The sequence below is a fragment of the Mesocricetus auratus genome, unplaced genomic scaffold, assembly GCF_017639785.1.
Source record: "Mesocricetus auratus isolate SY011 unplaced genomic scaffold, BCM_Maur_2.0 Super-Scaffold_100714, whole genome shotgun sequence".
Taxonomy (NCBI): Eukaryota; Metazoa; Chordata; class Mammalia; order Rodentia; family Cricetidae; genus Mesocricetus; species Mesocricetus auratus.
Genome location: NW_024429270.1, coordinates 7,742,565 through 7,814,653, shown reverse-complemented (window position 1 = coordinate 7,814,653; position 72,089 = coordinate 7,742,565).

Below are 72,089 nucleotides of genomic sequence, written 5' to 3'. Positions count from 1 at the left end.
TTAGTGGCATAATAAAAATGGAGAGAGAGAGAGAGAGAGAGAGAGAGAGAGATGAAACACTAGTCATGACCTAAAATGAAAATAATAAAATTTAATTTGAAAAGTTTTGTGTTTGAAAATACTTTTCCTCAAATTCTGGATGTTCCTGTTCATAGGAAGCACCTGGGACTCCTAAGTGAGAGTACTGGCATGCAGCAACCATCTCCTTACATCCCATTTGCTTTCTCTGTTTTTATTACTTTAGTTTGTTAGCAATGCTTAGAATGTAAGTGATACACATTTGGAAATAAGTAATAAAATTAGTATATTGAATAAAACTGTCTAGTTACAAATCATGGCAATGATCTGGACTGTATAGAAAAACAAGAAATATTCTAAGGAGGAACAAGCAGGAGTCAGATAGCTCAAGTATGATAAAGTCACAATAAGAGGAACCATGGATTCTGAGATAGGATTTTATGTGGATGATAAAACCTTGAGGGATTGATGTTTTGATCCTATCATTTCACATTCAAGCCCTTATGAAATTTTAAATAACACATACACACACACAAACACAAATGAACACACACAAAAATCAAGAGATCCCCAATGGAGAAAGTACAGAGAAAACATACATTCTATGTCACTCCATATTTACCAAGAAGAAAATAATCAAAAATAATGTCTTCACCATTTGGAAGATGTTTATACCTAATTAATTCATTAAATGCCTACAATGCAGGGGCTACATATCAAATTTTATTTCTAAATTTGTTTAAGTGCTATAATTATAACGTCAAAGTGCCTTGAAATATTTATGTCCTTCCTGAGTTGTTAACTGTAATTTTAAATTTAGAGTAAAATCACTTGGAGCATTGGAAGTCTTTTCATTGCTGCCATTTTGTGTAAATTATGTAGACTACAAAAATGATGTTCCAACAAAAAATAACCATTATTATTTAATTATAATTTATTTATGGCATTCTTTGACTACTGTCAAATTTAATGTTTCTGGTTTTCATATGGTTGGTAAACTAGTCACATTTATTCATGCATATAATAAGCAAAATTAATATGTTTTAGAAAGTGGACATTAAAAGCTTCAGTTTGAATCTATATGGGGGATGGTGTTTTACTAAGTGCCTCACTTGGACAGCAGTGTCACACTCCTTTATTCTCATCTCTGTGACACAGAAGTAATCAGATCCATGAGTTAAAGGCCAACCTGGTGCAGGACATCCAGAGTTACATAAAGAAACTGTGTTTCTATAATAAATAAATAAATGAATGAATAAATAACTAGACAATTAGTACAAATAGATAGATGATGGACAGACAGACAAATACATAGATAGTTTAACTAAATGCCTACTATTTTTTCTTGTTTACAATTTTCTGGTAAATGAACACTAACTGACCAACAGGTTGATTATGGATAGATGTATTTATGTTGATATTAGTGTTGGTATAAATGGCTACACTCATTTTAATTATAATATCTTCATGAGATATGAGTAACATTACATACAATTCATGCATTCAAAATATGCATTAACCTACTTGATTATTTTCTTGGATATTTAAAAGTTGCTCTTGCATGGCCACAAACAACATAATACTATATATAACTCAAAAGAAATCTTATTCTCATTCCCAATCACTTTTTATTTTTCAGCAACTATCTCAGCCACCTCTTGGAATTTCTTTATCTATACCATTTACAGTCTGTTTACATATTTGTGTAATCTGAATATTAATTAAACTCAATACAACATCTCAATACAACATCTGTGGAGGAAATTTATGTGGGCTCATACTGTATGTGTGTATGTGTATTGTTTCACTTATCACAGTATTGCCAAGGAAAGTCTCAGTATGTTTTTCCCCATTTCAATGTGTATGAATGCTTTGCTCATATATATGTTGTGTGCATTACATGCATGCATAATTCCTTCAGAGTATAGAAACAAATGAAACTAGAATTGCAAAAGTTTGTGAACTGACTTGTTGGTGATAGGAACTGAGCCAAATTCCTGAGACAAAGCAGTAATTCATTATCTGATAAGCCACCTCTCCAATCCTAAATTATTACATTTTTATTCAATAAAACTTTGTCATATGGATGTAACAAATTAAAAAATATTTAGCTCACTATTTTTCAACTGAAGGTCAATTGGTTAGTTTCTATTGTAGGACACTTATGCTGCTCCTATAAATATATATGCAGATGCTTTGTGTAAGCAAATGCTTTCATTTCTATTGTCATATACACATGACAGGAATTAGTTGGGCACATGGAAAATGTGGGCATAAAAATTGAAAATCTTCCAGATTGGTTTCTGACAGTCTATAGAATTTCATATGAACATAGTGTTATTCGAAGATCCCCAATACTCCACATCATTGCCAACAATTACTAGTACTTTTCTTTTTATTGCTGGTCATTTGAACTTGTGTGAAACTGACAGTCATTGTAATGTAGATTTGCATTTTTCTGATGACCAATGCTGTCAGTAAATGGGAATTGCTTTCTTTAGTAAGTTGCATGAATTGGTAGGCATATCTATTTATATATTTTGAGCATTGTTTACCTTTCCTAACAAGATATAAAAGAACTAGTTATAAATTCACATTTGTCACATATAATTTAAAAGGATTTTATACCCTCTGCATTGTCGTTTGTATTCTGGATGGCACCCCTTTAAACAAATTGTTTTAATGGAGTCAATTTATTTGTTTTTTTATTCGATAAAATTATTTAATCCTTATGTGTATGTGCATACTTGCACATGCAAGAGCACACAAGGTAGTCAAAAGTCTAGGGATCAAACTCATGTCAGTTGTATTGGTCATAGGTGCTATCTTTAAATGAGCCATCTTACTAGCCCTCTGATTATCTTTACTTGTCCTTATATTAAAGGTATCATATGAAGGTTTTACTTAACCCAAAGTAAAAATGGTTTACTTCTGTATTTTCTTCTTAGAGAATTCTAGATGTAGGTTTTAAAATGAAAATTTAGTATATTGTGAAAATGTCTAACTATCCTTTGCATGAGACTATCTAATTGATTCATCATTGTTCCCCTATTTTATTAATTTGGTAGCTTTTAAGAAACCAATTCAATGATCTGTGAGAATTCATTTGTATTCTCAATTTCATCGGATTGAAGAGCACACATCTTTGCAATCAGCTCTTAAAGAGTGATTTAGATTATAGGTTTGTAGTAAGTATGGAAATTTGAAAATAGCCAAACATGATTAGCTTGTATACCCTGTATCCTTTAGGTACTCATTTAAAATTATTATCAAATTGTTAACTTCTGCAAAAAAGACAGGTCATGAGTTATAGGGATTTCGCAGATGGGGTACCTTAGCTTTCAAATTTCCATAGAACAGTAATATCAACTAATTCATTCATATGGGATGCCTTCCTATGTACTGAACTATCAGATTCTTTAAATACTCTTGTGGTGATTGTCTAACTCAGGGTTTATATTGCTGTGAAGAGAGACCATGATGATGACAACTTTGAAAAAGGAAAGCATTTAGTTGGATTGGCTTACAATGCAAAGTTTCAATTCATTATCATCACAGTCAGACAGGGTGGCAGTCATCCAGGCCGACATCATGCTGGAGAAGGAGCTGAGAATTCTACATCTTTGATCCATAGGCAACAGTAAGTGAACCAAGATACTGAACACATCTCTTGAATATAGGAGACCTCAAAGCTAGTCCCAACATTGACAAATGTCCTCCAACTAGGCCCAACCTACTCCAACAAGCCACATTTCATAATAGTACCACTCTCAATGACCTTATGGGAGCCAATTACATTGAAACTACCACAGTATCTTATTTAAAAATTTGTCTTTTTTTGGATTTAATTCCTTGTAATGTTTAATGCTATTGCTTAAGAATTCTTCCTTAATATCATTTTGGATTGTTCATTCGTAAAGTGCAGAAGTGTATCAGTTTGAATATGTACCTTGTATTGTAACATTTCATTGAACTTATTTATTACCTCTAGCAGTGTACTACACCACCCTTGTGTGTGTGTGTGTGTGTGTGTGTGTGTGTGTGTGTGTGTGTGTGTATGTAAATTCCTTAGGTAGGCACTTTTTCCTTTATTGTTTGTTAAACATAAGTTTTATTGATTCCTTGGAGATTTGACCTCATACACTCCAATCCCACTCGTTTCACAGACTCACCATATCTCTTCTTTTCCCTTATAGTGCCCACCCAAGGAAACCATAAATAAATATGAAAATAAAAATAGATATGAATTAAAATAAAACATACAAACAGCATATAAACAATGGCAGCAACAAAAACAAAACAAAACAAAAATAACTACTGTGCTGCTTAGTCTTCCCCACCTCTCTATTGCCTCTATTCTTTTTAGTGACATTGGGAGCTACAGTGTATCCAGCAGTATACCCTTTTATTGACACAGCTTTATTTGCAAATGTTCATTGTGTAGCATGTTTTTGGTAAGATTCAAGGCCTCTGGCTTCTGGTGTATCATCATTGCTGGACCCTCTCTGAATCTCCTCTCAGATATCCTGTTGTCATGGAGGTCGTGCAACTAGAGTTCCACATGGCAAGTTCCTCCATGTGTTCTAGCAGGTAAGAGATGAGACAGATGTTGACTAGCTCCAACTGAAAGTCCTGGATGTGTGCCTGGTTGTAGCTGATTGGGAACACCCCTTTCAGGTGAGGAGTAGAGATAGCTCTCCAATGCCTCTGATAATAGGTGGGGCCATCTCTCCCAAGTGCTGAGGTCCAGCTCTCCTATGAGAGGCTGGCACAGTGAGGGGCAGGCACAGTGAGGCCATCATAACATGGCCCTCTACTTCAGCTTATGGTTCTACACATCATTTAATAGGTACCTGTGGAACGGGCAAAGGACATTAACACAGACCCCAGCTGCATCAAGGACACAGACCCAGACAGCAGCTGCTTGGACTTAGTTGCACAGTGGGTCTGTGTGGCAGCACTAGGCTCACAAATTGGAATAAGCCAATCAATACTGTGGTCCGAGGAACTCAAAGATGGCACCTGATGGTGGCCCAAACCCTGAGCAGTCTCTCAGCTTTCCCTAGTAACAGGAGTCATGGACATCAGCACAGCCCCTGGCTGCATGTTTCTAGAACTTTGACATTGTCACAGCTGGTATCTAAGAATCCAGGCATCCAGTGGCCTTTGGTGGCACCAAGGGCAATGCACATCAACACACCCTGGCTGTGTAGAGACTTTGGACCCAGATATGGCCTTTTGGCAGTATGTCACCACAGCCCTAAGTAATAGCAGAGGCCCCTCAGACAAGCATCATCCGGCCTTCAAAGGTGTCCTTGGATATCAACATGGCCCTACACAGTCCTTGATGGCAACAGATTTCATGGATATCAACATCCATCCTGGATGTGGTAAAATCACAAACAAATAATGGCCCTTGGCTGCAGCTGGGCCCAGGTCCATGGTCTATGCAGGTCAATCAGATCAGTGTGAGTCCGACGGTGGCATGGCCCACAGGAACCACCATGGTACATGTGGCAACCCAGACCACAGCATCCTTATGGACTTCAGTGATAGCAAGGGCCACAGACATCAACACAGACCATGGCTACTGCAGGGTTACATGTGGCCCTTGATAGCAACCGAGGCCCAGAAGTCAACATGGCCCTAGGTAGCATATAAACCTCCCATATCAGCCAGCTCCTCACTGCCTTTGCCTCTTCAGATTTGCTTCTCTCCACAGGGTATGATCCATTTTGCCTCTCTCATACTCTACTAATCAAAATGGCACCTTCTGCCTGGTTCCATGATGGGCTGTGTTTTTACCTCCCTGGCAAGGGCAAGCACCCTTGTAGGTGTGTAAGTGTCCTTCATCTGCTGGGTCCTAATGTCCTCATTTTTTGTTGTTGTTTTTGTTTGTTTGTTTTTGTTTTGTTTTGTTTTGTTTTTTGTGTGTGCCTAAACATGTCATATACAAATAGCATTAGTTTAACCACTTCCTTTCAAGTCTGGACATGCTTCATATTTTCATGTCTACTTCTTGACTAGACTGTTTAGTACCTTAAAAAGAAAGGTAATGAGGGCATAAACTGCTGTGGTCTCTTTGTTTTGCTTGTTCCTTGTTCAATCAATTTCAACGTACTCTTGAAATCTTAGAGTGCATTACTCATTTTCGTTTATTCATATTATCTTAAGCTTCAATTTCAGAATTTCCATTGGTTCTATTTTTTATAATTTCAATTTACTTCTGATTGCTCAATTAGTATGCTTCATTGTGTCTTCCTTCACTTTTGTATCAATTCTTTCTGTTTTTGAAAATATTTGGATTGACATCTTTGCCATTCTTGGAGAACTCCAATACCTATTGAACACTTACACATGAAATTTATATAATTTTATCATTCATGGTGTGTTGGAGTTATTTCTGTGACTCTTTCAACATGAAATAATTTTGCATTGAAAGATGAACATATTAGAAATTTATAGCTCCCTTAGCAGAAGATATTTCTGAACCTATTCTCTGAGGTCCATTTGTACCCCATGTAGGATCTGTCTTTGCTTGCACAATGGAAAATATTTGGATATGGTTCACCCTACTTTTCTCATGGATCATCAAATCTCCTTTCAGTTATTTTTTTTACAAAAGAAACCATTCACTGTCGATTCCTTTATGTTTGAAATTTTCCTCAACCTGTTCTAACTAAATTCAATCTTTTCATGACAGTCTCAGAGCTCTCTGATTTGATTCATTACCTTTCAACCTAGAGAAAAAATAGCATAGAAAATGTTTTCCAGTTGTAGTAGGAATAATGAACCATGTTTATGGAACATGCTATCTTTGATATTATATTATAGGAATGAAGCCTGTGGATATTGTAGTTTGACATTCCCATTTCAGAGCCTTCAAACTTCATGGCTAGCTAACAAAGATCAATTTGGATGGGGGGTTGGAGCAACTGCAAGATACAGAGGGTTGAGTTTGTTGTGAGATTGTGACTCCTATTAACATCAGAAGATATATTCTTAAAGGCTCTACAAAAATGGTCTAAGGTGTGATGAAACCAATGAAAATTATAAGGAGGGAAGATAAAACTAATAAGCCTTTAGTCCTACACAATAGGTTAGACAAATGGGGATAGATAAAATAGGAGAAAAGAGAAGGTCTTCTCCAAGGGACAGTTCCATCAATTGATTTTGCAGTGTCAAATGGTCAGCTCTGAAAACATACATAAAAATGACATTATTTTAATTGAGAAGGTTATATGTAGAAATATATATGTATATGTATATATGTGTGTGTGTGCATGTGTGTGTACGTGTGTGTGCATATGTATATATGCATACAATAACAGTGAAAAAATAAGCCATCAATTTGAAGGAGAGTCTGAGGGATTGTTCATGGAAGAGCTTGGAGGAAGGAAATTGAAAGGGAAACATATCAATTATTTTATTAACTCTTAATCCCTTTCCAGAATTTCATTCTTGGAATCTTATTAAATTTTTTTATTTTGATAGTAACACTGTATAAATCAGTCTGTTGCCCCAGATCCTGACCTTTGTTTTATATTATGAATTTTGTCCTATGTTTCTAGGCAATATATATATATGTGTGTGTGTGTGTGTGTGTGTGTGTGTGTGTGTGCATTTTTATTTTCTGATGCAAAATTATGGAAACTTCCTTTGAACCTGATGGTGGTTGCACACACCTTTAACCCCAGCATTTGGAAGGCAGAGGCAGACAGATGTACTTGAGTTTAAGACCAGCCTATTCTGCATAGTGTGTGTCACAAAAGGCTCTAAAGCCTCCCAGAGAAATCCTTTCTCAGAAAAACTAAACAAAACAAATAAAGGCACTTCCCTTGAAAATCATATCTTACATGCTTTTATATAATTACAGAAATTCTAGTTATACTATTAATTCAAGACACCTTGAGCAAATTAAAATTATCTAATGTTACCTATGACTACTATTTTAGTACACTACACAGAGGAAATAGGCTAGAAAATTGTTATTATTCATACTACATTACATGTCTTGTCTTGGATTTTTCCATTTCGTCTTACCTGTCAATAGAGATATAAATAAAAGAAGGAACATTGCTGAAACATTATCGTTTCTATCTGAAATGTATGTACCCTCTTTTTGTTACTAATGCTTCAAGAACATGTCCTTTAAAACATGCATTCCAGGACTAAGGAGATGGCTTAATTGGTAGAGGGCTTTACATATATGCAAACCCATTTAAAAAGCTGGGTGTGAAAGCAGACAATTATTGCTTCAGCTTTTTTGAGGCAGAGAGAGTAGGTACTCACTAGCCATGACATCTACCGATTTGGTTTATTCTCATGACAGAACCTGTCTCAGAAATTAAAGTGAAAATTGACTGAAGAAGATATTCAATGTTGACATCAAGACTCCACACACATAAACATCCAAATACATGTTCGCAAATATTTACTCACATATACATAATACAAAAATTAACATGTTAAATTACTAATATATTAATTTAGAAAAATAGTCTAAATTTTATATAATATTTTTTATTTAATATGTTTGCATGTTACTCTCAGTTTCCTCTCCCTTCCCTCCTTCTCCAGACCCCATCCCTCCCAAACTCTCATCCTATTCCATCTTCCCTCTCTTCCTCAGGGAGAGTAAGGCCTTCCATGAAGGATTTTCAGAGTCTGTCATATAATCCCGGGAATGGCCTAGGTTTTCTCCCATGTGTACAGGCTGAGAGAGCATCCTTCCTTGTGGAATGGGCTCCCAGAGTCCATTTGTATGCCAGGAATAAATACTGATCTATACTCTCCAAGGTCCCATAAATTGCCAAGGCCTGTTCTCTGACACCCAGGTTGGGGGAGTTGTCTGGATCAGTTCCATGCTGATCTCTCAGTCATCAGTCTGGGGTTCCTGTGTTCCCTCTTATTTAGGTCAGCTGCCTCTGTGGGTTTCACCAGCCGGGTTTTGATTCCTTTCGTCATCACTCCTCTTTGCAAACTGGATTCCAGGAGTTCAGTTCCATTTTTAGCTGTGGGTGTTTGCCTCTGCTTCCGTTAGACACTGGATGAGGGTTCTAAGATGGCATATAAAGTAGTCATCAAACTCATTATCAGAGGATGGCATTTAAGGTAGCCTTAATTCCAGTTGGCTTCATTTTTGTAGATCTGTGAAGATCTCACTAGTGCCAGATCTCTCCTCCAACTTATAATGGCTCCCTTTATTATGGTATCTTTCATCTTTCTCTCCTCTATTCTTGCCCTAGCTCCAAATTTTTAATAAACATCTATCATTTATCTAAGTATTATCTATAGTTTTGTGATTCCTTTACCAAAATCAGAAATATTGTTCCAGAGTTTCCAACTCTGAATTATTGACATAAGTGTTTTTATTTTAATTATATCCAGAAATAAATTTTTGAGAGATAAAAGTATTATTTGTCTTTTTAAATTATTTTTTATCATTTGAAATTTTTCATTTATTGTGCATTATGAGCACAGTTTTCCACTTCCTCTTCTTCTGCTCCCCTACCCCCCAGGTTTCCTCTAATTCTTTTCAGAAAGGGACAGGCCTCCTATAGGTGTCAACAAAGCATGGCATATCACTTTCAGTTAGGACTAATCTCTTCCTTTGGTATTAAGGCTGGGCAAGGCAACCCAGTGTGCAGAACAATTTACCGAAGCCAGTTTAAGTATTAGGTATATGTCCTAATCCCATTGCTAGAAGCCCCACAAACAGACCAAGCTATATAACTATCACTCAGGCCAAGGTCAGTCCCAGGATGGCTCCCTTGCTGGTCCCAAGTACCAGTCTGATCATAGGAGATGGCCAGTTGACTCTTGATTGTTGCTAAGAGTCTTAGCTGGGGACATCCTAAGGATTCATGGGAATTTCCCTGGGACTAGGTGCCTCCCAATCCCTAAAATTTCACCGCTATCAAGAAATCTCTTTCATTCTTCTCCCCCCTCCATCCTGACCCCAACCCTCCCAACCCAACCCCTCATGTTTCCATCTCTCCCTACCATGTTCCCAGTTTACCTAGTAGATCTATTCATTTTTCCTTTCCCAGGGAAATCCATGAATTTCTCTTTTGTCCCTCCTGTTACCATGCTCTCTGGGGTTGTGAGTTTTCAGAATGGTTATCCTTTACTTGAGCTGATTTCCATTTAGGAGTGAGTGCATACCATGTTGGGCTTTTTTTTTTCTGGGTCTGAATTACTGCACTCAGAATGATTTTTTCTAATTGCATCCATTTTCATACAAATTCATGATGTCATTGTTTTTGTACAGATGATTTAATACTCCATTTTTGAAATGTCCATTTTCTTCATTTGTCTATTAAAGGGCATATAGGTTGTTCACAGGTTCTGTCATTTAATAATAATGCTGTTATGAAAACAGTTGAACAAGTGTAAGGCATGAATGAGAATTTGTTGGCGATATGACCAGGAATGGTATAGCTGTGTCTTCATGTTGATTGATTCCTAATTTTCTGAGAAGGTGCCATGAAGGTTTACAAAATGTCTCTACAAGTTTTTACTCTAACCAGCCTTGGAGAAGTGTTTTCCTTACTCCAATTCTCTTCAACATAAACTGCCTTTGGTGGTTTTGATCATAGCCATTCTGAGAGAAGTTAGATAGATTTTCATTGACATTTTGATTTACATTCCTCAGATGTTGAACAATTCTTGAAGTGTACTTGGCCATTAGAGAGTCTTCTGCTGAGGCTTTTTTCTTTAGAGCAGTATACCATTTTTACTTGGATTGTTTGGTGTTTTGTTATATATCTTCTTTATGTCTTTTTTTGATTTTGGAGATCAAAATACTGTCTGTCAGATGTACAGTTGGCGAAGATCCTTTCCCATTATTTGTGCTGCTTTTTTGTTACTATTGACAGTGCTATTACCTTGCAGAAGCTTTTCAGTTTCGTTAAGTCCCATTTATTAATTGCTGATCTCAGTATCTGTGCTAATTTTTTCATTTTTAAATTTCTTGCTTTCTTACCAAGTATTTGTAAGTACGTGGGTTTATGTTTGAGTATTTGATTCAGTTCCATTGATCAATGTATCTGTTTTTATATCAGTACCATGTAATGTTTATTACTACAGCTGTGTAGTACAGCTTACAATCAGGGATGGTGATACAGCCAAACAGTTTTATATTTTGTGTGATTGTTGCACCTATCATAGTGTTTTTGCATATGAAGTTGAATATGGTTCTTTGAATGTCTGCAGTATTGCATATGGTTTGTCTATCATATTGATTTTATCAAAGAATCAACTCTTTGCTTTATGGATTCTTTCCATTGGTCACATTGTTTCTATTTCATTGATTTCAGACCTCAGTTTGATTATTTCTTGCCAGCTATCTCTCTTGGGTATGTTTGCTTCTTTTGTCCTAGAGACTAGCAACTGTAAAGCTGGTAGTATTAGATCTCTGTAAATGATTTTTTAAGACACTTAGTGCTATTAACTTCCTCTTAGCTGTGCTTTCATTGGATCACACGAGTTTTGGTATATTGTACATTCAGTTTCATTGATTTTTAGGTAGTCTTTAGTTTCTTTTTAAAAATTTGTTCTTGACCCAGTAATTATCTAGTAGAGAGTTATCCAGTTTGCATGAGTTTGTAGCTTTCCTGTTGTTTATATTGTTCTTAATATCCAGCTTTCATCTTTCGTGGTTTGATAGGATATGGGGGATTATTTCTATCTGTATCTGTTGAGGCTTGATTTGTGACCAAGTATGTGGCCATTTTTAGAGAAGGTCGCATGAGGTGCTGAGAAGAAGTTATATTGTTTTTTGTTTGGTTGAAATGTTCTGGTAGTATCTTTTGGGTCCCATTTGAGTCATAATGCCTCTTAGCTTCATTATTTCTCTGGTTAGTTTCTTACGGAATGAACTAATCATTAATGATGATTGGGTGTTAAAGTCTCCCACCAATAATGTTTGTTTTAAAAATGTGGTTGACATTGCCTTTGAGGCACAGGTGTTTAATATTGAAACATCATCTTGGTGAAATTTTTTATCAACTTTGATTTGAAGTGTATTTTGTTAAATTTTAGGTTAGCTACATCAGGTGATTTCCAGGGACCACTTTGTTGTAAAAACTTTTTGCAACAGTTTTCTTGGAGATAAAGTCTGTCTTTGATGTTAAGGTCTGTTTCGTGTATGCAGCAAAAGGATCAATTCTGTTTTTATATCCATTCTCTTAGCAGGTGTTTCATTGTTAAGGAATTGAATCCATTGATATTGAGAGATATTAATAAACAATGGTAATTAATTCCTGCTACTTTGTTGCTGATGAAGGTGGTGGTAGTGTATTGTGAGGGTGTGTGTGCTTCCTCACCTAGGGTGTTTCTGGTGTGGTATTGTGTATTGTCTTTGTTTTCATGGGTAAAGTTAACTTCCCTGTGTTGGAGTGTTTCGTCCTATATCTTTTATTAGGCTGGATTTGTTGTTTGATATTGTTTAAAGTTGACTGTATCATGAAATATATTGTTTTCTCCATCTATGGTAATGGAACTTTTGCTGAGGATAGTAATCTGGACTGGTTTCCATGGTCTCTTTGAGTCTACAAGACATCTGCCCTGTGCTTTCTAGCTTTTAGCATCATTTCCTCGTTCTTCAGCTGTCATGGAGTATTCAGTTCATGCTGCCATCGGATAGATGAGTTCTGGTGGTGCCACATTGCTCTGACTGTTGTGGATTGTATTCTTTCACTGGCATTTAGGCTTCTAGGCTTCTGATAATTAGAGGTCTACATCTCAATTGAAGAGTTTGCATTTGTTTGATGGAATAATCAACTTGTTTTTTTTTTTTTTTTTTGCATTTTTCAAGACAGGGGTTTTTTCTCTGTTGTTTTGGAGCCTGTCCTGGAACACACTCTGAAGAGCAGACTGACCTCAAACTCACAGGGATCTTCTGGCCTCTGCCTCCCAATTGCTGGAATTAATAGGCCTGTGCCACCAACACCCGGTCTCAACTATTCTTATTTACAATTTTGAAATGTAACTCAATCTTACACTTTTGATGCTCAGTAAAATATATACAGTGAATTATACAAGAAAAAACTGATACCTGGCAAAGTCATTCAGTTCATAACAGGAAAATATAATAGAGAAGTAATACAAATCAGATTATAAATTGTATTTCTATTTAATTTTAATGCTGATTTTGAATATTCATGGAACACTGATTTCAGATTTAAAGCTATACTCATTATCTGATAATGGATTATTCATTTTAATGGAATGGATTAGGTATTATCTACCAGAAACAAGCCGAGCCCTGATATGCTTATGAAAGTCTTGATCTAAGTAAGACACCTGTACACAGATTCAACACTGATTTGAAACAGGAAAAGGATCTTAGACATTTAGAAACTAATTTTTATGGTGCTAATGTTTATGAAGCCCATTCATCATGGTATGGGTCATGCAATTCTCAGCTACGACATACTAGAATATACACAACAAATATTATCAGTTGTACTCACTATTGCTGCCACATTTCATGAAGAGTAGCACAACTCTTAACAGAGAGATTTTGAGCTAGAAGACTATAGAGGTTTGGGGCCAGATGATTCTTTTTAAATTTTGCAAGTAGAGTCAGAGTATCACTGTGGGGCATGTAAAAGCATCCATGGCTTCTATTTACTTATGCGAGTTTTAGTACATAAAATGACTTCAACAATAAAATATTCTTAGTTGGAAACCACATGCCTCACACATAATGGTGACTAATAAACACTTACTAAAATAAAAAATAAGTTAGAAATGGACATGCCTTCTAAGCAAATTATCTCATGGTGCTGCTTAGTTTTCTTATTTTATGTTGTAAGGTGGCATGTTCATCATGTTTCAATTGCTTTGATGAGCTGAGATCTAAAAGAATACAACATAGAATACTGTGTGAGCTTTAGAAAGTGTTCCACTTACAGCTGGTGTCCACATGTGTAGATGTGAAATTCTATGTGTATCTGGCTTTTCCATTTTCCACACACATAAAATTCCCTGTCATTTCTTAAAGTTTCATTCAGTCTCGTATCTTTCATGTTTCAAATACTTATTGTCACTTAAGATGCAATAATAAATCACACATGTGATATAGGTTCATACATATGGATCACATTAATTTGTGGTATTTGAAGAAATACGTTTTGCAGCATAATTTCATGGCTTAATCAGGGAATAATACACATTAGTGGAAACACAATATAATTGAAATTCAAATGAACATGAAATAGATTCCTGTTGTTTACAGATCAACCAGAATCTGTGAATGAGTGATGATTCTTTAGTCTAGTAGTCTGACATTTACACCTGTCATTTGGTATCACTTTTTGTTGTTGATTATACCAGAACATGCGCCTTTGCTATATTTTCCTTTGAAAACATTTTCTGAGAAACAGTCTCTTAACTTTTATTATCTACTTCTTTACTTTTGTTCTTTCCTTTTTTCTTATCTTTTCATCCTCCTTCATCTTATTCACTTTTATTTTATCAGTAAATAATATGAAAATCATCATTTTTGAAAGTCACTGTGTGCATCTCAAAATGTACTTAAATATTTTGCAACTAATATACAAGGGCAGATTATGTTTTCTTGAGCAAAATTAGTTAAAAAGACTTGGAAGTACTTGACCCATACAGAATTGACTCCTTGGTATTTGTTTATTGTTGTGGTGTTTGGTGCTGTCATTTTGTTTGAGTATTGGTTTTGGATTTTTATTTTGTAAAAGAACATGAAGTTTTATTTTAGGGATGCAGGGGGATGAGGAAAACCCTAATGAAGGGAAGAGAATTGATCAAAATATATGAAACAAATGAAAATTTTAATAAAATAACTTAGTTATTACATACCTTGCTACAATTCAAAGTTTTGCCATTAGTGTCTATGTTCAAATAATATAAAGGTACTTAGTTAACAATTGTGCATTGAGACAAAATAATTACAATAGTGGGATACTTAATGTATATCCATGTGAAACCTCCTTCAAATATGCGTGTCACTGTTGAAAAGATATATTTTGACAAATACTAAGATATTGTAGTTATTAGGTCCATTTTTAAACATAGAAACTGAGACTCACAAATGGAATATTTAATCTAAAGTTAATTGTTTTCATCCTTTCTGACAGTAAAGTCCATTGTGGTAACCATTTTCTCCTTGGCTCTATGTGCATGTGCCTCTGAATGCTGATCATCTCCTAGTTCCTGAAGATAGTTCATCAGCTTTACCCAGATGTTTCCTTGTCAAAATGAACCCTCCAAACTTCTGTCCTTTGCTCTATCATGAGCACTCTTATTTCCTTCCCCAAGTTACTATCCTAGTATATTCTGAGATAAACATATACTCAATTATCTCATGATATCTGGAAATGCTCCAGACTAAGTGCTTATTAATAGAAGAACAGGTAAAAGAAAGATATTATTATTTTGCATCTAGAAACTGGAATATAGTGTATACAGTATTGTTGGAAAAATTATAAAATAACACTGAAGACATCAATTACATACATTTCATCCTAAGCTCTGCCACCCACTGGCTATGAGAAGATGGCCAAGCCAATTAAATTATTTGAACCTCAGTCTTCTCATTCATCCTAAGAGGCATTGAATAAACACAGTGTGTTTCCTGTCCTCCAAGACAATAACAACAGGATTATTAAAAGCATCACCTTAGATTGTGTGTGGAAGTGGCTCATGAGAACCTAATTGGAGAAGAAGCTTAGCTTTGTACTGTGCCAGAATCAATTGCACCAGAAGGAAGAGGGCATATACACAGGACTGACTATGCTTATTTTCCCAACAAAATATCCCAAAGTGTGAGAAATCAGAGTCCTGAGCTCAGTTGGCAATCAATAAAACATGAATACTTCCTCTGAATTCCTTTCCCTAGCTCCCATCAGGTTCCCTGTAATGAGTAGATAATGAACTATAGATATAGCCAAGGGTGCTGCGGAGTTATTCTAACATCCAGTTTGTTAGAGGAACTTTTTTCAGCTGAAAGGCAAAACATTTCAATGGATATTCTGCCAACTGTGTCGTACCTCAAGCCAAATGCTATAGTATTTTCTTAGGAACGTAGAGTTACCTACAGGGATACCCCAATGGGTATCATTCAGTTATAGACCAAAAAATTACATTCTATTGTTGATTCTTTGGTTATTTTCTTATCAGATTATGAAAAATATTTATTAGCAAATCATAGGTAAAATCACTCATGTCACTATTGTACCCCAAGTAGTTTCCTGACATTATTATTTCTTGCCTCTTTAATGTATTTTGTAATGAATTTTTTTCTACCATTTTCTATCAGCTGCTGTACCCATGCACAATGGGATTGAGGTATGATCACAGTTTCTCATCTATCCTTAAACAAACCTTATATGTGGGTGGCACAACAAGATTTTGTCTCTTCCCAACACTAATGAGCATGGATGACTTGAAAATGTAATCATGAATGGAGGGATAGAACACTGCCTGATCTCAAGAGAGAGTAGTCCTATGTTTGGTTAGTGGTGATTCCAGTGCTTGGGAAGGAAGTACTGTTGAGTTTATTATTTGCTATTGGCACTCATGTAATGAATTTTCCACACAATTGTGAGATGAGATAGTAGTAACTATTCTGGTTATTGATATAATGCATCCAGAGAAGCATCAAAAGATACAGGTATAAATAGTGCTAGAATTGGTTGTAGTGTCCTGAACAAAAAGATGGATCCCTAACTAATATTTAATTAACATGTTAGAGATGACCATCCCTTCCACAGACACATACACAAAATGTAGATTGAGTTTTAGAAAATTTTGTTTTCAAATATGGAGTCAGGAAGATGAAAGGATATGAAAATAAAAGGACTTCTGCTATGTATGTGTAAAAGAAAAGGAAAAGACATGGAAAAAGAAAACCTAATAAGAAGTAAAATGATCAAAGCACACTGCAGACATACTTGTGAATTTAATAATTAAAATCTTTATTTCATACAATTAAAATAAAATTTGAAACTGGGTAATTAAGGTGTGTGTTCGTGGCGGGGAAGGGCAAGGGCTTGCATGGTTTGAATTTCTGGGTGAGCAGGGGTTTACTTATTTGTACTTGGTTGAAGAAAGCAATGGAGGAATCAACTAGATTTACCTATGGCATTCCTATATATAGCCTGAACATGGGAGGAGACAAAGGTAAAACTGTCGGCTCTCACACATCAAATAATAAAACATGACCTGTCAAGAAGAAAAAAAATGCTTGTTGAAGGAATGGAATTGGTTCAGACCTTGCTTAACAACTTAAAAGATAGATTTGAGATCAGACGAGATCGGGCGCGTTCAGGGTGGTATAAGTCATATTCAACAAAATCATAGAAGAAAACTTTCCCAACCTTAAGAAAGACATGCCAATGAAGGTACAAGAAGCCTACAGAACACCAAATAGAGTGGACCACAAAAAATCCCCTCGCCACATAATAATCAAGACCCCAAACATACAGAATAAAGAAAAAATATTAAGAGCAGCTAAGGAAAAACGTCAAGTAACATATAAAGGCAGACCTATCAGAATTACACCTGATTTCTCCATGGAAACTCTGAAAGCCAGAAGGTCCTGGATAGATATTCTACCTACACTAAGAGACCATGGGTGCCAGCCCAGACTACTATACCCGGAAAAGCTCTCAATCACTATAGACGGAGAAAACAAGATATTCCATGACAAAACTAGATTCAAGCAATATGTGTCCACTAACCCAGCCCTACAGAAAATTTTGGAAGGAAAACTCCAACCCAACGAAGCTAACTACAACCAGAAAAACATAAGCATTAGAGAATCCCTCTCTACCAACAGCCAAAAGAACAAAGGGGCGAAATTCCACCCATAATTCCACCACCAACAACCATCGCAAATCAAAGAAGGATGAGCAATCAATGGTCATTAATATCCCTCAATATTAACGGCCTTAACTCACCCATAAAAAGACACAGACTAGCAGAATGGATTCGAAGACAGAACCCTTCCTTCTGCTGCATACAAGAAACACACCTCACCCTCAAAGACAGACATTACCTGAGAGTTAAAGGTTGGGAAAAAAATTTTCAATCAAATGGACCCAAGAAACAAGCAGGGGTAGCAATCCTAATATCTAACAAACTAGACTTTAAAATAAAATCAATCAAAAGAGATAAAGGAGGTCATTACATACTCATCACAGGTGAAACCCACCAAGATAAAGTGTCTATCCTGAACATCTATGCCCCCAATACAAAGGCATCCACATTCGTTAAAGAAACATTATTAGAACTTAAATCTCATCTAAAGCCCCACACAGTTATAGTGGGAGATTTCAACATACCACTCTCACCACTAGACAAGAATACCAGACAGAAACTCAACAAAGAAGCAAAGGGTCTAATAGAAGTAATGACCCAACTGGGATTAACAGATATCTATAGAACATTTCATCCATATAAAAAAGAATATACCTTCTTCTCACCACCACATGGAACCTTCTCAAAAATCGACCACATACTTGGCAACATATCAAACCTCAGCAGCTACAAAAAAAATTGGAATAACTCCATGCATCTTATCAGACCACCATGCCTTAAAATTAGAATACAACAACAACACAAACTGCAGAAAACCTACAAACTCATGGAAATTGAATAATGCTCAACTGCACCATCCCTGGGTCAAAGAGGAAATAAAAAAAGAAATTAAAGACTTCCTGGAATTCAATGAGAATGAAGACACAACATACCCAAACCTATGGGACACTTTGAAAGCAGTGCTACGGGGGAAGTTCATAGCACTAAGTGCTAACATGAAGAAACAGGAAAAGAGTTATACCAGAGAATTAACATCACAGCTAAAAGCTCTAGAACACAAAGAAGCAAACTCCCCCAGGAGGGGTAGACGCCAGGAAATAATCAAATTGAGGGCTGAAATCAACAAAGTAGAAACCAGGAAAACAATACAAAGAATCAATGCAACGAAGAGTTGGTTCTTTGAGAAAATCAACAAGATAGACAAACCTTTGTCCAAACTTACCAAACAGCAGAGAGTGAACATGCAAATTAACAAAATCAGAAATGAAAAGGGGGACATAACAACAGACTCTGAGGAAATCCAGAGAATCATTAGGTCATACTTTGAAAACCTGTACTCCACAAAATTCGAAAATTTAAAGGAAATGGATGACTTCTTGGACAGCTATCATTTGCCAAAACTAAATCAAGAACAGATAAGCAATTTAAATAGACCTATAACCCCTATGGAAATAGAAGCTGTCATCAAAAGTCTCCCAACCAAAAAAAGTCCAGGTCCAGATGGCCTCACTGCAGAATTCTACCAGAAATTCAAAGAACAGCTTATACCAATTCTTCTCAAAGTGTTCCACACAATATAGCAGAAGGGTCTTTGCCAAACTCTTTCTATGAGGCTTCAATAACCTTGATCCCCAAGCCACACAAAGATACAACCAAGAAACAGAACTTCAGACCAATATCCCTCATGAACATTGATGCAAAAATACTCAATAAAATACTGGCAAATCGGATCCAAGAACACATCAAAACAATCATTCACCACGATCAAGTAGGTTTCATCCCAGGGATGCAGGGATGGTTCAACATACGAAAATCCATCAACGTAATCCACCATATAAGCAAGCTGAAAAACAAAAATCACATGATCATCTCACTAGAGGCTGAAAAAGCCTTTGACAACATCCAACACCCCTTCATGATAAAGGTCTTGGAGAGATCTGGGATAACAGGGACATACTTAAACATAATAAAAAGCCATATACAGTAAACCAACAGCCAACATCAAACTAAATGGACAGAAACTCAATGCAATTCCTCTAAAATCAGGAACAAAACAAGGCTGTCCACTCTCTCCATACCTTTTCAACATGGTACTTGAAGTTCTAGCTATTGCCATATGACAACAAAGGGGGATCAAGGGGATACAAATTGGGAAGGAAGAGGTCAAACTTTCACTGTTTGCAGACGATATGATAGTTTACATCAATGACCCAAAGAACTCTACCAGGGAACTCTTACAGCTGATTAACATCTTCAGCAAAGTGGCAGGCTACAAGATCAACTCAAGAAAGTCAGTAGCCCTATTATATACAGATGATAAAAGGGCTGAAAGAGAAATCAGAGAAACATCACCCTTTACAACTGCCACAAACAACATAAAATACCTTGGGGTAATGCTAACCAAACAAGTGAAAGACCTGTATCGTAAGAACTTTGAATCTCTAAAGAAAGAAATTAAAGAAGCCCTCAGAAAATGGAAAGATCTCCCATGATCTTGGATAGGTAGGATCAATGTAGTAAAAATGGCAATTCTGCCAAAAGCAATCTACAGATTCAATGCTATCCCCATTAAAATCCCAGCACAATTCTTCACAGACCTTGAAAGAACAATAATCAATTTTGTATGGAAAAACAAAAGACCCAGGATAGCCAAAACAACCCTGTTCAACAAGGCAACGTCCCGAGGCATCACCATCCCTGACCTCAAGCTCTATTATAGAGCTATAGTCCTGAAAACAGCTTGGTATTGGCACAAAAATAGACAGGTAGACCAATGGAATCGAATTGAAAATCCGGGTATTAACCCACCCACGTACGAACATCTGATCTTTGACAAAGAAGCTAAAAATATACAATGGAATAAAGAAAGCATCTTCAACAAATGGTGCTGGCAAAATTGGAGACTGGCATGTAGAAGAATGCAGATCGATCCATGTCTATCGCCATGCACAAAACTTAAGTCCAAATGGATCAAAGACCTCAACATAACTCCAGCCACACTGAATTTCATAGAAGAGAAAGTGGGTGGTACCCTTGAACGAATTGGTACAGGAGACAGCTTCCTGAACATAACACCAGTAGCACAGACAGTGAGATCAACAATTAATAAATGGGACCTACTGAAACTGAGAAGCTTCTGTAAGGCAAAGGACACAGTCAGCAAGACAAAAAGGCGGCCCACAGAATGGGAAAAAATATTCACTAATCCCACATCTGACAGAGGGTTGATCTCCAAAATTTACAAAGAACTCAAGAAGCAAGTCTCCAAAACAGCAAAGGACCCAATTAAAAAGTGGGCTGCAGAACTAAATAGAGAGTTTTCAATAGAGGAGTCTAAAATGGCTGAGAGGCACTTGAGAAAGTGCTCTACATCCTTAGCCATCCGGGAAATGCAAATCAAAACAACTCTGAGATACCATCTCACTCCTGTCAGAATGGCTAAAATCAAAAACACCAATGACAATTTATGCTGGAGAGGATGTGGTGAAAGGGGGACACTCCTCCATTGCTGGTGGGAGTGCCAACTGGTTCAGCCATTTTGGAAATCAGTATGGAGATTCCTCAGAAAAATGGGAATAAACCTACCACAAGACCCAGCAACTCCACTCTTAGGCATATACCCAAAAGAAGCCCATTCATACAACAAAGATGTCTGTTCCACTATGTTCATACCAGCTTTATTTGTAATAGCCGGCACTTGGAAGCAACCTAGATGTCCCTCACCCGAAGAGTGGATAGAGAAAATGTGGTACATCTACACAATGGAGTACTATTCAGCAGAAAAAAATAATGGAATCATGAGATTCGCAGGCAAATGGATGACACTAGAAGAAACCATCCTGAGTGAGTTAACCCAGTCACAAAAAGAGAAACATGGCATGTACTCTCTCATATATGGATTTTAGACATAGATCTGGGGAGTGCCAGCCTACAATCCTATGGCCAGACAGTCTGGGAAACAGAAACTACATTTAGTGGCTGGTTAAGTACTGAGCTGAACTCAAGAAAGCCAGTATCAGAGAGGGATTACTGATGATCAAAGGGATTAAGACTGGGCTGGTTTAACCCCCAGAAACAGCTGACCAGACAAAGGTTAACTCTTGAATCTCAGGCATCAGCCTGGGAATCCAGCATGGGACTGTTCAAGAACCCCTGAATCTGGGTGTCAGTGAGGAGGCCTAGGTAATCTATTGAGCCTTGGGCAGCAGATCAGTACCCATCCCAAGTATACACACGGACTTTGGACTCCCATAGAACAATGTGAGTTGCACTCTCACCCTGAACTCTTGGGGAAGGGTCTAGGCCCTGCCCTATATGAAATGACAGACTATGGACACCCCCATGGAGGGCCTCACCCTCCCTGGGGGAACGAGGGGATTACGGGGGGGGGGGGATGGGGGGAGGGCACGGGAGGAGGGGAGGAAAAGGGAGAGGTTCCTGGACTGACTTGTGAAGCAACCTTGTTTCTTATCTAAATTTAAAAAAAAAGAATAAAAAAAAAAGATAGATTTGAAGTTGTGTCTCTTTCTCTGTAAAATAGTGCTGATGTTAAAATTTTCCCATTGGACGACTGGTGATCAAGGACATTTGCATATGTACAGAGAACACATATTGGAAAAGGTGAGTGATTGATATCACTAGGGAATTGCACTTCAAAGACCCCAACCACTGGCATGCATTTTTTTCACAGAATGTTCCTCTAATTTCATATGGCTGTTTTTTCATACTTTATGTTTTGTTAAATATCACATAATTGAAAGGGTTATTCCCAGTATTCTATCTTTCCTATTTTTCCTTAGCAGTATATACTAATTCTGCTATTGTTTCAATTGCCTATAATCACTCTTGTTTCAACTGAATGTTTTTCTCCATATAATACATTTCTGAAGCTGCTCTGTTACCCTGTTTTTATCCTTTAACCTACAGTCATGTGTTCTTAAATAGGGATAGATATTCTTATTGCACATGATCTGTATTGATATCAGTACCCTATACTTAAGCAAACCTAGGTTTGTTGGCACTCTTCATTTTATGCCATATTTCATGGTTATTATAGGAGTCTTTTATCTATACTTACCCTTATCCTATTACTAAAGAAAGATCTGATGAGTACACAAATTTAAAAAGACCTTTTAAAGACCACTCTTTAGACAATCATTATATTCAAGTTATATTTCAATTAAACACATGAATGCCATTTTCACAGTGTCAATGACGCTAATGTCTTGATATTTTATCAAAAGGAGAAACTCACTTTCCCAAACTGCAATCCTTCAAGACAGCTTGCATGAAAGTAAGTGACTTTGTATTCCTATTTGCTGTTAGTCTTAACGCTGAATTAACTAAGATCTAGTTAAGATATATTTTATCATTTAACTTCACCCTTGTCATTTTAAATTATAGATAACTGCTTTTCCTTAATTTAAATGAGTGCTCAAAGACAAACTGTGACAATATGTTTAGAATTTGTTTTACCATTTTGGAACATCTAATGTATTTTCTTGGTATCTCTAACAAAATAGAATCCATTCTACAGGTTTCAGTGCCTGGGGATTGCCTGTGGACTGCCAAAGAACTTCCCATCCTTGCGGGAGCAACTCACCCCAGATTCAGGTCTTCTTTTCCATCAATGAGACCAGGGAACTAGCAGGTCCAGGTAAACAAGGCCCTACATCTGAGCCTGTTTTCCAGTGCCTGGGGACTCCCACAGAGCCTCCCATCCCAGCAGGAGCCAAGCACAACAGATCCCAGGTCTTCTCTTCCACCAATGAGACCAGAGAACCAGCAGGTCCAAGGGACCAGTGGGACCAGCAGGTCATGCAGGTCCAGCGGGACCACATAAAACAGTTCCTGCTTCCAGGCATGCATTCCGGTTCCTGGGGATTTACGGGGGCTGCCAGAGAGCTTCCATCCTGGTGGGAACCAGGCATCCCACATCACAGGTCTTCACTTCCACCGAAGAAACCAGGGAACCAGCGGGTCCAGGTAAAAAAAAAAGGCTCCACATTCGGGCCTGCCTTCCAGTTCCTAGGGACTCCCAAAAACCCTCCCATCCTGTCAGGAGCCAAGCACCCCAGATCCCAGGTCTTCTCTTCCACCAATGAGACCCAGGGACCAGCAGGTCCATGGGACCAGCATGACAGGCTGGACCAGCAGGACCAGATAAACCAAGCCCTACATCCGGAGCATTCCTGTGCCTGGGGACTGCAAGTTCCACAGTCCCAAGTTTTCATTCCAACAATGGGACCAGGGGACCAGTGGCATCATTGCCTGGGGACTCTCACAGAGCACCCAATCTCAGCAGGAGCCACGCACTGCAGATCCCAGGTCTTCTCTTCCAAGAAAGGGACCAGGGGACCAGATGGGAGACTACACATATCAGATTCCTGGGCTTCTTCTCCAACTACGGGACTAAGACCAGGAAGATAACAACTACCAGAGTATTGGACTTGCTTGCACCCACTGAAAGGGAACTCTGGTCTGCTAACCACCAGGCAATTAAAGGGCTCTTTCTGCACCCACTAGAAGAAGAGATGGGACAGAGACAAGACAAAAACACACTCAGCAAAAGACAAACAAATGTGACATCACTGGATTCTAGAGACTCCATATCAGCAAGTCTCCAACATTCCAATGAAAATGAAGCAGAAGAGAATGACCTTAAAACCACTTCATGAAAATGATACAGGCCCTAAAACAGGATATGAGAAAATCCCTCAAAGAAATGTAAGAAACAAAAAACAAAAAATGCAAGAAATGGAAGAAAAAACAAACCAAAAATTTCATAAAATGCAATAAATGGACAAAAAGATAAATCAAAAATTGCAAGAAACAATTCAAACAGTCAAGGATTGAAAATTGAAATAGAGATAATAAAAAACACAATCTGAAGGAAGGCTGGAAATAGAAAAGCTGGGGAAAAAGTCAGGTAGTATAGAGGCAAGCATAACCAACAGAATACAAGACATGGAAGAGAGAATCTCAAGTGTTGAAGATACACGAAGAGAAATAGATTCATCAACCAAAGAAAATCTTAAGTCCAACAAATCCCTAACACAAAACATCCAGGAAATATGGGACACCATGGAAAGACCAAACCTAAGAATAATAGGTATAGAAGAAGGTGAAGAAAACCACCTCAAAGGGGCAGAAAACATATTCAACAAAATCATAGAAGAAAAGTGTCCCAACTTAAAGAAAGACATACCATTGAAGCGATAAGAAGCTTACAGAATACCAAATAGAATGGACCACAAAAAAGTCCCCTGACTACATAATAATCAAGACCCCAAATATACAGAATAAAGAAATAATATTAAGAGCAGCTAAGGAAAAAGGCCAAGTAACAAACCTATGAGCATTACACCTGAATTCTCCATGGAAACTCTGAAAGCCAGAAGGTCCTGGATAGATATTCTACCAACACTAAGACACCATGGATGCCAAGCCAGATTACTATAACTGACATAGATCTCAATCACTATAGATGGAGAAAACAAGATATCCCATGACAAAAGTAGATTCAAACAATACATATACACTAACCCAGCCCTACAGACAGTTCTGAAACAAAAACTCCTACACAAGGAAGTTAACTACAACCAGAAAAAAACATTGATAATCCCACTTTACCAACAGCCAAAAGAAAAAAAATATGGAATTCCACACATAATTCCAACAACAACAACCATTCCAAATCAAAGAAGAATGAGCAATCAATAGTCAATAATATCTCTCAATATTAATGGCCTTAACTAACTCATAAAAAGACACAGGCTAACAGAGTGGATTCGAAGACAGAACCCATCCTTCTGCTGTACAAAATAAACACACCTCAGCCTCAAAGACAGACATTACCTCAGAGTTAAAGGTTGGGAAAAGATTTTCCAATCAAATGGACCCAAGAAACAAACGGGGAGGTAGCAATCCTAATATCTACCATATTAGATTTTAAAATAAAATTAATCAAAAGAGATGAAGGAGGTCATTAATACTCATCACAAGAGAAATGCACCAGGATGAAGTTTCAATTCTGAACATCTATTCCCCAAATACAAAGGCATCCACATTTTTAAAAGATACATTATTAAAACTCAAATCACATATATTAGATCCACACACTTATAGTGGGAAAATTCAACACCCCAGTCTCACCACTAGACAGGAAAACCCGTCACAAATTTAACAAAAAGCAAAGGGGCTAATAGAAGTTATGACCGAATTGGGATTAACAGATATCAATAGAACATTCCATTCACAAAAATAGAATACACCTTCTTCTCACCTTCACATAGAACCTTCTCAAAAATCGAGCACATACATGGCAACATATCAAACCTCAGCAGCTACAAAAAATTGGAAAAACTCCATGAATCTTATCAGACAACCATGCGTTAAAATTAGAATTCAACAAAAGCATAAATTGCAGAAACCCTACAAAATCATGGAAGTTGAATAATGCACAACTGTACCATTCCTTGGTCAAAGAAGAAATAAAAAAAAGAAATTAAAGGCTACCTAGAATACAATGAGAATGAAGACACAACATACAGAAAACTATGGGACACTTTGAAAGCAGTGCTATGGGGGAAGTTCATAGCACTAAGTGCCCACATGAAGAAACTGGAGAATTAACAGAACTGCTGCAAGCTCTAGAATAGAAAGAAGCATACTCCTCCAGGAGGAGTAGATGCTAGGAAATAATCAAACTGATGGCTGAAATCAATAAAGTAGAAACTGGGAAAACAATACAAAGAATCAATGCAATGAAGAGTTGGTTCTTTGAGAAAAATCAACAAGATAGACAAAACTTTGTCCAAAATTACCAAATAGCAGAGTGTGAACATGCATAAACAAAATGAGAAATGAAAACGGGGACATAACAACAGACTCAGGAAAATCACAGGATCATCAGGTCAGTCTTTGAAAACCTGTACTCCATAAAATTCAAAATTCAAAGGAAATGGGTAATTTTCTGGATAGCTATCACTTTCCAAAATTAAATAAAGATCAGGTAAGTAATTTAAATAGATCTATAACCCCTGTGGAAATAGAATCAATCACCAAAAGTATCCCAACCAAAAAAAAAGCCCAGGTCCAGATGGCCTCAGTGCAGAATTCTACCAGAAATTCAAAGAATAGATTACACCAATATTTCTCAAAGTATTCCATGCAATAGAAGCAATAGGGTCTTTGCCAAACTCTTTCTATGAGGCTTCAATAACCTTGATCTCCAAGCCACACAACTAAGAAAGAGAACTTCAGCCCAATATCCCTCATGAACATTAATGCAACAATACTCAATAAGATACTGGCAAATTGGATCAAAGTACATATCAAAACAATCATTTACCAGGATCAAGTAGGTTTCTTCCCAGGGATGCAGGGATGATTCGAAATATGAAAATCCATTAATGTAATCCACAATAAAAACAAGACGAAAAAATAACATGATCATCTCACTAGATGCAGAACAATCCTTTGACAATATCCAACACCCCTTCATGATAAAGGTCTTGGAGAGATCTGGGATAATAGGAACATACCTAAACATAATAAAAGCTATATATAGTAAACCAACAGCCAACATCAAACTAAATGGGCAGAAGCTCATCACAATTCTGCTAAAATCAGGAAAAGACAAGGCTGCCCACTCTCTCCATACCTTTTCAATATTGTACTTGAAGTTCTAGCCAGAGCCATACGACAACAAAAGGAGATCAAGGGGATAGAAATTGGAAAGGACGTGGTCAAACATTCACTATTTGCAGATGATATGATCGTTTACATAAATTGCCCAAAGAATTCTACCAGGGAGCTCTTATAGCTGATTAACACCTTTAGCAAAGTGGCAGGCTTCAAGATCAACTCAAGAAAATCAGTAACCCTACTATATACAGATGATAAAAGGGCTTAGAAAGAAATCAGAGAAACATCACACTTTACAACTGCCACAAACAACATAAAATACTTTGTGGGTAATGCTAACCAAACAAGTGAAAGACCTGTATCACAATAACTTTGAATCTTTAAAGAAAGAAATTAAAGAACATCCAGAAAATGGAAAGATCTCCCATGCTCTTGTATAGGTAGGATCAATGTAGTAAAAATGGGAATACTGTCAATAGCAACCTACAGACTTAATGCAATCACTATCAAAATCCCAGCACAATTCTTCACAGACCTTGAAAGAACAATAATCAATTTTGTATGGAATAACAAAAGACCCAGGATAGGCAAAACAACCTTACTCAACAAAGCAACATCTGGAGGCATCACCATCACTGACCTCAAGCTCTATTTTAGAACTGTAGTCCTGAAAACAGTTTGGTATTTGCACAAAAATAGACAGATAGACAAATGGAATTGAATTGAACACCCTGATATTAAGCCATCCATGTATGAATATCTGATTTTTTTACACAGAAGCTAAAAATATACAACGGAAAACAGAAAGCATCTTTATGGAATGGTGCTGGCATAACTGGATGCTAGCATGTAGAAGAATGCGGATCAATCCATGTCTATCTCCATGCACACAACTTATGTCCCAATGGATCAAAGACCTCAACATGAATCCAGCCATAGTGAGCCTCTTAGAAGGTAAAGTGGGTGGTAACCTTGAATGAATTGGTACTGGAGACAACTTTCTGAACATAAGACTAGTAGCAAAGACAATGAGGTTAAAAATTAATAATTGGAACCTCCTGAAACTGAGAAGCTTCTGTAAGGCAAAGGTCATAGTCAGCAAGACAAAAAGGCATCCCACAGAATGGGAAAAGATATTCACTATTCCCACATCTGAAAGAGGGCTGATCTCCAAAATTTACAAAGAACTCAAGAAACAATTCTCCAAAACACCAAAGGATCCAATTAAAAAGTGGGCTACAGAATTAAATAACGAATTCTCAGTAGAGGAGTCTAAAATAGCTGATAGGCACTTGAGAAATTTCTCAGCATCCTTAGCCATCCGGGAAATGCAAATCAAAACAACTCTGGGATACCATCTTACTCCTGTCAAAATGGCTAAAATCAAAAACACCAATGACAGTTTATGCTGGAGAAGTTGTTGTGAAAGGGGAACATTCCTCCACTTCTTGTGGGAGGGCCAACTTGTACAGACACTTTGGAAATCAGCATGGAGATTCCTCAGGAAAATGGGACTCAGTCTACCACAAGACCCAGCATCTCCACTCTTAGGCATATATCCAAAAGATGCCCATTCATACAAGGATGTCTGTTCCACTATGTTCATAGCAGCATTATTTGTAATAGCTAGAACTTGGAAGCAACCTAGATGTCCCTCAACTGAAGAGTGGATAGAGAATATGTGGTGCATTTACACAATGGAGTACTATTCAGCAGAAAAAATAAAACAATGGAATCCTGATATTTGCAGGCAAATGGATGGCAGTAGAAGAAACCATCCTGAGTGAGGTAACCTAGTCACAAAAAGAGAAAAAAATGCTTGTACTCTCTCATATATGGTTTTTAGACATTGTTCTGTGGAGTGCCAGCCTACATTCCCATGGCCAGAGAGTCTGGGAAACAGAACCTTCATACAGTGGCTGATGGAACCAGATGCAGACTCCCATAATTAAACACTGAGATGAACTCAAGGTATCCATTGACAGAGTGGCAAGACTGATGAGCAAAGGGGCTAAGGGGCTAAGACTGGGCTCCTTTAATCCCCAGAAACAGCTGACCTGACAAGGGTAGCTCTTGAATCCCAGATGATGCCTGGGAATCCAGCAATGGACTGATCCAGACTACTTGAATGTGGGTGTCAGTGAGGAGGCCTAGGTAATCTATTGAGCCTTGGGTAGTAGATCAGTATTTATCCAGGGTATACAAATGGACTTTGGGCACCCATCCTACAATGGGAGATGTACGCTCAACCTGAATCTTGGGTGAGGGTCTAGGCTCTGCACTGCTTGAAATGACAGACTAAAGACACCCTCATGGGAGGCCTCAACCTCCCTGGGGAAATGACTATTGGAGGGGTTGGTGGGAGGTCGTGTTAGGAGGGGCAGAAAGGTAGAGAGATGTGGAATTGACATGTGAAGCAACCTTGTTTCTAATTTAAATTTAAATTAAAAATGAATCCATTCTACATTAATCTACATGCTTTTATTCATATAGGATTAACCAGGATTACAAAATGATTCATAGTAACTGATTATTTTAAAACTATGTGGCATTCCAGCACTTTATTAGGAAGTTGTGATTCAGTAATTTGTGGGTGAAATTTTGGAGAAAATATTCCAACAAGCATTTGAAAATTTTCATAAACTACTGGTCTAATATTCATGTGGATTTTAAATGACATTGTTTTTCAAATCATGGATAAACAAGGAGTACATATATCTGGCAGAAACTGAAATGTTACATTTTTTACACAGCTATCGAGACTCTCTGGACTAAAGGAATTGCAACATCTATGACAGTAATGTACATGTTTCCTTATATAGTTGTTTCATGTTTCATTTTGGTGACCTATCACTAAGTTATACAGTATTACACAAAATAAGAATGTATAAACACCTGGTAAAAGACATGGAAATTGAAGTTTCAGGTAAGGGTAAGAAAAATGAAATCATTCAGTCGCTTTTAAAGTAGTCAAATTCATCTTTTATCCATGTCTGTGTGACAGCCAAGTCCCTGTGATTTGTGAAGTAGACTGGATATATTTCCAAAGCTTCTGTTGCTTGCCCTAGTTAACATTCTCCTTGAGTGACCTACAGATTCCTTAACTTCTTACTGTCTTAAGTGTCTCTGATGCTTCCATTTAAAATTGCAATACACACATAAATAATTCAAGCAAACAACTTGATATAGTGGAGTGCATTAGGGCTAAAATAACCCTCCCCTTTTTGACTAGTTTAGAAAACCATCATCATTTTCTAGAAATACACTCTGGGCTTCATGTGGTGTGTGGTACATTGAATATCTTAGCATTTTCCAGTTCTGCCTCTCAAAATATTAATTAAAATAATCTTCTTTGTAATCACTACAAAATCAGCATAAATGAAGACTTAATTAGTATTTCTTCTCAAGTTATCTTCTTTGTGATAGATTTAACCTCATATTTAGAGAAGATCCTGTTTCTGCCATCAGTGTATTTATTTGCTGTATGTATTTGGATTTGCACATACTCAGAATCCAAATTCTTCTCAGATAGGCTACAAGCAATATGAGTATGCTGCCCTTAAATAGAGCTTGAATTTGCCAACAGAGGTGTGTCTAACAGATACAAAGATAGCTACTAGGGATCACAATTTCTAGTATTTCTAACCCATCTCATAGCACCTCATTCCTCCTCTTGATCAAGCTGTGCAGTTAACACTCAGAATAACTGAGAACTTTAGAATTCCCAAAGACACTCAGCTACTGTTATGCTCATACTAATGTTTCTTGAAAGGTGTTGGTCTTATCTTAATATGACTGATAGTTCATCTTTTATGTTTTGGCTAAACATCAGCTAATTTAAAGAGTCATCCCAAAATTTTATCTTGCGTATTTTCCAGATTAATTTTCACCTCTTTTTCTGTTTTGATTGATCTGTGGCAAGGATTGGCAAGACCATCAGGAAGTACGGTATCAAGGTACTTTAATATTATTAAGGACTTAAAGTTTAGGCATACCTTGAATTTTACTGTACTTGCTCAAGGAAACCATTGCCAATGCATATACAAAGTGTATTTCTCTAAACCAATACTGTTTTAGCAAAGATAATAAAATGTTCAACCGGAAGATAGGGTGGTTACTGCTTGTATCACAGTAGTACTTACAATTTATAGTTGTGATGTATCCTGTATTCCACATCATGTCAAGATATCTAGGTGACTAAAAGCTTTTGAGAATTAAAAGGGATTCATTTCCTTGTTCTTCACTGTGTTACTATTCACTAGCATGGATGTTTAATAAGTAGGTGTTGAAAAGTTTAGTTACTCAAAAGTGAATTGGACTTAATTATTTCTCGTTAGTAACCTCACCCATTGTTGCGGTACACATTCCCATTAACTTTTAATCAGTGACATTGTCAATAGTGATGCAGTCCTCCTACACAATGATTACAGGAATGAAGCTATTGTTGATTCAGTCATACATTTGTGTCCTAAGTATGTCATAAATGGTAAATTAAATTCCAGACACTGTGTGTGGAATTTACTTAAAACACAACATATACTAGACTTAGTCACTCTCACATGAAGTTTAAGGTTAAATGTTCTCTGCTCACACATTAAATTTCATGTCTTCTAGCTATGAATACAGGTGATCATGATTTTCTCTATTTGTAGGTGTTTGCAGTAATAGTGAGTGAGCAAGTGATCTCATATCAGTAGTTCCTTATTTGTCTGAGTAATTAGTACAGTGTATCTGTCTCCAGTTCCATTCTCTATGATTCTTTAATACTTGTGCATGCTTGAATTCACAAATCAGTGTCACTATGCTGTGGTCATGTTCTTAAAATCTCTCTTCATTCTGCAATGATATAGACTATACCCGAGATATATGTTCGACATTCCTTTTTGCACCATCAAGTCCGTGGATAATGTTCATAATAACAAATTTGCTAAGCAATGATTGATAGCATGTAAGTTCTGAAATGTACACTGTTACTTACTGAGCATTAAGTTGTAATAGCTGAATTCAGAATTAGATGAGCATAGCAAAAAAATTGATGTTTGAATTATTTCCAAATGAACATAAATTGTAATAATATATATACATAAACCAAATGTCAAAATAAAACTGTAAGTGAACACTTTAGCAATAAAAATGTTAAAACATTAATTATTAGGGATTAAAATATCAATATCTTAACTAACTCAAGACTATATTATTATCTTCAACCAATATAGGTCATAAAAAATAAAGTATCATTTAAAACCCCGGGCTTTGGGCTATATTAAGAAAGAGAAAGTTGGCCAAGGAAAAAAATAAGAAAGAAAAATTATATAGTGCTACTTTCCAGTGGATCAATGAAATGACCTGGTGCCATTTAAAAGGAAAATACATCACACTGCTTTTATTTCAAGTAAATTGTATTGTAAGAAATTCTGCAAAATAATACTGATTCTTTGGATGCATCTGAAGTTTCTAAATATGCCAACCATAAAGTTTGCACTAGTCAAAATTATCCTTAGGAATGCCATACAATAATGCTTAAGATCCTGACCTCATGCATGTTGAAAAGCTGTCACTTTTGTGCCAAATAATATCATGGGCCTATGTAAATGATATTGGCTTTAGAATATAAGGTGGTTTTGCAAATGAAATTGCAGGTATCTGGCGAAAGAGATGGTTTGTTTGCAAAGGCAGTGAGAGAAAAACTATAGACAAGAGGGAACCTTCTAAAAAAGAGAATTTCTCAAGCTTCCTTCCTACATTTGTAGGAAAGCATCCTGGAAGACAAGTGTTTTTGAAGTAAGCAGCAGAGCTGAAATTCTGCTAGCTTTCCCTTATCTATTTTCACTTCTCCCAGAACATATGTTTCACCATAGTTTTATTAGCAAGTGGAGAATACACCACTGTCCAAATCTGTGGTGTGATTAGCGTTATTGAGTGGCAGGTTTTGCATTAATCATGTTTATTTTATCTCTTTCCAAACCATCTGCTTCCCTCTGGCAAGTCTTACTTAGAGAATGAGAAACTGACAGCATAGGTGTGCACTGCCATTTCAGTTCTAATGGTTCCTAGTTCATGACAGTTTAGAGTTTTGGGGGTTTTGTTTTCTGTTTTTGTTTTTCTGTGTATCATAGACAGAACTCATGTCCACTGCTGAGGAATCAAAAATCAATGCCTAAGAATTATCCACCCATTTGTTTTATTACAACTTGCAGAGTATGCTATATATTAGATAGAAATATGGTTCCCGAGATAAAACAGTCTCTACTCAATGTAATCCAGTTAAAAGTCTAAACATGGCAATGAAGTAGAAGGAGCATAATAAGATAAGGTGAAACTGGGTTAAAATTGGGTGGCACTGGGAAGAGAACAAGTTCATTCAAAAATGTATGTCAGCCTTGGATTAGATTCTGAAGCATTAAATTTTGCATATAAGAGGTGGAGCAGGTGCTGCCTCGTGTCTCAGCCACAAAGCTACATTACCCATCCTGTCTTTAGAAATGGGAGAGTGTTTGCTTTTGAGAAATGTTAGTTACATGAGTACGGCTGGAATATAAGCTATGCATAAACAACAAACAAACAACAAAAGTAGAGAATGAGATTTTCACTCTGGTATCTATATCTAGAAAACACTGAACCTGAAGGATCTACTGTATGAGTGTGCTCCCTAACTACAATGGTATTATTTATCAATGTTTTTACTGTGGGTGAAAAATATCATGCTGCTTCATTGGAGGAACCTGTATGCCTCTCTTGTGGGTCCTCCTTGTTTCCTAGCTTCTCTGGGGTTGTCGATTTTAGCCTGGTAATCCTTTTCTCTATGTCTAATATCCATGTATGAGTGAGTATAAATCATAGTTGTTTTTCTATGGGTAACCTCACTTAGGATGGTTTCTTCTAGTTCAATCCATTTGCCTGCAAATTTCAAGATTCCATTGTTTTTTTCCCTTTGAGTACAAGAGTCCCTGAACAACTGGGGAGCATGGGGAATTGGAGGAGGGAGGTAAGAAAAAGAGGAGGGAGAAGAGGAGGGGGTAGGAGAACAGGAAGATAGTGTGGGGAGAGAAGGAAAAGAGACACATGAATATAGGGAGCTATTATAGATTTAAAGAGTAATCTTGCACTAGGGAATTGTATGGAGATCCACAAGGATGACCTCAACTAGGACCCGAAGCAATAGTGGAGAGGCTTCCTTACATGCCCTTCCTATATAATGAGAATGTTGACTACGTTGAGTGCCTTCATTCATTAGCTGATGGAAGCAGAAGCAGAGATTCACAGCAAAGCACTGGGCCAAATTCCTGGAATCTAGTTTAATAGAGGCAGGACTGTCAAACAAGCCAGTCAAGACCACACTGGGAAAATCCACAGAAACAGCTGATCTGAGCAAGTAGGAACTCATGGACCCCAGTCTGACAGCTGGGAAACCAACATAGGGCCAAACCAGACCCCCTGAAACTGGATGTCAGCTAGGAGCAATGGGCAGTCTATGGGTCCTCTGGCGTGAAACAAGGATGTATCCTGAGAGCACGAACTAACTCCGGGAGCCCATTTCCCATGGCGGGATATTCTCTTAGCCTAGATACAAAGGGGTGGACCTAGGCACTGCCCCAAACGACTTGACATATTTTGAAGAACCCTCATGGAAGGCCTCACTCTCCCTGGCGAGTGGATAGGGCATGGGTTGTGGGAAGTTGGTGGACATGGGAAGATGGGAGGGAGAGTGACCTGGGATTGATATGTAAAATAAGATTGTTCCTAATTTAAATAAAAATCTATAAAAATATCCTGCTGGGCAGTGGTGGCAAATGCCTTTAATTGAAGCACTCATGAGAAAGAAGCAGGCAGATCTCTGTGAGTTCAAGGCTAACCTGATCTACAGCCTGAGTTCCAGCACAGGCTCCAAAAGTACAGAGAAACCCAACCATGAGAAACCAAAATATATTTATGTATCATAAATTGAAACCTCAGTTAATGTTTAGCAAACATTACATCTGAGGAATGAACTACTCTGTAGGGTATGGTTGGTTTATTGATTTAAGATCGTCACTGATTGAAGCTGTTGGCAACTTTAACTCATTACTAAGCATTAGCAATGGGGGCAAGAACTATACCACATAGCAGTAGCATAAGAAAAATGTTAAAATTCAAAGTACAGTTTCTAGGGATTGTGTAGGCTTGTCAAGGAAAATAGCAGGTAAATGGTGAAATTTGCATCTACCAACCAGAATGGATCAGTGCATGTAGTTCTACGGAGGGAAGACAAAAATGAAGGTACATACCATAAATCCCCAAGGTGTTGAAGAGGAAGAGGTGAGATCACACAAACATATTAAGCAAATAATACGTTACAATTATGTTGTCACCCATTATGTCAGGTACTCTCTAGGTAACAGTAAAGATTAGGTAATCTGGGCACATATCTCACATAACAGACTCTGAAATAGTTATAGCTATTGGAATACCTGGCTGAAGTGTTTATTTATTTATTAAATTAGAAACTATTTTGAAATGAAAATATAACCACCACATTTCCTACCCAGTTCTTTTTCTTACCCCTGGTGTCTCCTACTTCTTCCCTACTCTCTACTAGAGTCATAACCTGTTTTTCTTTAGTTGTTGAAATACATATGTAAATACACACACACACACTAAATATATAATATACAATTTTCTTAGTCCCTGTAATGTTAATTATATGTATATGATTTCAAGGCTTTCCACTTAGTATTGGGTAACCAATTGGGGCCTTTTGCCTGGATAAGATATTTTTTCCATCTCTCAGGAATTTTAGCTTTCATCTTGATTTAGTGTCTGATGAGATTTCTATTATCTGTATTAGCATGTCTATTGGTATTGTCTTTGTTCAAATGCTGATTAGGAAGCCATATTGTTGAGAATTCATGGATGTAGCTTCCTTGTTATTTCTAGTAGATGCAATCTCACTGCTGACTTCTGGTTCCACTGACTCTTATAACCTTTGTACCCTAATTGTTCCCCAAGCCTTAGGTGTAGAATTTGTGTAGTAAATGTACACCATATGATCATTTTTCTCTAAATTTTGACTGTGTGTGCTCTTCTATAATAAGTTCCATCTGTGCCAAAGCAAAGCTTTATTGTGAGGGTTTGTAGCTATAATTTTTGTATATATATATATACATACATATACATATATATATATATATATATAAATGTTTAGGGGACAATTGCAAATTATTCTGGTTTAGTAAAGTATTGCTATTAGATTTTTCTCCATGATCAATCACTTCTTTTGTTTGCCCAATTGTTGGCCAGGTTTCCAAGCACCAGACACAATATCCTTCTGCTTGAACAGACCTTAAACCCAATTAAAGAGCTATTGACTATTGCCAAGAATAAGTGACACTTTTATGTGCTTAGGATTATTGAGCAATGCTGGTCAGTAGTGTACTTCCTAGATATCATAGACTGGTAGAAATACTAGATGCTTCTCTCCCTTGAAAGCTAGCATAGGATGTTGAGATGCCATGAAATTAGTTCTTAATGAAGTGTGTAAATATTTTCGTTACTTGTTTTTAATTTTAGTTAGCAAAAGATCATACTGAGAAAGATTAAGAGGGTTAAGATAGATGATATTGTTTAATAGATCTAAAGATTTTGTGTTTATCCAAAGGATATAAGAACTGGGGTTCTGAAAATGACAAAAATTTGCAAGACTACATAGGTACTTTGCATGAGAATTGATGCAGACAAAATTCTGCAACACTTTCCAGATTTCTTTCACAAGTGTTAGAGTAACTGAATACATAATGGAGAATCTTGCTATTGTGTATCTGTTGCTAGTCTCATATTTGTTGTATACTCATTTCAATGTTGCAAGTGTTGTGAACAGTAGGAGCTGTCTAGTGGGTTTTATACATAAATGTTTAGAATTTAAAAGGTAAAAATTGCACAAAAGAAATGGTTTGTGAGCCATCAGAAAGATGGGTACTATTTAAAGATATTCCAGGTGCAAACATAAAAGCAAAATGTGTGGAAACAGCCAAAGAGAAAAATAAGTTTGAATTAAGTGTCAAAACAAGGAAGGGAACTCAAGAATATACACAGGAGAAAGAAGGAGAATGGGAATAGCATTAAGGATTTATTAATAACAGGTAATGTGCTGTGAGGAGCCGCCCTCGCTATCGCTATTGCCGTTAGAAGATGGCGCTGACATCCACTGTCAGTTGGAGTTAACTGTCGCTGTCAGTTGGAGTTAACTGTCGCTGTCAGTTGGAGTTAACTGTCGCTGTCAGTTGGAGTTAACTGTCGCTGTCAGTTAGAGTTAACTGTCGCTGTCAGTTGGAGTTAACTGTCGCTGTCAGTTGGAGTTAACCGTTTAAACTGTGCCTCTCCCGTGACGTCATCTGGGGTGATGTGCAAACCACCAATCCCGGCTCTACACATCTCACTCGGAGCTCCTAGGCTTATATAAGGGGCTGGGTTTCTTAGCTTGGGGTCTCCCTCTAAGAAGCTGATCATCTATCTCTCAAGATGCATTAAAGCTTTACTGCAGAAGGATCCGAGTGTTCTGCGTCGTTCTTGCTGGCGAGACGGTAGCGCGGGACATCTGGTGCCGAAACCCGGGAACTCTTCAACATCGCCGGCGCCGCGGGAGACCCCTCGGAAAACGGGGCGGATTCAGAACTGCAGGGACGTAGGTTCAGAGAGGTATGCTTTATCCTGAACAACCCTTTTCTCGACTTTGGCCTTAGTTTGTCATCACCGTGGGACGGGTCAGTGGAGGCTTTGGTGCTAGTCCTGTTTGTCCTTCTCCTTCATCGTGGCTGGTGCTGACAGAACGGCGCTGTCCGTCTGGCGCTGTCCGTCTGGCGCTGTCCATCTGGCGCTGTCCATCTGGCGCTGTCCATCTGGCGCTGTCAGTCTGGTGCTGTCAGTCTGGTGCTGTCAGTCTGGTGCTGTCAGTCTGGTAACGGAGTTGAGCGCGTTTTTAGATAAGCTGTCAGCGCGATGGGGTCGTCACAGTCAGTGGTTACAGCCTTACAGACTGTGCTAAAACAAAGAGATCTTAAAATTGCACCACGAACACTTCAAAATTTTGTGAAGGAGGTAGATAGAGTGGCACCATGGTATGCTTGTTCCGGGTCCCTCACTGTGGCCTCATGGAACAAGCTAGGTAAAGAACTAGACAGGAAGCATGCAGAAGGAGATCTCTGCTTAGGTACCAAAGCCATTTGGAAGCTAGTTAAAAACTGCTTGGAGGATGAGGCCTGTCACCCTGCTATAATAGAAAGTCAGGGAACCTTAGAGGAAGTTCAGGATAGCATGTCAGAAACTGAACGGAGTGAGAGAATGGGAGCTCGCAAAAGAAAAGACATGTCTAAGAAAAAAGGCCCTCCCCAGGAAGTTAAGAAAGGGGGAGAGAAAGAAGGGAGTTATCATTCACCCCTTAACAAATCTAAGAAAAAGAAAAAGCCAGAATCTAGTCTATACCCTGCAGTAGAGCTAGAAGCCTTGGAGCTAGATAATTCTGATTCTGACACTCTGGATTCTAGCGAAGAAGGTGGTCTAGAGGAGGAGGTGGCACGGTATGAGGAAAAAAGATATCACCCTGATAGACACCGGCCACTGAAAACAAAAATGAATGTGAGGCCACCGCCTATAAATCCGGCGGGCTCACGCCCCTCAGCGCCTCCGCCATATGAGCTTCGGCTGAATACTGGTACTGACTCCTTTTTACCTTTAGAGGAACGGAGAAAAATACAAATGGCTTTTCCAGTATTCGAGAATGTGGAAGGCGGAAGAGTACATACCCCGTAGATTACAATCAAATTAAAGAATTGGCCGAATCCGTTCGTAATTATGGGGTCAATGCTAACTTTACCACATTACAGGTGGAAAGGCTTGCTAATTTTGCCATGACTCCCACTGACTGGCAAACGACAGTGAAAGCAGTGCTTCCCAACATGGGACAATACATGGAATGGAAGGCTCTCTGGTATGATGCAGCCCAGGCACAAGCTAGAGTTAATGCCACGGCTGAAGATGAGAATCAGAGGCAGTGGACATTTGAAATGCTGACAGGTCAGGGTCAACATGCCCTTAATCAAACCAACTACATCTGGGGCGTCTATGGTCAGGTGTCGGCCGCCGCTATTAAAGCATGGAAGGCCCTCACAAAAAGGGAGAGTCCAGTGGACACCTTACAAAGATTGTCCAAGGACCCCAAGAGCCATTTTCAGACTTTGTGGCCAGAATGACAGAGGCCGCCAGTCGCATCTTTGGTGATTCAGAACAAGCTATGCCCCTGATTGAGCAACTTGTCTATGAACAAGCAACCCAGGAATGTCGAGCGGCTATCGCCCCTCGCAAAAGCAAAGGTTTACAAGATTGGCTCAGAGTGTGCAGGGAGCTGGGGGGACCCCTAACCAATGCAGGACTAGCTGCCGCCATTTTACAAACGCACAGGTATAGAGATTTATCTAATCGAAAAGCTTGTTTTAATTGTGGGAGAATGGGGCACCTTAAGAAAGATTGTCAAGCCCCTGAAAGAACAAGAGAATCGAAGCTTTGCCATCGTTGTGGTAAAGGTTATCATAGGGCTAGCGAATGCAGGTCAGTCCGGGATGTAAAAGGAGGCTTCTGCCCCCTATTGAAGAATCCAAGGTACCCCAATCAAAAAACGGGTCACGGGGCCCATGGTCCCAGGGCCCTCAGAAATATGGGAACCAATTTCAGAAAAGCAATCAAGAGGAAGTAGAGGTTTCCGAGGAACCTCCGGAATGGACTTGCGTGCCGCCTCCGACTTCTTACTCATGCCCCAAATGAATGTTCAACCGGTCCCAGTCCATTCCCCTGGACCTTTGCCCCCTGCCACCATTGGGCTTATTCTGGGCCGTGGCTCCTTAACTTTACAGGGACTCATTATATATCCTGGGATTGTTGACCCATATCATAAAGAGGAGATTCAAGTTCTCTGTTCTAGCCCTCGGGGTGTATTTTCTATAAAGCAGGGAGATAGAATTGCACAACTGGTGTTGCTGCCCTCCCTCGGGGATGGAGAAACCTACACTTTACAAAAAAGGGCTATGGGATCTTCTGGAAGTGATTCAGCCTATCTGGCTATACCCCTAAATGAGAGACCTACAATAAAATTGTTAATTAATGGAAAAGAATTTGAAGGGATAATGGATTCGGGAGCAGACAAAAGCATTATTTCACTCCATTGGTGGCCGAAGTCTTGGCCCACTGTTGTTTCATCTCATTCTCTACAAGGTCTTGGATACCAGTCCTCTCCTGCCATCAGTGCCTCAGCCTTAACCTGGCGGGATGCTGAAGGCAAACAGGGATGTTTTACCCCCTATGTGTTGCCACTCCCTGTAAATTTATGGGGACGAGATGTGTTACAAGCCATGGGCATGACCCTAACTAATGAATACTCCCCCAGGCATCAGCCATTATGGCAAAGATGGGGTATACAAATGGTAGAGGCTTGGGTAGGCAAGAACAAGGCAGAATAAAACCCATTACACAACACGGAAATCGGGGTAGAAAAGGACTGGGTTTTATTTAGGGGCCGTTGAGGCTTCACGACCCATACCATGGAAAACAGAGGAGCCGTTATGGGTCTCTCAATGGCCTCTATCCTCTGAAAAATTAGAGGCTGTCACAAGATTAGTGCAAGAACAGGAACGGCTGGGGCATCTAGAGCCTTCTACCTCCCCATGGAATACACCAATTTTTGTTATTAAGAAGAAATCTGGGAAGTGGAGATTACTCCACGACCTGCGGGCCATTAACAATCAGATGCATCTTTTTGGCCCTGTTCAAAGAGGCCTTCCTTTGCTTTCTGCACTTCCTCAAGATTGGAAGCTTATTATTATAGATATTAAGGATTGTTTCTTCTCTATTCCACTTTACCCACGGGATAGACCAAGGTTTGCCTTCACTATCCCTTCTCTTAATCATATGGAACCAGACAAGAGATTTCAGTGGAAGGTACTGCCGCAAGGCATGGCCAATAGCCCAACAATATGTCAGCTATATGTGCAGGAGGCTTTGGAGCCAATTAGGAAGCAATTTACATCTTTAATCGTTATCCATTATATGGACGATATTCTTATTTGTCACAAAGAGTTAGATGTTTTACAAAAGGCTTTTCCCATGCTGGTGGCTGAATTAAAACAGTGGGGATTAGAGATTGCCTCAGAAAAGGTTCAAATTGCAGATACAGGCCTCTTTTTGGGCTCAAAGATTACTCCCAAAAATATAGTTCCTCAGAAAATAGAAATTCGCAAAGACCACTTACAAACATTAAATGATTTTCAGAAACTTCTGGGAGATATAAATTGGTTGAGGCCCTTTTTAAAAATTCCATCTGCTGATCTAAAACCCCTCTTCGATCTCCTGGAGGGTGAGCCTCATATCTCCTCACCCAGAAAATTTACCCCTGCCGCCCACCGAGCCTTACAGATGGTGGAAGAGGCCTTACAGGAAGCACAATTACAACGAATTGAGGAGTCACTACCTTTTAATCTGTGTGTTTTTAAGACAGCTCAATTGCCAACTGCAGTCCTGTGGCAACATGGACCATTACTTTGGATTCATCCAAATGCTTCCCCTGCTAAGATTATTGACTGGTACCCTGATGCTGTTGCACAGCTCGCGCTTCGCGGAATAAAAGCAGCTGTTACACATTTTGGCAGGGATCCTGATTCCTTGATTGTGCCTTATACTGCTGCACAAGTTCAGACCTTGGCAGCCACATCTAGTGATTGGGCAGTTTTAGTTACTTCCTTTTCAGGACAAATTGATAATCATTTTCCAAAGCATCCAATTTTACAGTTTGCCCTAAACCAGGCTATAGTGTTTCCACAAGTGACAGCTAAAGACCCACTCCCAGATGGGACTGTGGTGTACACTGATGGATCAAAAACTGGTATGGGAGCTTATGTGGTCAAGGATAGGGTTATATCTAAACAATATAATGAAACTTCACCTCAAGTTGTAGAATGTCTGATAGTACTGGAGGTTCTTGAGGCTTTTCCAGGACCCCTCAATATTGTATCAGATTCCTCTTATGTGGTTAATGCAGTTAATCTCCTTGAGATAGCTGGAATAATAAGATCCTCCAGCAGAGTTGCTAACATCTTTCAGAAGATACAAGCTGCCTTGTTAAATAGGAGATTTCCTGTTTTCATTACCCATGTCCGAGCACATTCTGGACTCCCAGGTCCCATGTCCTTAGGGAATGACTTAGCGGACAAGGCTACAAAGCTGGTGGCCGCTGCCTTGTCTACCCATGCACAAGCAGCAAAAGAATTCCATAAGCGCTTTCATGTGACGGCTGAGACCTTGCGCCGTCGTTTTGCTCTATCCAGGAAAGAGGCTAGGGAAATTGTTACTCAATGCCAGAATTGCTGCGAATTCTTACCTACTCCCCACATGGGAATAAACCCACGTGGCATTAGACCATTGCAGATGTGGCAGATGGATGTTACTCATATTCCCTCTTTTGGAAGGCTTCAATATGTTCATGTTTCTGTTGACACCTGTTCTGGCGTAATGTTTGCCACACCCCTAACAGGGGAAAAGGCCTCATATGTGATTCAACATTGCCTTGAGGCCTGGAGTGCTTAGGGAAAACCCAGAATTTTAAAAACAGACAATGGACCAGCATATACCTCTCAAAAATTCCGACAGTTTTGTCGGCAAATGGATGTTACCCATCTAACTGGCCTACCTTATAACCCTCAAGGACAGGGCATTGTGGAACGTGCCCATCGTACACTCAAATCATATCTGATTAAACAAAAGGGGAGTATTGAGGATGTTCTACCCTCGGTACCAAGAGTTGCTGTATCCATGGCACTTTTTACCCTTAATTTCTTGAACTGTGATGCCCAAGGCCACACTGCGGCTGATCGCCACAGTTTAGAGCCTGATAGGCCAAAAGAAATGGTAAAATGGAAAGATGTCTTGACTGATCTCTGGAAAGGCCCGGATCCTATTCTTATAAGATCCAGGGGAGCTGTGTGTGTTTTTCCACAGGAGGAAGAAAACCCCCTGTGGATCCCTGAAAGACTCACTCGAAGAGCTCCTTCACAACTCCAGAATAAGAAGGATGGAGGCCAAGTGGGTGATGAAGACTCTCCTACTCGGGATGATGGTTCCTAGTATGATGGGAGAGTTACGGTGGGCCATCATGTCTACCTTCCCCCTACCGATGCCAGTGATGCAGAATGCCCAGGTGTTCCCTAGATTTTTCACAAATAATAGAGAGTTGGGGCTTGCCTTTTTGCCTTTAGATCCTCAGATACAGAGTTTTCAGGATGAGAGAACCTTGTCATTAGTAGGAAGCTTGTGCTTTACTGTGATTTCTTCATTAAAGGATAATTTTATTCATATGGATCCAGAAAGATCTAATGCTAATCCTTTTGAATTAATGGAAGCTGTACTGATCTTTCTCCTATGATAGTGAGAAGGGACAGATTACTTTTGATTGGAAAGGGGCATTAGGCAACAGTCTGAGTGAGGGACAGAGCTCTGGATCATCTGATTGGTCCTCCTCCAATGTTAAGTATACCCCTTTTAAGAGAACTAATTATTCAGCTGCCCTTTATTTGGGTTGTGAGTAATGATACCTTAGGTAAGAATCAGAAAGAAATAAATTGTTCTGCTTAGAATTGTTTTTATGCATTATGCTGGGATGCTATTAAGCACCCTTTTGCTTTGGTAATGCGCATGCCTCGATTTATTCCAGCTCCTGTTGAGGCGCCAAGTAATTTGAGTTTGTTTAGGGAAAAGCGAGATTTTTGGGATCTCTGCTATTATTGTGGGCCTGATAGCCACCGCCGCGGTTACTGCTTCGGTTACCGCCTCGGCCCTTGCACTTTCTGCCACTGTGCAGACAACTCAAACCATTAATGAACTATAGGCCACTGTGACCATGGTCCTAGATAAACAGGCCACTGCCAATTCTCAGATACAAGGAGGCCTGATGTTGGTAAACCAACAGATTAATTTGGTTCAGGAACAATTGGATATATTGTGGCAGATGGCCAAATTGGGATGTGAACAAAGTTGCCTGGCCTTTGTGTCACTTAGTACAATATGAGAATTTTACAAGAGCAGCTAACCTGTCAAAAGCTCTGTCTCAACATTTATTACAGAATTGGACTTTTGAGTTTGAGCAGACACTCCGTGAGTTGAGAATGGCGATCCTGCAAGTGAATTCGACGCATCTGGATCTTTCTCTGATGGAAGACCTCTCCCCCTGGATTTCATCTGCATTTTCTTATTTTAAGGAATGGGTGGGGGTAGGATCATTTAGCCTAGTTCTCTGCTGTGGAATAGTGTTGATGCTTTGGATGGTGTGTACGCTCAGAGCCCAAACAAAAGGAGAAAGTGGTGGTGGCACAAGCACTTGCTGCCTTAGAACACGGAGCATCCCCTGACATTTGGTTAACCATGTTAAAGCAATAGGTCGCTGGCCTCCCAGCTCTTGCACCCCACGAGGCTAGTCTCATTGCACGGGATAGAGTGGGTAGGCTTCAGCAGCCCAAGGAGTTGCAAGGCTAAGCACTGCACAGGAGAGGTCTGCGGTATAACGACTTTCTCCTGGGAGATAAGTCATCTTGCATGAAGGTTCTATGTCATGATCTCCTTCCCCCAGAAAAAAGACATCGGACTGGTCAGGACTTCCTCTGGGGATAAGACCCTGGAGAGGAGCTTTGTACATGTTCCGAATTTGCACATGGGGATTTGACCTCTATCTCCACTCCAAAGTTGTGGGTGTCCTATTGCTTCAAAAATAAATGAATAGGGGGAGATGTGAGGAGCCGCCCTCGCTATCGCTATTGCCGTTAGAAGATGGCGCTGACATCCACTGTCAGTTGGAGTTAACTGTCGCTGTCAGTTGGAGTTAACTGTCGCTGTCAGTTGGAGTTAACTGTCGCTGTCAGTTGGAGTTAACTGTCGCTGTCAGTTAGAGTTAACTGTCGCTGTCAGTTGGAGTTAACTGTCGCTGTCAGTTGGAGTTAACCGTTTAAACTGTGCCTCTCCCGTGACGTCATCTGGGGTGATGTGCAAACCACCAATCCCGGCTCTACACATCTCACTCGGAGCTCCTAGGCTTATATAAGGGGCTGGGTTTCTTAGCTTGGGGTCTCCCTCTAAGAAGCTGATCATCTATCTCTCAAGATGCATTAAAGCTTTACTGCAGAAGGATCCGAGTGTTCTGCGTCGTTCTTGCTGGCGAGACGGTAGCGCGGGACAATGTGCAATGCATTAGTACAATGTGGGCTGTTATCCAAGTATTACATCATTTGAATTTCACACGTAAGAGAAATCATGCAGTAGGCAGTAATGTTAAATATATTTAACAAATTGGTGGAAAGGTCAATACAATATAAGGATATGCAAGTTTATATGGCTGGTACATTACTAAAATGAGCCATAATTGGCTAGTTTTTCAAAGAAAATCAATATTTCATAGAACTTTAGCTGAACTGGTGTACATACTTAAAGGACAATAGTATTTGGAACTATTGTACTCGGTAATTGAGGGAAGATAGACACTAGTAAAATGGGATATATTTGACAGAAATGACAGCAGGCTTTCTAGTTTTCAAATATGTCTTAAGAGCACACATGGAAACTAAGTAAGAAGATAAAATAGAAACTACAAGGGCAATGTTTTCCCAGAATTTAGGATTACCAAAGGTAGGGAAAATAATTGATGGTGTATGCTTATTTTTATTAAAATCTAAGAAACCAAAAGCTATAGGTTTAGAGAAAGAAAAACATTTTTCATTTATATATAAATTAAAAAGCTGACACAAAAACACACCAGAAAATGTGGAGTTAATGACTATTGAATCATTTACTTTGGAACTGTAGAAATTGGAATTAAATAAAGATATTAAAATTTAAAATTGTAAAACTATTCTATATTATTCTCAGTAAGAGCCACAGAATCTATAGTTATCATGAATGATAAGAATTTAAATATAAGTAGTTTAATTTTTGCATAGATAATACATGATGCATGATGAATTTGAATTTTGTCCTTAAAATATTTCAAATTTGTTGTGCAAAATATTTGTACACAATCATGAGGAAATTATTTTGGATCTCAGGACCAACATATAAGCCAGACACAGCAATGTGCATCTGTTAACAAGGTACTTAGGGTGGGAATGTGGAGAAATGTATATTCATACAGATTCTTGGCCAACTACTCTAGTTGAATCAATGAGTTTCAAGTAAAAGCTCCTTTCCAAAGGATAAGGTAGAACTGGTGGTAAGATATTTTGGTGTTAGCTTTTGGAGTTATTAGAAGATAGTCTCATGGTAGCCTTCCTGGATCTTAGAATCCTTCTGTTCCAAATTTTACAATATTCCCTGAGTTATATGTGTGGGAGTGTTTTCTGCATATTACCGTTAGTTTTATTTCTTCTGCATTTGAATAGCTGTGGTTTTCTGTATTAGTTTCTGTCCATTGAAAATGAAATTTTCAGATCAGTCCATGCTGGCCTCCCCACTGTCGGTCTGGGGTCCAAGAGCTCTCCCCTGTTCAGATCAGCTGTCTCTGCTGGTTTTGCCAGCCCATTCTTTGCCAATTTGCTCATCACTCCTCTCTCTCTGTCACTGGGTTCCTTGGGTTAAGTTCAGTGATTAATTGTGTGTTTGCCTCTGCTTCCATCAGTCACAGGATGAAGGCTCCCAGATGGTTATAGACATCAAGTTCATTATCAGGAATGGGCATTCGAGGTGGTCTCTCCACTATTGCTTAGCTTGCCAATTGGTGTTATCCCCAAATGTGAGTGTCAGCGAGAAGGCCTGGGCAACCTATTGGGCCCTGAGCTGTGGATCAGTTTCTATCCCTGGAATACAAACAGTCTTCTTGTGCCTATAGCACAAAGAGGGATCCTCTCTCAGCCTGAACTCTTAGGGGAGTGCCTGGACCCTACCCAGAGTGAAATGACACTCTAGATATCCCCTATCTGGAAGGATTTGGCAATAGGGTGTTACTTGTGTGCATTGTTGTTTGAAATCATGTTGGTGAAATAAATTAGTAGTTATAGATTCTGTTACATTTTGCAAAACATCACAAGAACTGAATAGTTTACTAGGTTTCTAGTACCGGGCATAGTTTCCTACTTGGTGAATGGGTCTTAATTCAATTAGAGACATGTTGGTTACCACCAAGGTGACCAAGCCATTACAGCCCACTGAGAGTTATTCTGCCATGCTGGTTATTGATGTGGTCTATATATGACATAACTATGTAGAACTATTGGTTGCCCTGAAAAATACACACAAGTAACATTATATGTACTAATCGGGTTATATTTAAGGAATATTTATGTATAGACACATACACATAAACCTACAAAATCATGCGTGTATTCAGTAACAATTAATGAAGAAAAAGCCATAAATTTGAATGAGAGCAAACAAAGGTTAATGGGAAGGTTTAAAGGGAGGAAAGGGAAGAATTAAATGTTCTTATCATATAGTGATCTCAAATATTTAAAAAAATATGTAAAGTAGAGAACACCAATAGACCTTTTAAATTAGACAAAAGGAAGCTCAGGCAGTCTCAACCCTATATAAATGCTATACGAAATGAAGGAATGATTGAATCAGGAGAAATTGTCTTCACTAGGGAAGAGCACACCTACCAGGTATCAAATATGAAATCGTCAGTCTGAATATATATATACAGATTGAAAAGTTGCAAATATTTATTAAGGAATACATGTTTGAAGGACAATTAATAAAAAGAGACCACAGACTTGAAAGAAAGAAATATCAATTTGAAAGAGAGCAAGGAGGTTTCTATGAGAGCTTATTCATGAAAGAAAGGGAAGGAGAAACTGATTTAATTATATTTTAACTTCAAAACATAAAAGAAAAGTAAGGCAGAGAACAATAAAGTGATCTTATGTTAACAACTGCCCGCTTTGCACCTTCCCACTTGTGTAAAAACCAAGACATTTTATAAAAACACACATCAAATATATTGTTAAATTGAAGCAGTTTATTTTAAATTCATATGGGACAATTATATTTTATCAGAATTATTTTAATAAAAAGTTTTATGTTTTTATCAGTTTGGCAAAGAAGTTAGGGGAATTTGAAATTTCTCCCTCTGCCACTAGCTGCCTCCATAGCCACAGGCAAGCATCAGCCATCTTAATGCCATTGATCATTTGTATAACAGAGACTACAGTGATAGTAATTGTAAGAGTTTTTATGAAAAAAATAAGGTAAGGTGTATGAATCACACTGAGGCATAAACCTGCAGAAAATAGAATTTTCTTATAGAATTACCTTGTGGCAAATTTCAGTATTCTAAAATCCTCTTGAGAGAATGAGTAAGACATTAATCAAAAAGAGTAAAAAAGAAAAATGAACAGCCAAAAAATGTGAGGTTCTTTAAGGAGTCCTCTGGGGAAAGTATAAATTATATATATATATATATATATATATATATATGTATATATATATATATATATCAGATCCATTTCTGAAATAATAAAACTTTAATGATTGATTAAAAGAAAAAAAAGATATTCCAGTAATGAAGACTTATTTTTGCTGGACTGGATTGACATCTGAACAACATATATAATAATTAAAAGTTGGTACCTTGGAACCAAATTATTCCTCATATAATCCCAGAGTGTGTTGGTGAGAGCTATGCCATGAAGGGAACTGGCTGGCTGTGTGTCACAGAGCCCCATGGCCAACATCTATACAGATGAGTCTCTATGAAAATTGTGGTTCAAAGTAATGGATGTCATCTCAAAAAATTATGGGCAAAAAAAGAGAGAATCATCCCACTAAGATAATTGGTTATAAATCATTATACAAACACAGAAATCCTTTCTCTGACTGACTTAGAACAAACTAGATAACACGTGCTCAATTTCAGCAACGTGATCAAAGAAAAGCATCATTCTCTATGTGGGAGCTTCACCATGGCTAGTCTGCAACAGAGGAAATCCAGAGTGTGAGGAAAACATTGACTTACATGAGATAATTAGTGTTATTTGTGTCCAGATTTTGTGTATAAAGTTGTTCGTGAATTCTCCCTTTTATACTGTTGAGAAATTTGAGTATTTAAATTATATGGATTGGAGCTCCACAGATTTTCCTTTCTCACTCACTGTGTATTTTGTATTTGTATTTTGTATAGTGTGGATTTTTCCTGGAAAGCAAAACACTATCAGTACGCACCATAGCATCAAATCTGAACTGTATTAAGGAGATGCCAAAGAATACCATGCATATTGCAAATGTTTAATAATAAATATATGGATAGGAATTGCCAGGTCATAAATATTCTCTTTTTCCTTTACTAACGAGAAATCAATACAGCTAGTTTTGTCTGCCTTTTAATAAACCTAGAGCTCAATAAAAGTTAGACACAATATACAATTCACTGTTATGGTGCAAATAATCAATTTCATTTACAACTATTATTTTGAATTTCTGGTGCATGTGTGTGTGTGTGTGTGTGTGTGTGTGTGTGTGCATGTGCGTATGTGTTCATGTATGTGTGTGGCATTCAGTGTTCATGAATATCTATTTCACATTCATATATGAAAACATGTTTTGTGTGTATATGTAAATACAAAAGGTCAATATTGGATGTTTTCCTCTGTCACTCTCCACATTATTTTTAAGACAGGTTCTCTCACTGATATACACCTGAAAACCTGGATAGGTTGCAAGATAACAAGCTCTAAGGATGTGCCTGACTCCTTCCCAAATGCTTAGGTAAGTGATTGTGCAAACTTGCACTGTTTTGTCATGAGCGCCATGGGTATAAGCTAAGACATGATGAAAGCAAGCTGCAGCACTGCCTGGATCTTCTCCCCATCACTTTCATTTTAAACTTCTATCATGAATATTATGTCCCCTAATCCTGATTTCTTACTCTCACACTTATTCTTGCTATTTTGGTGGATGGCTTTCTGTCAGTGTGTCTTTTATTATCAGAGAAAGATAAAATATATAACTTAGGACACAATAAAGAGCTAAGGCATTATTGGTAATAGCCAGAACCTGAAAGCAACCTAGATGCCCCTCAATGGAAGAGTGGATAGAGAAAATACTGTACATTTGCACAATGGAGTACTGCTCAGCAGAAAAAAAAAACAGTTGAATCTTAAAATTTGAAGGCAAATGGATGGCACTAGAAGAAACCATCCTGAGTTTGGTAACCCAGTCACAAAGAGTAAAACACTCATATTTAGTCACTTATTGTGGATTTTAGACATGAAGCAGGGGAGTGCCAGCCTACAATCCTACCACAAGAGAGTCTGGGAAACAGAGAGGACCCTGAGAGATATGGTAGCTACCCCAGAGAAGGGGAATGGGACAGGATCTCCTGAGTGAACTTGGAGCACTGGGGGGAGAATTCTAGAGTAAATGGAGAGAAAGTAAAATAATGATTAAAACTACCTGACACAATATTATGAGACAAGTGAGCCCCAAAGATGACCCTAAGTACATTTTTTGTTGGACACCTACTGAGCTGGCAGCCTGTTCTTAAGAGTCCTTTGTTTTTCCACTGAGAACCCCCTGGAGAAAATTGAATTTTCATTTGCATGTTAGTTTAAATTGGATATAGCTTCTGCTTTAGGGACAGAAACATGTGCCTACTTCTATTCTCATTGATAGGACCCTATCTAATAGACACTAATGCAGGCTTCTGCATGATGCCTCAGTCTCTAGAAGTTAGTTGATCTACAGGCTCTTGTTTTCCTGGTGCATTCCATCCCCAGGGTTCTTATGATCTTCTGTCTGTATCCTCTTCGACATGGTCCCCTAGCTCTGAGTGGCAGAATTTGATGGAAGCATCCTGTTTAGGCTTGAATGTTACAAGGTATCTCACTTTCTGCATATTGCCTGCTTATGAGTCTCTACATTTATTCCTGTTTACCACAAGAGGAAGCTTCTGTGATGATGCATGCCAAAATCATTGGTCTATCAATATAGCAGAATATCTTTAGGTGTAATTTTATTGCTACATTCTTTTGATAGATTAATACTATTTGAGTTTACCCCAGGTCCCTGGACTATGTAGACTCTGATTCCTTTCCTTGAAGCAGTGGGGAGTATGGGGAGCATCTTGTAGAACAGGTCTTAAGTGAAATCAGATTTTGGTTGGTTACTCCCACAGTCTTTCTGTCACCATTGTACTGGCATTTTTGGCAGACAGAGCAACATTGTAGATCAAAGGTTTTGTGGTCAGGTTCATGTTTACATTCTTCTTTGGTAGCAGGCAGAATACCTTCATGTATCAAATATGCTATATAAGAATGAAGTTATTATATAACCACCAGCTTAATTTTTACACATTCAGTGAGTTGCGAAAGTTTCATCTTCATTAAGAGGGAGATTTCATCTAGCTTTGGCGGGAGCAATCTTTGCAAAAGTCTGTGTAGTTTGGGGCTTCCTATAGGATGCCTTTGGCCAAAAATTCAATTAGATGTAAACCAATTTCAGTACTGAGAATTTTGTTTGGTCATGGGAGATGGTCTATTGAAATTCTATCTTTCCTATCATTTGGTATTTCATTTAGATCACCTTGATGTATGTATACAGTGCAGAAATATTCTATTGTATTAGGTTTCTACTCTATCCCTCAAATGGACTTAATTTTAGCTTTCTCTCCTATTTTCTTTCTCATCTGCATCTTTCTCTCTCTCTCTAATTGATCTTCCTACTGTACCCTCTGAATGGTCCATGCCCATCTATGCTATTTTCTGTTTCTGGGGAAATTGATCTGTCCTTCCACTCCAGTACTTTATACCTAACCTTTGTGTTTCTACAGATTGTTGCTTGGTTACCACTGATTTAACAGCTAATATTTACATATAATCAGTTACATATCATTTTCCTTTGTTAGTTACAGTTATCACACTCAGGGTGGATTTTGTCTGGTTCTATCCATTCACATGGGAATTTCCTGATTAATTTTCTTAGTGGCTGAGTAATGTTTCATTGTATAATTTTGCCGCATTTTCTTTATCCATTCTTCCATTGAGGGTCATCTGTGTTGCTTCTAATATCTAGCTCTTAATAATAGAGCCGCAAACAATAAGTAGGTCTTTTTGTAGTAGGAGGGAAATCCTTTGGTTATATGACAAAAGTTTATAGCTGTATCTTGAAATGCATTGACTCCTATCTTCCTGAGAAATGATTACATTGCTTTCCATACTCTCTGTACAAGTTAGCATTCCCAACAACAATGTAAGACTGTTCTCCTTATATATGCTTGTTAGCATAGGCTGTCGCGTGTGTTTTTTAATTTACCCATTCTGACAGGTATAAAATGGAATCTCAAAGTAGTTTTGATTTGCATTTGAGATTCCTCCTTTGATAATTACCTGTTTTAGATACATACTTGATTTTTAATTGGCTTCCTTGCTTTCTAGATATCTAGGTTTTTTTAGTTATTTATATATTTTGGATATTAGTCCTCTATCAAATATATAGTTTGTTGAAAAAGAGAAGGTTTTTCCCATTTCATTGGCTGTTGAGCATAGTCTTTTAAAATGCATGTGTGTGAGATAAGAATCTATGTTAGATGTAGTCTTTCCATCAAATAACACTAAGGACACAAAATGAAAAACAGACACGAGTTTGAGGCATTCGTGGGTATATTGATAAACAACACCATTGATATAAAGACTAAGAAAAGTGTAAAGAAAACCAATCAGTTTATTGTAATAATCTTTCATTTAGTTTCCTCTAGACTACAAAAAGAAACTTACTTAGTTTTTTATATTTCTGAAAGATTTTTTAACTGCATCCCTCTTGTGGCCCCTTAGCTTAGAAGGAATAAAATTACTAATTTCAAGGATCCATGAGAATTAAACTTTTCCATAACCTCAGTACTCAGATGTAAGGTAGTAGAGCTGTCACTGTCCATTTCCTTTTCCTGTTTGACAGGGGGGAGAGATAAATTCAGAAATGTATGCAAGTATCAATATGTTTTTTTTCATATAGTCCTAGGCTCATGATCATGAATTCAATCTTAAAGTTGGAAGATAAAGTCAAAGAAATTCTTAATGGTGGAATAAAGTCCAGACCTAGGATTATTTTCAATTTCTTGGCATGATAATCAAATTGGCATAATATCTTATCCTTCCCTGACTCCCTGAGTGTGCATTCAATTAAGAAACCTAAATGAAGAGAGATTAACATCATTAAATTTCTATAAGATTTTCCATTGATTGAGTCTGAGATCTCACTTCAATGACAATTAGAATGATTCATAAAAAAGGAATGAAAGGAAAAAAGAATGATAGTCTGGAAAATAAGCCAAATAAGGAATCAAAGAAGAACTTTTTTGTTTTCTCTAGAATTATTAATACAAATTGAGGTTTCAACTATTCTTATTATGGGAGGGTCCCAAGGAGATTAATTATGTTTGGGGATTTGCTTCTGGTGAAGGCATCATGAAAGAAAAAATATGGTAAAGTTAAAAAATAGTGAACAGCAAACAAATAAAGCTGTGTGATAAACCTACTGACAGAAAAAATACCAGCATGGGACTGATCAAGACCCCCTGAATCTGGGTGTCAGTGAGGAGGCCTAGGGAATCTATTGAGCCTTGGGCAGCAGATCAGTACCCATCCCAAGTATACACACGGACTTTGGACTCCCACAGAACAATGTGAGGTGCACTCTCACCCTGAACTCTTGGGGAAGGGTCTAGGCCCTGCCCTATATGAAATGACAGACTATGCACACCCCCATGGAGGGCCTCACCCTCCCTGGGGAAATGAGGGGATAACGGGGGGGGGGGTGGTTGGGGGGAGGGCACGGGAGGAGGGGAGGGAATGGGAGAGGGACCTGGAACTGACTTGTGAAGCAATTTAAACTGGAAAATAAAATTAAAAAAAAAAATACCAGTCCTGGAAGATGACCCCTAACCACAGTACAAGAGGGACAGTCATTATTTTCAACCATACTCAGAGATGCCAATGAACCTAAATTGTTTGTAATTGATTATCCAAGAAGCTAGATTAATTAAATAATTCAAAAACGTCAAAATTCATTTTTTATTAAAGGGTCACCTCCATTGGAATCACAAATGGAATGAGATAAGTGGCTTTCCAGGATTGGTTTATGTTATTTCATTGTTAGTATTCATTTGTTTCCAAGAATGTAAACATAAAAATAACTTACAATTTAATTCCAGTAATTTACATTAAAGAGAATTCTCAGTTATTGAAATACTGAGCTTTTTCAGTGAAGAGATTGATATGAAAAGATAAATATAGCATAGTGTGTTCTACCTCATTTTACTATTTATTACTATAATAATAATTATTATCATTATTAGGGTCCATTTTAGAAGATTATTTTAATTTAAATAAGAAAGAAGCTTCTTTTACATGTCAATCTCAGTCCCCTCTTCTTTCTCTTCTCCCTTGCCCCAATGACTCCCTATTCCATTCCATTTCGGCTCCTCAGGGAGGGTGAGGCCATCCGTGGGGGAATCTGTAAAGTCTGTCATATCATTTGGTGCAGAAACTAACCCCCCCTCCCCCTTGAGTCTAGGCTGAAAGAGTATCCCTTTGCGTGGATGGGGCTTCCAAAGTCCATTCATGAACTAGGGATAAATACTAATCCACTACCAGAGACCCCACAGATTGACCAGAACTCCAAACCGACATCCGCATTCAGGGGGACTGGGACAGTCCTATGCTCGTTCCCCAGTTATCAGCCTGGGGTCCATAAGCAACCTCTTGTTCATATCATCTGTTTCTGTGAGATTCTCCAGTCTGGTGTTGACCCCTTTGTTCATCACGCCTCCCTCTCTGCAACTGGATTCCAGATTTTAGCTCAGTGATTAACTGTGGGTGTCTGCTTCTGCTTCCATCAGGTATTGGATGAAGGCTCTAGGAAGGCATATAATGTAGTGATCAATCTCATTATCTTAGAAGGGATTTTAAGATAGCCTCTCAGACTATTGCTTAGATTATTAGTTGGTGTCAACCATGTAGATCTGTGGACATTTCCCTAGTGTCACATTTCTCTTTAAACCTATAATGGCTCCCTCTATTATGATATCTTTTTGCTGTCCTCTATTTTCCCCTGACTCAATCTTCCTACTTTCTCCTGTCCTCCTCTCCCTTTCTCTTCACACCTTATCTTTCTTCTAACTCCCTTTACCCTTCTGCAATACTCAGGAGATCTTGTCTCTTTCTCCTTCTCCAGGGGAACATGCATATCTCTCTTAGGGTCCTCCTTGTTTCCTAATTTCTCTGGTGGTGTGGATTGTAGGCTGCTACTAATTTGCTTTAGGTCTAAAAATCCATATATGAGTGAGAATATACTATTTTTGTCTTTTTGTGACTGGGTTACCTCACTCAGAGTGGTTTCTTCTAGTTCCATCCATTTGCCTGTGAATTTCAACATTCCATTGTGTTTTTTTTCTGATGAGTAGTACTCCATTGTGTAAATGTACCACATTTTCTCCATCTATTCTTCAGTTGTGGGTCATCTAGATTGCTTCCAGGATTTGGCTATTACAAATAATGCTGCTATGAATATGGTTGACACATGTCCTTGTTGCATCAATGTGCTAAAGTGTGGGATTGCTGGGTCTTGAGGTAGACTGATTCTCATTTTCCTGAGGAATCTCCATACTATTTTCCAAGGTGATTGTAGGAATTTTCACTTCCACCAGCAATGTAGGAGTGTTCCTCTTTCTTCATATTCTCTACAGCATAAACCATTATTGGTATTTTTGATTTTAGCCATTCTTGACAGGAGTAAGATGGTGTCCCAGAGTTGTTTTATTTGCATTTCCCTGACTGTTAAGGATGTTGAGCACTTTATGTGTCTTTCAGCCATTTTAGATTCCTCTATTGAGAATTCTCTATTTAGTTCAGCACTCCAGTTTTAATTGGATTGTTCGGTGTTTTGGTGACTAGCTTCTTGAATTCTTTGTATACTTTGGAAATCAGTCAGATGTGGAGTTGGTGAGTAATTTTCCCATTCTGTGGGCTGCCATTTTATCTTGTTTCCTGTGTCCCTTTCCTTACAGAAGCTTCTCATTTTCAGGAGGTCCCATTTTTTAATTGTTAATCTCAGTGTCTGTGCTACTGGTGTCATATTGATGAAATGTTCTACTATATCAATTAGTTCAAGGAGCTTTTGTTTGGCTTTTCAAGACAGGGTTTCTCTATAGCTTTGGAGGCTGTCCTGGAACTAGCTCTTGAATATCAGGTTGGTTATGAACTCACAGAGATCTTCCTGCCTCTGCCTCCCCAGTGCTGGAATTAAAGACATTTGCCACCAACACACAGTTTCTGCCTCACATTTTTAAGAAACCCACCATTCAGTTTATAACTAATTGTATTGTAAGAACAAAATTTAGATTCTTTGATGTTATTTTATTAGCATATGCATTAGGTACAGAGTGAATATAGTTCTTATTTTCCCCATTTAATGACATAATACATCTGAGAAAGCACCTCTTGAGGAGAACTGAACTATCTACATAAAAGTAAGGACAATTTTAAGTGCTTATAAACAAGTATGTGATGGGGAGTGTTTTGGATTTAGTGTCCTTATATGTAGATAAAGGAAGTTGGTCCAATAATATTTTACAATTTTTAAATTCTCAAAGAGTATCTATTTAATTTTAAGCTATCTGGCAGTATTAATTTCTCTATCACCAAAAGGTTGCCTCTGTCACATATTAGAAGAGTGCCACTGTAGCCTCAAGCAGGGCTGTGGAGCAAGAAACATCTACGGGTGTCATAAGCATGTTCTGTGTTCACAACAGTAAACATTTCTCCCCAACAGTTGACTTATGTCTGCTTTTTAAACAATTGCAACAGATGGTTGACACTTGAACAGAATGTATAATTAGCCTTGCAATCTAACACTTCATTCTTATTTGCTCTTTCTCAAAGGAGAGAAGCTGTGCCTTATGCCATCGGGTCTAATCTGTTAGTTTAATCAGGAGTGGTGCTATGAAAGTTCCCAGGAGAGATGGGATGTGGGAGGACTACTAATCCCAGCCTTTCAGGGACATTAAAATAAGCTTAGAGGGGGCGTAGACAGAAATCTCAGTGCTTTTGAAAAAGCAATACTTCATTCTCATTTGTGTTTCAGATTAGGAAAGCTTTCTATCATTGTCGTTGTTGCAGTTCACCTCTCACTCACTGCTTTTTCAACAGTGTTGCTGTCCACAGCTTACAAGTTGCTCTGAATGCTAGGTGAAGCTCCTGCAAATCCCTAGCAAGAAGTCTTGTAACTACTGGGTATGCCATACAACACTGATATATGCTGTTCACTGACTGCAAATTTAGAAAACTACACAGACACCAGTTCCTACTTGCTTCAAGCCTATATCCACCCCTTCAATTTAACCTTTCACAAAGCCACAGCCAAGGGGCTGCTTCTATCTCTCTTGGCTTCCCTCCTACAGGATGAATGTCTCTTTGAGTCATAATAGTTTCTTCACAGAAATAAAATAAAAATATCTGGTAGTTAAGAAATCCTACTATCCCTGGGAACCAACTGTTTTCATTCCTCTGAGAGACTACTCAAAATCCCACTTCTGTTACCCTTTAGTTAGTCTGAAGTATTAAATCAAATATGGCATGTACTCCCCTAAGTTTCTGTTTACAAAATATAGTTATTGTCACTCTACTTGACTTTTTTGATCTATTCATGGAAACTTCGGGATGCAGCAACCTCAAGCTTGACCAAGAAACATGATGCTCTGGGTAGCAAGTAATGGCCTTAGAGTTGAAGACACAGAGTTTTCAGACAAAGAATCTGTGGTTCCAGAACATAATGACCCTTTAGTCTCAATATCTTAGCATCACAAATAGTCCATGATCAAAAATATGGTGACATTTCTGGAATTTTGCATGTTGTTAAAAGTTACATGAAAGCAATGGACTCTATAGAACACTGGGATCAAATGGTTCTATCATTTGAGGAAGATATTGTCTTAAAAAATATGTGTTTTTTCCTAATTACTTTCTTGATATGGTGGATTATGTTGACAGATTTTTGTATGTTGAAGCATACCTGGGATGAAGCCTACTCATTCAAGGTGGGTGATTTTTCTGATGTTTTCTTGAACTCGATTTGTCAGTATTTCTTTTTTCTTTCTTTTTTATTCTCCAGATTTATTTTGGTAAAAAAAATCAGATATAACCTTTCAAAAATTACATTAATGTTTAACATGCATTCAAATAACTTTCTTTTTTTTCCAGTTTAAATTTAGATAAGAAACAAGGTTGATTCACAAGTCAGTTCCAGGTCCCTCTCCCATTCCCTCCCCTCCTCCCGTGCCCTCCCCCCAACCCCCCCCGTTATCCCCTCATTCCCCCAGGGAGGGTGAGGCCCTCCATGGGGGTGTCCATAGTCTATCATTTCATATAGGGCAGGGCCTAGACCCTTCCCTAAGAGTTCAGGGTGAGAGTGCACCTCACATTGTTCTATGGGAGTCCAAAGTCCTTGTGTATACTTGGGATGGGTACTGATCTGCTGCCCAATGCTCAATAGGTTCCCTAGGCCTCCTCACTGACACCCAAATTCAGGGGGTATTGATCAGTCCCATGCTGGATTCCCAGGCTGATGCCTGGGATTCAAGAGTTAACCTTTGTCTGGTCAGCTGTTTCTGGGGGTTAAACCCAGTATTTCATTGAGTGTTTTTGCATCAATATTCATGAGGGAGATTGGTCTGTAGTTATTCTTTCTTAGGTGTGTCTTGTGTGGCATGGATACCAAGGTAATTGTAGCCTAATAAAAAGAGATTGGCACTTTCCATGCCACTTCAATTTTGTGGAGGAATTTGAGGAGTATTGTTATTAGCTCTTCATTGAATTTCTAGTAAAATTATGCACTGAAACCATCTGGCCCTGGGCTTTTCTTCTTTGGTTGGGAAAGTTTTGATGACTTTTTCTATTTCATTAGGGATTATAGGTCTATTTAAATTGCTTATCTGTTCTTGATTTAATTTTGTTAAGTGATATATATCCAGAAAATTGTAAAATTCCTTTAAATTTTCCAATTTTGTAGAGTACAGAGTTTCAAAGTATGATGTGATATTTCTCTGGTTATCCTCAGAGTCCAATTTTATGTCCCCCTTCTCATTTCTGATTTTGTTAATTTGCATATTTTCTGTCTTTTGGTTAGCTTGGATAAGGGTTTGCCTATCTTGTTGATTTTCTCGAAGAACCAACTCCACGTTTCATTGATTCTTTGCATTGTTTTCTTTGTTTCTACTTTATTGATTTCAGTCCTCAATTAGATTATTTCTTGGTTTCTACTCCTCCTGGGGAGTTTGCTTCTTTTTTACTGGAGTCTTCAGGTGGGTTGTTAAATCTCTAGTGTAACTATATTCCAGTTCTTTTATGTGGGCACTTAGTGCTATGAACTTTCCTCTTAGCATTGTTTTCAAAGTGTCTCATAAGATTGAGTGAATTTGTGGCTCATTTCCACTGAATTGCAGGAAGTCTTTAATTTCTTTATTTCTTCTCTGGTGCAGAAGTGATATAATTGAACATTCTTCAGTTTCCATGAGTATGTAGGCTTTCAGGAATTTATGTTTTTGTTGAATTTTAACTTTCAGGCATGGTTATCTGATAATATACAGGGGGTTATTCCAATTTTTCTGAATCTATTGAGGTTTATATGTTGCCGAGTATGTTGTCAATTTTACAGAAGGCTCCATGAGGTGCTGAGAAGAAAATGTATTATTTTGTGTTTGGATAAAATTTTCTATAGATGTCTGTTAAGCCCAATTGAGTCATAAATTCAGTTAGTTCCTTTACTTCTTATGTTTCTGTCTGGTAGTCCTGTCCTTTGGTGACAAAGTGGTGTTGAAGTCTCCCACTGTAAGTGTGTGGGGTGTAATGCATAATTCAAGTTTTAGTTACCTTTTTATGTGTGAAATAGATGATCAGAATTAAGATTTCATCTTGATGGAGTTTTCCTGTGATGAATATGACGTGAACATTTTCACATCTTTTGATTGATTTCAGTTTGAATTCTAAATTGTTAGGTATTAGGATAGGTACACCAGCTTGTTTCTAAGTTCCATTTGATTGGACAATCTTTTCCCAACCCTTAACTCTGATTTAACATATAACTTTGAAGTTGAGTGTATTTCTTGTATGCAACAGAAGGATGGATTCTGTCTTTTTATCCATTCTGTTAGCCTGTGTTTTTTATAGGCGAAATAAGATCAGGGATATTAATATCCATTTATTGTTGATTCCTGTTAATTTTGGATTTGTTTTTGTTGGCAGTAGTCTGTGTGAGTGTGTGTGTGTGTGTGTGTGCGCGCCCTCGCATGTGTGTGTGTTTATGTGTGTATGTATGTGTGTGTGTGTGTGTGTGTGTGTGTGTATGTGCATGTCTCCCCCTTTTTTGGATTTTAGTAATATGGGACTATCTATTGCATATATTTTTGTAAGTGTAACTAACATCCTTGCTTTGGAATATTCCTTCCAATTCTTTCTGTAGGGTTGGATTTGGAGATATTGATTTTGTATTCTGGTAGCGTCATGAAATATCTTCTTTCTCCATCTTTAATGATTGAAAGTTTTGCTGGGTATAGTAGTCTGGGTTGGCATCTATATCTCTTAGTATTTGTAGAACATCTGTCCAGGACCTTATGGCTTTCAGAGATTCAATTGAGAAACCAGATATAATTCTGACAAGTCTGCTATTATATGTTATTTGGGTTTTCATTTGCAGCTCTCAATATTTTCTCTTTATGTTGTATGTTCGATGTTTTGATCTTTTATGTGGCAAAGGGACATTTTTGGTCCTAATCTATTTGGTGTTCTGTAAGCTTCTTGTACTTTCATGTAGAAGATTGCAAATAGATATGTGTCCATTGCCATGATCAAAGCTTAAGTCCAAATGGATCAAAGATCTCAATTCAAACTCAGCCACACTGAACCTCTTAAAAAAGAAAATGGGAAATACCCTTTAACAATTTGCTCAGGAGACCACTTCCTGAACATAACACCAGTAACCTAGACACTGAGATTGACTATTGATAAATGGAACCTCTTGGAAATGAGAAGCTTCTGTGAGGCAAAAGACACAGTCAACAATACAAAACAGCAGCTTACAGAATGGGAAAAGTCTTCACTAACCCCTCATCTGACAGAAGACTGATCTCCAATATATGGAAAGAATATAAGAAGCTAGTCACAAAAAAACCAAATAATCCAATTAAAAATTGGGGGAGTGTCTGGGCACTGCCCTGGATGAAATAACAGACTATGGACACTCCCGTGGAGGGCCTCACCCTCCCTGGGAAAATGAGGGGATATTGGGAGGGTTGGTGGGTGGGCACGGGAGGAGGGAAGGGAAATGGAGTGGGACCTAGAATTGACATGTGAAGCAACCTTGCTTTTAATTTAAATTTAAATTTAAAAATAAAAATATAACAAAAACTGGGGTGCAGATCCAAGTACAGAATTCTTAACAAAGGAATCTCAAATGATGGAAAGCCAAATAAGAAATTGTTCAGCATCCTTGCCCATCAGGAAAATGCAAATCAAAAAAAATTCTGACACATCATCTGAAACCTATCAAAATGGGTAAAATCAAAACATCAATGACACTTTATGCTGGAGAGGATGTGAAGAAAGGGGAACACTCCTCCAATACTAGTGGGTACACAAATATATACAGCCACTTTAAAATCGGTATGGCAGTGTCTCAGTAAAATGGCAATCAGTCTACCTCAAGACACAGCAATTCCACTCTTAGGCATATGCCCAAAGGGTGCAGATTCATACAACAAAGACATCTGTTCAACTCTGTTCATAGCAGCATGTTTTGCAATAGCCAGGAGCGGTAAACAACCTAGATGCCCCTCAACCAAAGAATGAGTAAAGAAAACGTGGTATATTTACATAATTGCGTACAACTCAGCCAGAAAATAAAACCAATCACATCATGAAAATTGCAGGCAAATAGATGGAACTAGAATAAGTCATCCTGACTGGGGTAACCCAGACAAAGAAAGAAAATATGGTATGTGCTCACTCATCAGTGGATATTTGTAGGCGGTGATTTTGCATATCCATAAGTGCTTGTGGGTGTGTTCGTGGGTATGTAGAACATACAGTGGTAAATAGAGAAAGGGGTAGGGGACTCTCTTTGGGTTTTGGTTTTGACCTGGAGAGCAGCCAAGACCTTTGGTTCTTGGGTTTCTTGGTGTTCAAGTAAGTGATTTCTCTCTTAATAAATATATTAGGATATCCCCTTTTGTTTACTTTAATATTTCTACATTATCTAGTATAGTATGTCTACATTAGGTATTAGACACAGAGCAAAGCATAACCAGCCTACAATCCACACAACCAGAGAAGCTATAAAACAAGGAGAACCCAAAGATAGACATATATATTTTCCCCTGAGAAGGGGAAAGAGACATGATTTCCTGAGAAAATTGTGATCTTAAAGGGAGTGGGGAGGAAAAGAGAAATAGGAGAAAGAGCAGGGGAGAAGGGGTCCAGTGAAGAGCTATGAGTGGCAAGGAAGACCAATTGGGAGAAGAACAGAGGAGAGTGAGAAAATTGATCCTTTAATAGAGGGAGACATTATGTAATTAATGAATAATCTGACATTAGGGAAATTTCTAAGAATGAACTAGGATGGCCCCAACTAAGAGTCTAAGCAATATTGGAGAGGCTACCTTAAATGTCCTTCTCCTATAATGAGACTGATGACTACTATAAATGCCATCCTAGATCTTTCATCCATTAGCATATGGAAGCAGAAGCAGAGATTCACAGATAAGGACTGAGCCAAACTCCAGGAATCTAGTTACAGAGAGGGAGAAGTGATGAACAAAGTGGTCAAAATCATGCTGGAGTAACCCACAGAAACAGCTGACCAGAGCAAGGGGGCGCTCATGGACCCCAGTGTGATAGCTGGGAACCATCATAAGACTAAATAAGTTCAGCTGAAAGTGGGTATCAGTTGCGGTGCCTGGGCAATCTATAGGTTCTCTGGCGTTGGAACAGTATTCATACCTGTAAAGAGAAGCCTTCCCGCCAGCCTGGTTCCAGAGCCACATCAGTCCCAAATAAACACACAGGAGGCTTTTAATTCTCTAGTGTAACTATTCTACAGTTTATTTATGTTGGCACTTAGTACTATGAACTTTCCTCTTAGCATTGCTTAAGTTTGGATACATTGTGTCCTCATTCTCATTGAATTCTAGGAAGTTTTTAATTTCTTCTTTCATCCAGGAATGGTGCAATTGTCAATTATTCAATTTCCATGAGTTTGTAGGTTTTCTGAGTTGTCGCTGAATTCTAATTTTCATGCATGGTGGTCTGATAAGATGCATGGAGTTATTGCGATTTTTTGTAGCTGTTGATGTTTGATATGTTGCCAAGTATGTGTTCGATTGATTAGAAGGTTCCATGTGGAAATGAGAAGAAGGTATATTCTTTTCTATTTGGATTGAATGCAAGGTATATTCTTTTCTATTTGGATTGAATGCTCAGTAGATGTCTGTTAACCCCAATTGGGTCATAACTTCTATTAGTTCCTTTGCTTATTTGTAAAGTGTCTGTCTGGTTGTCCTGTCTAGTGGTGAGAGTGGTGTGTTGAAGTCTACTACTATAAGTATGTGGGGTTTCATATGTGACTTGTGTTTTAGTAATGTTTCTTTTATATGGGCATAGATGTTCAGAATTCAAACTTTATCTTGGTGGATTTCTCCTGTGATGCATATGAAATGACCTCCTTCATCTCTTTTGATTGATTTTATTTTAAATTCTAATTTGTTTGATATTATGATTGCTATTCCAGCTTCTTCCTTGGGTCCATTTGATCAGAAAAATTTTTCCCAACACTTAACTCTGAGGTAAATCTGTCTTTGAGACTGAGGTGTGTTTCTTGTATGAAGCAGAAGGATGGGTACTGTCTTCTAATCCATTCTGTTATTCTGTGTCTTTTGATGGGCAAGTTAAGAACATTAATATTGACAGATATTAATGACCATTGATTGTTCATTCTTTCCTATTTTGGAATGGTTGCTGGTGGTGGAATTATATGTGGATTATCACCCCTTTTTTCTTTGGCTATTGGTGAGTTAGGATTATCTATTGCCTATGTTTTTCTGGGTTGCAGTTTTCCTTCCAGAACATTTTGTATGGCTGGGTTAGTATTGTTTGAATCTGGTATTGTCATGGAATATCTTGTTTTCCCCATCTATAAACTTTGCTGGGTATAGAAATCTAGGCTGGCATCAGTGGTCTGTTAGTTGAATATATATCCAGGACCTTCTGGCTTTCCTAGTTTCCATTGAAAAGTCAGGTGTAATTCTTATTGGTTTGCTTTTATATGTTACTTGACCTATTTTCTTATCTGTCCATAATATTCTTTCTGTATACCGTATATTATGTCTTGATTATTATGTGGCAAGGGGACTTTGTGTTGTGTCCTCTCTATTTGGTGTTCTGAAGGCTACTTGCACTATCATTGGCATGTCTTTCTTTAGGTTGGGAAAGTTTTCTACTATGATTTTTTGAATATGTTTTCTGCCCCCTTTGAGGTGGTTTTCTTCACTTTCTTCTATACCTATTATTCTTTTTTTAAGAATGAAAGTTTATTTCTATTTTATTTGCATTGGTATTTTCAGGGATGTCTGTGTGAGGGTATCAGACTTGTATCTATGGACAGTTGTGAGCTGCCATGTGGGTGCTGGGAATTGAACCCAGGTCTTATGGAAGAGCGGTCTGTGCTCTTAAACTCTGAGCCATCTCTCCAGCCCTTATACCTATTATTCTTAGGTTTTGTCTTTTCATGGTGTCCCTCATTTCCTGGATATTTTGTGTTAGGGATCTGATTGACTTAAGTTTGTCTATGGTCAATGAATCTATTTCTCCTAGTGTATCTTCAAGAACTCAGATTCTCTCTTCCATCTCTTGTATTCTGTTAGTTATACTTGCATCTGTAATACCTGACCATTTGCTCAGCTTTTCGATTTCAAGCCTTTCTTCAAACTGTTTTTTTTATTGTCTCTCTTTCACTTCGCATCCCTTGCATTATTTGAATTGTTTTTTTGCATTTTTTTGTTTTTTCTTTTCCTACATTTGATATATTTTTTGGATTTTGGTTTGTCTTTTCCTCCATTTTTGTTTGTGTTTTCTTCCATTTCTTACATTTTTTAGTTTGTTTTTTCTTCTATTTTCTTTAAGGGATTTTCCCATACTCTCTTTGAGGGCCTCTATCATTGGCAAGGTTGTTTTTTAAGATCATTCTCTTCTGCTTCATTTGCGTTGGGCTGGTCAGTCTTGCTAGAGTACAGTCTCTAGAATCTGGTGGCATCATATTTGTTTTTCTGTTGCTGTGTCTGTTTTTGTATTGTCTCCTTCCCATTCCTTCTTCTAGCTGGTACAGAAAGATACTTTTTCTAGCTTGGTGGTTAGGGGACCAGAGTTCCCTTTCAGTGGGTACAAGCAAGTCCAATATTCTGGTAGGTCACATTCTACTGATCCTAGTCCTAATCTTGGTTCCTTGGGTGGAGAAGAAGACCAAGAATCTGGGGTGTGTAGGCTCCCTCTGGGATGGGAGACTAGTGGCAGTCTCCAGGCAGTCCCCAGGCACTGGCATTCAGGCTCAGATGCAGGTCCCAGTTTGCCTGGTCTTCTTGGTTGAGAAGACCAGGAATCTGAGGTGTGTAGGCTGCAGCTGGGAAGGGAGGCTCAGTGCCTGTCTCCAGTTTCTCCCCAGGTAATGGCAGTCTGAATTTCTTTTATTTTTATTTTTTTAATTTTAAATAGCTTCTTTTACATGTCAATCCCAGTTCCTTCTCCCTCCCCTCCTCCCGCTCTCCCCCCATCCCCCTCTTCCTCCCACCCTATTCCCAATTCTTTCCTCATAGGGGATATCTAGAGTCTATCATTTCATTCAGGATAGGGTCCAGGCACTTCCCTAAGAGTCCAGGCAGACAGAGCAACCCTCTTTGTGTTGTGGACATGCAATGTCTGTTAGTATTTGAGGGATAAACACTGATCCACTGCTCAGAACCCCATAGGTAGCCCAGGCCTCCACATTGACCCTCATATTCATGGGGTCTGGATCATTCCCATGCTGGCCTCGCAGATGTCGGTCTGGGGTCCAAGAGCTCTCCCCTGTTCAGATCACCTGTCTCTGCTGGTTTTGCCAGCCCATTATTTGCCAATTTTCTCTTCGCTCCTCTCTCTCGGTTGCTGGGTTCCTTGGATTCTTTTCAGTATTTAACTGTGGGTGTTTGCCTCTGCTTCCATCAGTCACTGGATGAAGGCTCCAGGATGATTATAGACATCAAGTTCACTATCAGGGATAGGCATTTGAGGTGGTCTCTACACTATTGCTTAGCTTGCCATTTGGTGTCATCCGTTTAGATCACTAGAGGTCACAATGGTGCCTGATCTGTCTTCTAACCTATGATTCCCTCTTACCCCTATACTACCCCCCCAGTCGACCTTCCTGTTCCTCCACATCCTACTCTCTTTTCCACTTCTCCCCCTCTCTATTTCACAGGTCCCTTTCCCCCCACCTCTCGACGTGTACCCCATCTGTTCACAGGATCTTGCCTCATTTCTCTTCTCTTGGGTACCATGTAAATATTTTAGATTCTTTCCTGTTTCCCAGACTCTCTGTCAGTGGAAGTGCAGACTGGCACTCTCCTGATCCATGTTTAAAATCCATATATGAGTGAGTACATACCATGTGTGTGTTTTTGTGACTGGGTTACCTCACTCAGGATGGTTTCTTCCAGTGCTATCCATTTACCTGCGAATTTCAAGATTCCATTGTTTTTTTCTGCTGAGTAATACTCCATTGTCTATATGTACCACATTTTCTCTATCCACTGTTCAGTTGAGGGGCATCTAGGTTGCTTCCAGGTTCTGGCTATTAAAAATAATGCTGCTATGAATATAGTGGAGCAGATGGCCTTGCTGTATGAATTTGCCTCCTTTGGATATATGCTTAAGAGTGGAATTGCTGGGTCTTGTGGTAGATTGATTCCCATTTTCCTGAGGAATCTCCATACTGCTTTCCAAAGTGGCTGTATGAGTTGGCACTCCCACCAGCAGTGGAGAAGTGTTCCCCTCTCTCCAGATCCTCTCCAGCATAAATTGTCTTCGGTGTTTTTGATTTTAGCCATTCTGAAAGGAGTAAGTTGGTATCTCAGAGTTGTTTTGATTTGCATTTCCCGGATGGCTAAGGATGTTGAGCACTTTTTTAAGTGTCTCTTGGCCATTTTAGCCTCCTCTATTGAGAATTTTCTGTTTAGTTCTGTACCCCACCTTTTAATTGGATCCTTTGGTATTTTGGAGACTTGCTTCTTGAGTTCTTTGTAAATTTTGGAGATTAGCCCTCTGTCAGATGTGGGGTGAGTGAATACCTTTTCCCATTCTGTGGACTGCCTTTTTGTCTTGTTGACTGTGTCCTTTGCCTTACAGAAGCTTTTTAGTTTCATGAGGTCCCATTTGTTAATTGTCGATTTCAGTGTCTGTGCCACTGGTGTTATGTTCAGGAAGTGGTCTCCTGTACCAACTCTTTGAATAGTATCTCCCACTTTCTCTTCTAAAAGTGTGGCTAGATTTATGTTGAGGTCTTTGATCCATTTGGACTTAAGTTTTATAAAAGGTGATAAACATGGATCTATTTGCAGTCTTCTGCATACCAGTACCCAGTTATTCCAGCACCCTTTGTTGAAGATGCTTTCTTTTTTCCATTGTATAGCTTTAGCTACTTTGTCCAAAATCAAGTGTTCATAGGTGTGTGAGTTAAAATCAGGGTTTTCAGTTCAGTTCCATTGGTCTACCTGCCTATTTTTGTGCCAATACCAAGCTGTTTTCAGGACTATAGCTCTTTAATAAAGCTTGAAGTCAGGTATGGTGATGCCTCCTATAGTTCTTTTATTGTATAGGGTTGTTTTGGCTATCCTGGGTCTTTTGTTTTTCCACATAAAGTTGATTAATGTTCTTTCCAGGTCTGTGAATAATTGTGCTGCAATTTTGATAGGGATTGCATTGAATCTTTAGACTGCTTTTGGAAAGATTGACATTTTACTATGTTGATCCTATCAATCCAAGAACATGGGAGATCTTTCCATTTTCTGGTATCCTCTTTGATTTTTTTCTTTAAAGACTCAAAGTTCTTGATATACAGGTGTTTCACTTCCTTGGTTAACATTATCCCCAAATATTTGATGCTGTTTATGGCTATTGTAAAGGCTGAGGTTTCTCTGATTTCTTTCTCAGTCACTTCATTGTCTGTATATAATAGGGCCACTGATTTTTTTGAGTTTACCTTGTATCCTGCCACATTGCTAAAGGTGTTCATCAGCTCTAGGAGTTCCCTTGCAGAGTTTTTCGGGTCACTTATGTAAACTATCATATCATGCAAATAGTGAAAGCTTGACTTCTTCTTTTCCTATTTGTATCCCCTTTATCTCCTGAATTTCTTTTAACCAATGACCTATGAAATACAAATGATTAAGGATATTTAATCAGGTTTAGAAAATATTGAAATGACATGCAAATGAAATGTTATTTTATTGAGATATTTGCTAAATAATTTATACATTTATTACACAAAACTTGATAGCATTCAGCTAGAGGTCCTACTACTAGCATCTACTTCTGTTTTAAATATAATTTTTGAATATGAAGAATATCATTAAATCCAGGGACACCTCCTTAAAATGTAAGTGATTAATTTTTCAGAATTTTTTGGGTTTTTTTGAGACAGGGTTTCTCTGTATTAAATATCCTTAATCATTTTTATTTCATAGGTCATTGGTTAACAGTGTCTTGTATTGGAATCTTAGCCAACCATCCATGACTAGTTAAATCATGGGTCTTTGAGGAGAACCTGCAACTATTACTTTACTAAGCCAACATTGTCTCTAAAAACATCTTCAAAGTATATGTCTTTAGACCCACCGATAATTTTGTCTCCCTCCTCACATCATGGAAACATTTCTTTGCAATAGATCTAACTATAACAAACAAAAATGAGGAGTTGTAGAGCCTTGTTCCATTGGATACAATTGCAAGAAAACTTCTGCACCTAAGGCTCAAGCAATTTTGTAGTGGAGCCAGAAGAAATGTAAGAATGTAAGGGTGTTGCTTGGGACATCCTGGTTTCCTAGGAATTTCAAAGCTAAACATAAAGTCTTTCTAGCATGAATTCTTAAACATTTACTGATGATTGACAACAAAAATAGAAAACTTAAGGAGGACAGGTGAAAGACTGCATGTTTTCAATACCCCAAAGGCACTATAGGCAACTGAAGAATGCTGAAAGAAGGATAAATAGGAATTTATTTGTTAGGAAGAGCATATCAATTGGTTATTAAATCTAAAAATGTCATCTCTGAAAACATACACACATGTATCATTATATAGACTAAGCAGTTTTTATATATTTAGTTTTAATATGTATATGTCTATATATATATGTATATGTGTGTATGTGAGTATATCAGAATAAATCATACACACACACACACACATATATATATATATGTATATATATATATCTGACCACAGTTTTCCCTGCCTCTTCTCCCTCTATTTCCTCCCCCTCACTTCCAATCCACTCTCCAATTTATCCTACATCTATCTCCCTTGAGAATAGTTCAGGCCTCCCATGGGAGTCAACAAAACATGGAACATCAAGTTAATGTAGGATCAAGTTCCCCCTTGTCAAGACAACCCAGGATGAAGAATTGATTCTGAAAATCCAACTCAAGCCCTAAGGACATGTCCTGATTCCACTACTAGAAGCCTCACAAACAGAACAAGATACACACTATCATATACAGAGGGCCAAGGTTGGTCACATGCAGGCTCCCTAGCTATTGGTCCAGAGTATCAGAGCTCCCAGGAGCTCAGGTCAGCTGTCTCTATGGGTTCCCCTTCATGAATTTGACCCCCAATTACTCCTACAGTTACTACTCCCTCTTTTGACTGAATTCTCAGAGCTGAGTTCAGTGCTTGGCTATGGATATTGGCACCCTTCTCCATCAGTTACTGAATGAACGCTCTCTGATAACAATTAGTGTAGTCACCAATCTGATTGCAGGAGAAAACTGGTTCAGGTACCCTATCCACCTTTCCAAGGCATCTCAGCTAATGTTATCTTTTTGTATTCTTGAGAATTAACCTAGCACTATATTTCACCTTAAATTTTACAGATAAAAGCATGAAAATAGGAAATTCATCCCTATTAGGTTAACCCAGATACAGAAAGATAAGAAAATTGGATTAGGTGAGTTGGGTATGGAAAGGACGGTGAGAGTAATGAAAGAGATATCCTGACAGTGGTCATTTTAGTAGATGCTTAATTATTAGTAGTATTTAAGTGAGATAATTTTTCTCTTTCACTCTATTTTTTAATGACTCCAACTATGTTTCTTGCTCTGTAATTTATAAAAGACAACAATCAGATTTGAGGAAAACAAAGAAGACAGATATCTTTGTAAGGAGATAAAATATATTCTCATTTAAGCAAAGAAACATCAAACCTCAACAAAGAATGTGCTGGCAAAACCAGCAGAGAAACCTGATCTGCACAAGGGGGAGCTCTTGGACACCAGACCAACAGCTGGGAGGCCAGCATGGGACTGATCCAAACTCCTTGAGTGTGAGAGTCAGTGAGGAGGCCTAGGCAACCTATGGGTCCCTGGGCAGTAGATTGGTGTTTATCTCTGGCATACAAATGGACTTCGTGTGTCCATAACACAGAGGGATGCTCTCTCAGCCTGGAATCTTAGGAGAGTGCCTGGACCCTGCCTTGAGTGAAATGACAGACTCCAGATACCCGCTATGTGGAAGGAAGTAGGGATAGGGTAGGAGGCTGGGGGGGATCATGGGAGGTGCGGTAGGAGGGGAGGGAGAGGGAACTGGAATTGACATGTGAAGCAAGCTATTTAAAATTAAAGTAATAAAAAATAAAAATTAAAAATAAAAAAAGAAACTGAAAAAAAAAGAAATTTTAGGTGGAGAGAAAGGAATTCAAATGAGATGTTTTCGGTGATGTTAATATTTATCATGGTGTTAATTATTATATGTGGTAATACTAACTTTTGTGATAGGATAATAACAGTTCTAACTAAAAACTTATTGAGTAATCACAATTGAGAATAGACATTTTGATTCAGTTATTATAGTGTTCTTGTAAATATTTTCTCCTCAGTAGTATACTTTCTGGGAATGAATTAAAGTACATTGTTTGTAATGACAAAGGAATGCTGATAAATAGTACTTACTAAGTTATATAAAATGAGGAAAAGATAAATCAATATTTTATAAAATAAATCACAAATTATATCTTAAGTCAGGATGGTGTGCTTTGAACATGATGCGTGTTAACATTGCAGACAAAATCTAGTAATATGGTAGAATTTGCTAAATTCTAAATATTCCTGAATGATTTTAAAATAACTAGAAGACTATGGTCAATGATGGGATCAATTGTCTAACAATTATAAATGACAAGTAATCGAATTATGGAAAAGGATTCCTGAAACCTTGTAATTTGATTCATCCCTTTTAAAAAATCCCTGTCATGTTCCTCTCTTTCTCCAAATTGAAAATTTATTTGACTTGAGT